Source organism: Marmota monax, unplaced genomic scaffold, assembly GCF_021218885.2.
Source record: "Marmota monax isolate L192 unplaced genomic scaffold, Marmota_monax_Labrador192_F-V1.1 WCK01_AAM20220418_F8-fsc00618, whole genome shotgun sequence".
Classification (NCBI taxonomy): Eukaryota; Metazoa; Chordata; class Mammalia; order Rodentia; family Sciuridae; genus Marmota; species Marmota monax.
In genome coordinates, this window is record NW_026693496.1 from 167,118 (window position 1) to 239,206 (window position 72,089).

At 38.7% G+C, this 72,089-nt stretch overlaps 3 protein-coding genes and 4 pseudogenes across 3 annotated transcripts; 4 read left to right on the forward strand and 3 right to left on the reverse strand.

Moving 5' to 3' along the window:
- Positions 1-5,232: 5,232 nt before the first annotated feature.
- LOC124102124 (olfactory receptor 7E24-like) lies at positions 5,233-6,228 on the forward strand (annotated as a pseudogene).
- Positions 6,229-18,161: 11,933 nt separating this feature from the next.
- On the forward strand, positions 18,162-19,754 carry LOC124102125 (putative gustatory receptor clone PTE01). The gene is made up of 2 exons (XM_046458350.1): positions 18,162-18,170; positions 18,723-19,754. The coding sequence occupies exons 1-2, from the start codon at positions 18,162-18,164 to the stop codon at positions 19,752-19,754; spliced, it is 1,041 nt and encodes a 346-aa protein (XP_046314306.1).
- A 3,638-nt stretch (positions 19,755-23,392) lies between these two features.
- On the forward strand, positions 23,393-27,137 carry LOC124102131 (putative gustatory receptor clone PTE01). The gene is made up of 2 exons (XM_046458352.1): positions 23,393-23,421; positions 26,195-27,137. Exons 1-2 carry the CDS (start codon positions 23,393-23,395, stop codon positions 27,135-27,137), a joined length of 972 nt encoding a protein of 323 aa, XP_046314308.1.
- A 3,266-nt stretch (positions 27,138-30,403) lies between these two features.
- LOC124102126 (putative gustatory receptor clone PTE01) lies at positions 30,404-37,505 on the reverse strand. Its single transcript, XM_046458351.1, has 2 exons — positions 37,387-37,505; positions 30,404-31,358 (listed from the first exon to the last, which is right to left on the reverse strand). Exons 1-2 carry the CDS (start codon positions 37,503-37,505, stop codon positions 30,404-30,406), a joined length of 1,074 nt encoding a protein of 357 aa, XP_046314307.1.
- An 8,770-nt stretch (positions 37,506-46,275) lies between these two features.
- On the forward strand, positions 46,276-47,948 carry LOC124102127 (olfactory receptor 7D4-like; annotated as a pseudogene).
- An 8,037-nt stretch (positions 47,949-55,985) lies between these two features.
- Positions 55,986-57,040, reverse strand: LOC124102128 (olfactory receptor 7D4-like; annotated as a pseudogene).
- Positions 57,041-70,513: 13,473 nt separating this feature from the next.
- LOC124102132 (olfactory receptor 7D4-like) lies at positions 70,514-71,450 on the reverse strand (annotated as a pseudogene).
- Positions 71,451-72,089: the final 639 nt, after the last annotated feature.

The window sequence follows — 72,089 nt, forward strand, 5'->3', positions numbered from 1 at the left end:
TAGAATATATTTCTCTCTCATTCTTTAGAGTGGTCCTTTATCATGCACAACCTTTGCTTGTCAAAATGTCCTAGAATGATCACAATTGAGACACCTTTGTAGGTGTGGTAACCACAGTGTTAATTCTCCCTGCTTTTGCTGTAGCAGTGGACATCTATAAGTGGGATATATATATATATATATATATATATATATATATATATATATATATATATACATATATCACATACATACACCCCATACAAACACACCGGGGGAGATGATGTGTAAAGATGGGACTTTGGAAAATGCTGATTTCTTGTGTGTGTGTATGTGTGTGTGTGGTGATACTAGGAATTGGGGAGCATGAGCATGCTTGGGCAGGGGAGACTAGGAGAAGGATGGTTATGTAAGGAACATTGCACACTGATTGAATGTTTGTAAATAGCATACCAAATCTAATTAATATATATAATTAATAGATGCTAATGAAAAGACTTGAAATAAATGAATATTACATACAAACTTACTGCTGAATAGAGGAAGAGGCCATAACCTTTAGGGGCATTGATTTACTCTTCTTAATTCTTACTTATAAGTAAGGACATCCTTGGAGATTTGGAGAACATGAACCAATTTGGCTGATTATGAGCTGTGTGCATGGTGCCCCCAAGGTCTTGCAATACTTAATCCTCAGAGTGTGCCTGTGGATCTTCAGTTTGTGGCTCTAATCCAGTAGCTCCATGCCCCTATCTGCTCCTCCCATTATTGTTTGAGTCAGGAAGCTCTTGTCCATTACTGTGTTTATATCAATCCTGAGGACAGAGATGGAGCCTTACCTTGAGACTTGGCAGAAGAAGGTGGGTCGTTGGATATTCAACTCTTGGTTATGACACAGCAGAAACCCAGCATTTTTCTGTAAGTACTGGAGAAGGTATTGGATGGCAGTGGGACTGTGGAAAATGTTGCTTCCTCATCATCAGGACAAACATGTGCTTTGTGTACCCAGGGAAAAAATACACCAATGTGGAACAATTCACCTATGGGCTCTGTGGAGTCTATGTTCTCGATTGTGGTAGGGCCCCAGAAATCTCACTCAATGTTTTATCTTTCTTCCTCAATAGTTTTATTTCCCCTGGACTGATAATTCATTTCCATGATAGGGGAAAATGAGTCCCTCCAAATTGTTCCATAGCACTCCAAAAGATTAAGGAGGGGATGATAGGAACAAAGAGAAGACAACAGTAACTACAACATGATGAATCATTATAAAGAAGTTTCCTAGACACCAGGCACTGAATTACTACATCTGCACAGTTTTTCTCTTGGTATAAGTGCTCATGCTGTTATTATTTTACATGAAAGGAAGGATAGAACACTTTTTGCAGCTTATACCATGTTTTTAGGTAGGAGTGAGAGAGGAATGTTTTATCCTGTCTGTCAGATTACAGACACAAGGTGTCTTGCTATGAAAACTCAGGCATGGTGTCCCCTTGACAATACAAATATTTCTGTCACATCTGGAAGAGACCCCTTGCTCACTGGGCTCTTCCTTGTGTGAATTCCTGCTAGATAATAGGGCACAGTAGTGGGTGACACCAGCCATCCACTATGGAAAGCATAGCCCCAGCCCATGGGCACAGATCACAGAAGAGCAGACAAGGAGGGTTCAGCACAGACTTGACTCTTGCCTAGTTCAGGAGATCCTTGCACCTGTGCACACTCCTGAGTACTTCTACTCAGCCACTCAATCTCAAGGGTAGATGAAGTCAGGATTTGATATCACTTGTGCTCAGAAAACTGGGAATAGCTTAAATAAATAAATATATAAATGCCCATAATTTTATGTGGCTAAACCTCTCTATGTCTCCTTCAAATGACTAATAGTTGGGAAACAATTAAAAATTGAATGCATCAGATTCAGAGACTAGAAGTTTAATTTTCGCTTCTGGGCATCTGTTTCTTTTCTAAACAGAGTGCAGGTTGTTAGTGTCTAAAACTCAGCATTGTCATCTGAAGTGCTTTCTAGTTGAGAAAACAGCAATGATGACAGGTTAAATAGAGGTTCCTTGTGTGATAGGTAGAAGATGAACATATATGTAAAGGAGAATAAAGTTTACATGTTACTATTACTAATAATGTATATTTACATTATAATAATGGTAAGTTTGAGCATCACACCATTCAGCTAAGCTCTCCATCAATCAGAAGCAACATCTTCCTACTTCTATATGTTGTCAATTTGGGGAGGAATCATTTATTTCTAATTTCCCAGAGGCTATATATTGCTAAGCACAGAGGAGGACTCAAAAATAGAAATGAATGTTTGTAAATAGCTTACCAAATCCCATTAATAATATAAACATTTCTGTCACATCATATTAAAGAGACTGTTTAATATTAAATATATCACATCATATTAAAGAGACTGTTTCTTGGTTCACACAATCAGTGTAACTTCAACACACTTGGTGCTTTCCTGTCTGCATTCTCACACTTTTCAGTAATGTTCCATAGAACTGCAGACAAAATACAATAGCTCTTGTTTGGGTCTATGACATGGCCATCTGGATCCTATAATCCTTTTAACCACATCTGCATGATGAATTACTCAAAAATATAACACATGCTTTCATGTGTATCAAAAACAAAAAAAAGAGGCAAACACACGGGGTGAGTGAAGCTTAAGCTTGGGATGAGACACATGTCAGAGTTCCTATAGTCACAGTTCAGTGATCTTTAACATTGATGTTCATCAGTAGCTAGTTATTCCCACAGCATTGGATTCTGTACATTGATAAAGAAACTACAATAATAAATATTTTTAGATTTCAACTTTACTTATGTGCCATGCATGAAGGAGAGATTGCTGTTATTCTCCCCATCAGTAAGGAGTACAAGTTCAGAGAAGTGGAGAGATTTACACATGTTCTGCATATTGTGGTCCATCAATGATTTAAGACTAAAATGTGAATCTCCTGTCTCCCATCCCAGGACACTGTCTTCTCCTCTGGAGCCCAGTGGAAATGATTCCCATAGGAGACTAAATTTCTTAGTGATCCATTATGCAATGATTGTTAATAGACACATGACAAGGATATTTTGAAGATATATATTAAAAATACGGAAATATATTTGTAATGACAGGCTCTTTGGGGGCAGAAATGTAGGTGATTTGTAGTTAAATCAAATAGACATAAGTTGTTGGAAGTCAAAGAACAATCCTTTCCACCCACATAGTGCATGGAAATTTTCACTAGTGTGATATGGAGAGAAGAACAAGAATTTTGAAAGAATTCTCATAATAATAATAATAATAATAATAATAATAATAATAATAATAAAAACTTACAAATGAAGTCCCACCCTCAGGTAATTCTTTGCATTCATTAAAGATTTGAACTCAATGAATGTAAAATTGCATGTGATTGTAAACTAGTGCACAAAAACATGTTGTGACATACTGAACAGATGAGCTTTAACATATTGTTGGGTAAGTTTTTAATAAAAAAAAATTGTTTTGTAGAAACATATATCAAAAGTTGAAATGGAAACATCTATGGGAAAATCTACCACCAAATTCATGACTGAATTTGCCTGTGGAACAAGTGATCAAAAGAGTGAAGTCATGCAGATATAAAGTATTCAAACTTCTTGGGCCATAATTCAAATCTCCACAGAATTTCAGATCTGAAGCACATATTACTAAATGTGTGTATTTTAATGACTATAGTGAATATTATTAGCTATAATAGCGGAAATCATTAATGGAATATTTCCTAAATTCCGGGAAATGTTATGTCACTGGTTCTCAATGCTAGTGTGGAAAAGAACCATCAAAACTTCACAGGTAGATATTATGATGAATTTAATTTGGAGAGAAGCTCAGGATACATATATATTAAGATTTCCACAGATAACTATATTGGTGCCTGAGACAGAACAAGTCTACATAATTTAAAATGTTTTTTAAACCCTTTCTGACAATTAACCTTTGGATGTTAATTATTATCTACATTTTACAGGTGAGAAAACTTCCAAAGTATGTTTACTTTTTTCCCTGAAACTTTCATTTCTCAATTTTACCAATGAAGTTATAACATGAGCTGACAAAATAATGTCCCAAAATTGTCTTCATGTAGTTAAAGTAAGGGGAAGTGTAGTCCACATATGAGGCTGGACTAATTTGAAAACCTATGAACTAGGCATATGAAGGCTCCAACTTTGCAATATCCATTTAGAATTTTGGGTCATATGCTAGGTGCTAAATCATCAAATGAAAATAAAAGTTTATGATTAGAACAACAATACAGCAGCATTGGCAGGCCATCCCCATTAAATGAATTATCAAGAGAAAATAAAAAACAAAAAAATCTGTCTTCCTAGCAGATACCTTCCTGTGATGACATGGGGTTGAACAAAAATATAATGCCAAAAATTTTAAAAATTTCATAAGGGTGTCTTATTATTACATTATTCTTTAACCAGTGACTGACAGGTGCACTGTAAGCTAATATCACATTTGTGCTAACTGATGTTATGTGATTATGTGCATTTAAACAATGCATCAAAATTTGAAGATCACCAAAGCCAGTGAGAGGAATTTCTCTGATACAGTATTTATAGTCATTTTAATGCCAGGAATTTTTTTCATTGCCTTAAGTTATATTTGACAGCTTCTATATTTCTTTTAATGACAATAATTTTCAAATGGGAAGAGTATTTCTTCTTCTCCACTTTAATTATTATTTTTGAAGGTGCTGGGGATGGAGCCCAAGGACACAGGCATGCTGGTTCTGCTATTTTATTAGAAAAGTAGACTGTACAAAACAAGCCAGACTCAGGAAGATGAGCAGCACAGGTTTTCCTCTCCTATGTGAAAGTTAGAGAGAAAAGAGGGGGGGGGAATGGTCATCAAAATAAGAGGGAGGACATTAAGGAAGAGGAAGGAGCTTGGGGAAGGTGAGGAGGGAAATGGTAGGTACTAGGAAATAAAACTGATCAAATTGTTAAATGCATGTACAAATAGACCACGATAAAACCCATTCTTCTATATAAGTAATATACACCCACAAAAATTGTCAAAATGGACTATATTTCACTGTGGTCATAGACTTGTTATGGGTAATGATCTTGGTCTCTTATTTACATATGAGCAGAGAAGGGTGTGAAACACAGATACCAGTAAAGCAAGAGTTCAGAGAAGACTCAGTTTGTCAAGAAAATATTTCTGAAGGTGCATGGAATTCAAGTATGAGTACTTGCTTGTGCTGAACACCTATTGTTTCCTTATTTTATTCCCAAAGTTGTCCAAGTAATATAGAAGAACGGAATCTAACCCATGTCTCAGAATTCCTCCTCCTAGTTCTCTCAGAGGATCCATACCTGCATCCCATCCTCTTTGGACTGTTCCTGTCCATGTACCTGGTCACAGTGCTTGGGAACCTGCTCATCATCCTGGCTGTCAGCTCTGACCCCCACCTCCACACCCCCATGTACTTCTTCCTCTCCAACCTGTCCTTGGCTGACATCTGTTTCATCTCCACCACGGTCCCTAAGATGATTGTGGACATCCAGACTCACAGCAGAGCCATCTCCTACATGGGATGCCTGACACAGATGTCCCTTTTTGCCAATTTTGTCTGTATGGATGACATGCTTCTGACTGTGATGGCCTATGACCGGTTTGTGGCAATCTGTCACCCCCTGAGATATTCAGTCATTATGAACTCTCATCTCTGTGGCTTCTTAGTCACGATGTCTTTATTAATTAGCCTTTTCAACTCCTTGCTGCACAGTTTGATTATACTACAGTTTGCCTACTTCAAGGATGTGGAAATTGCTAACTTCTTCTGTGACCCTTCTCAACTCCTCAATCTTGCCTGTTCTGATACTTTTACCAATAACATAGTCATTTATGTTATAGGTGGCATATTTGGCTTTCTTCCCATCTCAGGGATCCTTTTCTCTTACTGTAAAATTGTTTCCTCCATTTTGAGGATCCCATCCTCAGAGGGGAAGTACAAAGTCTTCTCCACCTGTGGGTCTCACCTGGCAGTTGTGTGTCTATTTTATGGAACAGGTATTGTAGAGTACCTAGGCACAGCTGTCTCACATTCTCCCAGGAAGGGTGCAGTGGCCTCAGTGATGTATACTGTGGTCAGCCCCATGCTGAACCCCTTCATCTACAGCCTGAGGAACAGGGACATTAAAAGTGCCCTGAGGAGGCTGCACAGCAGGATGATCTAATCTTTCTTTGTTTCATCTTTTCTTGGAGTGTTGATTCTAAACTAGGACAGCTCTGTTACTGTGTTCATATCAGTCCTTAGGAGCAAGTCAGAGCCTTGATTGTTCCCCCAGCAGGGGAGGCTTCTCACATCTGCAGTCCTTAGTCATGACCAAGCAGGTAGTCAGCGCAACCAAGAATGTGCTGATGGAGACAGGATGGGAGGAGGGATCCACATAGCACTTATTCATTATCTACAACAAAAAATGTAAATATGTTTGTTATCATTTCACTAATTTTTTGGATACCAGGGATTGAACCCAGGGTTGCTCAATCATGGATCCACACCCCCAGCCCTTTTAATTTTTTTTTATATTGAGACAGGGTCTCACTAAGTTGCTCAGGGCTTCACTAAATTCCCAAGGCTGGCTTTGAACTTGCCATCGTCCTGCTTCAGCCTCCAGAGCTGCTGGGATCACAGGTGTGTGTCACCGCACCCGCAGTCATGCATGGTGTTGGTGTTATCTCTGGATTTCTTCCTATCTCAGGGAGCTTTTTCTGTTACTATAAAATTGTTTCTCCATTCTGAGTGTCCATTCAAATATCAATCCTTCTCTACATGTGGTCTCACCTGTAAGGTGTTATATATTTTATGGAACCAGCTTTGGAGTCCACTTTGGTATCCCATTCCCTGACAACTCCAGACCTCAGTGATGTGCATTGCATTCATCTCTATTCTGGGTCCTGAGGACCCAGAGCAGAACAGTCCAATCTCAGGACCTGCAGCAAATAGTTAGAAGGTAGGCTAGAAAAACTGCAGCAAAAGCTAGTCTCTATATATGTATTCCTTCTCCCTCTTTACATTATTTTTGTAGACCACATATATGCTCTGATGTTTTATAATAGTGTTGCATTAGCCAGGGTTAGAATCAGAATAAGTATGTAGTTGTGAGAATGGGTACAAATTTTCAGTTTAGCAAGATGAAAATTTTCTGGAAATGGACGATGGTAATGTTTAAACAACAAAAGGAATGTAATTGATACTACTGATCTATGCACATAAAATTGGTAAAAATGGAAGTTGCTGTTTCCTATATATTTTATCACCAGAAATAGAATTAGGTACAAATGGATCATTCAAAACAAGGTAAAGAAATAAATTGAGTGAACAATAGCCCAGAGTTTCCTTGAGTAGAGGAAGAGACCATAACCTTGGGGATATTTATTTTCTCTTCTTCTTTTTCTACCTCTACCCTTGTGAGGAAGTCCTTAGAGATTAGGAAAACAGAGCAAATTGGCTAATTACAAGCTCTGTGCATGTATCCTCCAAGTTTATTAAAATGAATCAGCCTGTGTCTCTAGCACTTGAGTTTGGTAGTTCAGAGGGCTCCGTACATGGTCTCCTCCTCCCAGAGTTGTCTGTAGCAGGAAGCTCCTTCCTGACCCTGTGTGCCTATTGGTCCTGAGGAGTGACTCTGTGCCTTCACGGACACCTGATTAGGATGTAACTTTGGATCCTCAAACTTTCTTCATGAGCCAGCAGAGAAGAAACTTAACCAGTACGTCCTGAGGGAGACATTGGATAGGAAAAGGGCTGTCAGAAATATTGTTTCTACGTCATCAGGACAAATATGATAGTCTGGGTGGCCAAATGAAAGGATATCAGTGTGAAAAACAAAGAGTTATGAGATCTGGTTTTTATATTCTTGGTTGTTTTGAGGGTGAGATATCCAACTCCAGTGCTCACCTCCACTAGCTGTACTTCCAAAAGACACCTCATCCATTCTAGCAGAAAGTGGGTCCCCCAAACTCTTTACTCAGCAATCCAAGAGGAGTATAAATGTGATCGTGATGTTTAAGAGGAAAATAGCAGCACACAAAGCTTTGTGATGCATCACCAAGGGCTTCCTAAATGCCAGGTTCAGAGCTGTGTTTCACAGGGTTTGGTTTATCTCAGAGTCTCTGCAGAGCCTTTCTTTAGTTGCACGTGTTCACATTATTATATAGAAAATAAAAGTATATTATATTTATGAAATTTTTGCCATGTTGTTAGGCAAAGATGAGTAAATCTGTTTGATTGAGGTGGTCTAAATATGGACACTGGGCTTCTGGGCAGGAGAACCCCAGCAGGCTGTTCCCTTGACAACCTAATTTGCCATTTCCACTCCTGTCACTCCAGAAGTGACCCTTTGCTCATTCTGCTTTCTTTTTTTTATTGGTTGTTCAAAACATTACAAAGCTCTTGACATATTTCATACATTAGATTCAAGTGGGTTATGAACTCCCATTTTTACCCCAAATACAGATTGCAGAATCACATCAGTTACACATCCACATTTTTACATAATGCCATATTAGTAACTGTTGTATTCTGCTACCTTTCCTATCCTCTACTATCCCCCCTCCCCTCCCCTCCCATCTTCTCTCTCTACCCCATCTACTGTAATTCATTTCTCTCCTTGTTTTTTTTCCCATTTCCCTCACAACCTCTTATATGTAATTTTGTATAGCAATGAGGGTCTCCTTCCATTTCCATGCAATTTCCCTTTGCTCACTCTGCTTTCATTGTGGGTGTTCCCAGAAGATCAAAGAGAGAGCAGTTGACATGAAAGCAACATCCAACATGGGAAGAATAGATCAAGGGCAGAGATCACAGGAAACAGGGGCACATAAAAATTCAACATAGACCTCTCGCCACTGCAGGACACTCTGAAGCCCTCTCCATCATCCTTGCTACTGGCCCACTCAGTCTCAAAGGAGACAATGCCACCTCTTGGTTTCATTCCTACACAAGAAACTGGAGAGTTTTAAAGGGTTCTCCAGATGTACCGGTGGTCAGAGTTCTGGACCTCTGCTTAAAACTTTCTGATAATTGGGAAATAAGGGACAAGATTACTGCACTACACCCAGACAATGACTGCTGAATTTTTTACATGTTTATTATAGTTATACATAATAGTGGAATACTCTGCGAATATTCATTCATGTGCAAAACAAAATTTGTCCATTTCTTTCCCCAGGACCTCTCCTATCTCTTTCTTTCTCCTTCCCCCTGATTCTATTTCTTTACTTTAATGGACTTATTACTATTTTTTTAATTGGTGCATTTTAATTCTACCCCAAAGTGGGATTCACTGGGGTTCATTTGTACATGCACTTAGCATCGTTAGGTCAGTTTCATTCCTCAGGATTCTGCTTTCCCTCCTTCCTCCCCCACCTCCACTGTCCTCCCTTCTGTTTTCCTGAGGCCCATTTTTATTTATTTATTTTTTCTCCAGCTTCCACATATGAGAAAAGACATTTGACTCTTGGCTTTTCGAGTCTCTTATTTCATGTAGCATGAAGTTCTTGTTTCACAACTTTACAGCAAATTGCATAATTTCTTTCTTTTTTATGACTGAATAAACCTCCATTGTGTGTATTTACCACATTTTCTTTATCCATTCATCTATTGATGGACACCCTGTCTGGTTCCATAACGTGGCCATTGCAAATCTCACTGGTACCAACACTGATGTGCCTGTGTCCCTACAGTATGCTGATTTTAGTTCTTTTGTGTAAATACCAAGGAATGGGATTGCTGGGTTACACAGTGTTTCCAATCCTACTCTTTTGGGAAATCCCCATGCTGCTTTCCACAGTGGACATTCTAACCTGCTTTCTCTCCAGCCTTGGTTATTATTTGTGCCCAATGTAGTTATTATTGGCATTTCCCTGATTGCTAAGGATGTGGAGAATTTTTTTCACATATTTGTTGGCCATCTGTATTTGTTTTTTTTGTTTTTAGAAATGTGTATTTAGTTCATTTGTCCATTTATTTATTGGGATATTTGAGGGATTTGGATGTTAAGTTTTTGAGTTATTTATGTATTCTGGATATTAATGTTCTGTCAGAAGAGAAGATGACAAAGATTTTTCTCCCATTCTATGGGGGCTCTGTCTTCCCCTTTGATCACTATCTATTGAATTTGTTATTTCTTCTCAGAGGGGAAGGTTGTTAGTATTTCTGAGACAATGTTGTCATCTGAGTTGATCTACTGGTGATGCAACTGCATTGAATTAGTAATAAAGTGATAATGAATGCTCCCATGTGATTAACATGTGATGAATGCTATTATTAAATAATTAAATAATGAAAAATAAAATTTAGATATTATTATTTATACTAATTATTAATTATAAGGGTAATCTTCCTTCCACTCAACCAAAGTACGCTGTTGCCTAAAGTTACCATTCTCCAATTTCTGTTTTGAGACAAAATTTATATTTGATAATCATATGCCAGATATTTGAACAAGAATGATTAGCTCTCTTCACCTCTGATTCTCTATTCTACCTTGCATGGCATAAAGGAAGTGTAAAAATTATCAGAGGGCTGGGGTTGTAGCTCAGTTGTAGAGTGCTTGTCTAGCTTGTGGAATTTTACAGATATTTTACACACATTCTGTATATAGTGGCAACTCCAAGATCCAGAACTAAAATTTTCATTTTCTAACTTGTGCTCCAGGCTCCTATGTCCTGTACTAGTGAAAAATGGAAATATTATTCCCAATGCATTATGAAATGTCTTCATGAGTTCTTGTGGAAGGATTATCACAAAACAGAACGCAGGGATATTTTTGATAGTATAACTGAAGAATACAATGATGTAATTGATAATAACCGATTTGATCACAGTATCAAATGTAGATAATTAATATTAAAATTGAACACACATCAATTATTGGAGGTCAAACAACTATCTCCCGTAAACATGGCACATAGGAATTCTAACTTGTGTTATACAGACAGAGTCACAGGAAGTTTAAAAGGATTGTTGTCACAATAAACTGACGTACTAAATGACATCCTTTACCTGGGTAATGCTGTGTAAAATACAAAGCTTTTGAGGTCAACATATGTATTATACAAGGAGATATAAAATCACATGTCAATGGACACTAGTGTATTTGAGGGACAATTAGGTGTTACTACTTAGATGAACTTTAGAAACTGTAAGGTAAGTTTGAAAGAAAAATATCCATATATAAACCTAAATCAATACTTCTAAGGTAACATTGAGAGGAAAATAAATGAACCAAATTCATGATGGTGGTTGTTTCTGGGGACAGTATACAAGAGAATGGAACCATGCAGAGATACCAAGAACTCAAATGTCTAGAGGATAATTCACATCTTCAAAGTAGGAGTTTTACTCAAATATTAAAGTTTTACATATTCTTGCGAGTAGTAGTATTATCAGTGGTGACTAATATTAATGGACCATTGTTTTAATGCCAGGGAATACTCAAAGGCAGATGTTGTTAACTCTGGTGTAAGAAATGACCATCAGGAGCTGGGTGTGGTGGCGCACATCTGTAATCCCAGCAGCTTAGGAAGTTGAGGCAGAAGGATTGAAAATTCAGAGCCAGCCTCAGCAAAAAGTGAGGCCCTAAGCAACTCAGTGATATCCTGTCTTTAAATAAAATACAAAATAGGGCTAGAGATGTAGTTCAGTGGTCAAATGCCCCTGAGTTCAATCCCTGGTTCTCCCCGCCCCCAGGAGGAGGAGGAGGAGGAGGAGAATAAGAAGGAGAAGAAGAAATGACCATCAAGAACTTCACCATGCAGACACTCTGATTGAAAATGTTCACTTTTGTGGCAAGATGTCTGGGCATTTATAGATACCCACAGGTAGATATGATGATAAATGAGGCTGAGGACAAATACACTATGCAAATTAAAAGAATTAAATAAAATAATTTTTTTTCAACAAGCCTCTAAGGTAGGTAATTATTATCCCTGTTGTACAGATGAAGAAGCTGTCAGCACATTTTCATAGTTCCTGTATTTTGTTCACCTTTTTCCTTTAAAGTCATATTCTGATCAGATAAAACAATAAACTGAAGGGTAGTTGAAGTGAGAGAATTGCAAACCATGTATCAGGAAGAACTGGCCAGAAATGCATAAACCCATCATAAGGTTGGGACTCAAAATGCACTTTGTGATCTTCACTGCCACTAAAGTCCTCCACTTTTAAAAGTTGGGTGAAGCTTTCAGAAACCACTTGTCTGTGTGAACAGGCCCTTATTGACCACAGAATAAAGGGGAAAAGCAAGGATATGTCTTCCACCTGATATATTTTACAGGGACTGAAATGGGTTGATAAAAATAAGCCTGTATAAAATATTTAAATACTTTAGTATTTTGTATTCATTGATAGGTGCACTGTACACTAAAGTCACCTTTGTGTTAATAGATGTCAGATATGCATTTAACTAAGCCATTTTTTGAAATGTTGATGTCCACCACTGCCAAAAAAGGGACATGTATTAAATGTTTTTGTTTTTTTTTTTTTAAATACTTTTAGTTGTAGATGGACACAATGCTTTATTTTGTTTATTTCATTTTATGTGGTGCTGGGGATTGAACCCAGGGCCTCACACATCCTAGGCAAGTGCTATACCACTGAGTCACCACCCCAGCCCCATATTAAATGATTTTTAAGGAAACAAAAACAAAATGTGAATGAGTGACAAATTATACCCACAAAGGAAGGTAATCAGAAAACAATAACGAAGAAAAACTTCTAGGAGAAAACTGGTATATAATGTTTCTTGATTATGAACTATCAACATAGATAAAGTGTTTAGATAATGGTGTCCTAGATGATACAAAAATGTTTATAAACATTAAATATGCTGATTTAAGGGAAGTACTGCTATCTTAGAAAAATAAGGTGCATTCAATTGTTTGAGTTGCCCTTAATTGGAATTTTTTCCTTAAGCAAGTAAGAATATTTAGTAGCTATGTTATCTAAGGAATACTTTGTTTTTTAATGTGTTTATGAAATAGCTACCTCTAATATTCTTGGTTTTCTAATATCACTGAAAAATACTATCTCTAAAGTAAGCATAGAAAGTTATGAAAAACAAAAATCAACAAGGAAAGAGTGATAAGAAATTTGTGTTGATTACAAATGATAAATATTGTTGAAGTTGTTTGGACACAAAATGTGAATGCATGTCAATATTCAAATTAAAACTATGTCAGAGTATTGTATGTCTGTTTATTTGAATCACTTTTCCAAACAGTTTTTCCTATTTCAAAAGGAAATATATTCTGTGCTTCAATATAGAAGCACTGAATCTAACATGTGTTTCATAATTCCTACTCATGGCACTCTCAGAGAATCCAAACTAGCAGCCCCTCCTGTTTGGACTGTTCCTGTCCATGTACCTGGTCGCAGTGCTTGGGAACCTGCTCATCATCCTGGCCATCAGCTCTGACTCCCAACTCCACACCACATGTACTACTGTTTCTCCCCCATTTCTCTATGGATGATATTTGCTTTATCTCCACCACAGTCCCAAAAATGATTGTGGACATCCAAACTCAGAGCACAGTCAGTCATCTCCTATGTAGACTGCCTGAAAAAGATGTCCTTTTTGTCTTTTTCATAAACATGGATAATATGCTTCTGACTGTGATGGCTTATGACCAGTTTGTGGCCATCTGTCACCCCTTGCATTACTTAGTCTTCATGAACCCTCACCTCTGAGGATTTTTAGTTTTGGTGTCTGTTTTATTTAGCCTTTTGGAATCCCAGCTCCACCACTTGATCATCTTACAATTTTCCTACTTCAAAGATGTGGACATTTCAAATTTCTTTTGTGACCCTTCTCAACTCCTTAGTCTTGCTTGTTCTGATAAATTTACCAACAACATAGTCATGTATTTTATTGGAGTCATCTTTGGATTTTTCCCCATCTCAGGGATCATTTTCTCTTACTATAAAATTGTTTCATCCATTCTTAGAAATCCATCTGCAGGTGGAGAATGCAAAGACTCCTCCACCTGTGGCTCTCACCTGGCAGTTGGTGGCTTATTTTATGGAACAGCCATGGGAATGTGCCTTGACTCTGTTACCTCACATTCTCCCAGAAAGGGTGTGGTGGCCTCAGTGTTGTTTTCTGTGGTCACCCCCTTGTTGAATCCCTTCATCTACAGCCTGAGAAACAGGGACATTAATGGTGCCTTGAGGAGGCTGCACAGCAGGATGGTCTAATCTCACAATGTTTGATATCCATTTTCAATGTAGGTTGGAGTTGGCAGCAAAACTAAACAAGTAGACCTTTTAGCCATTCCTCCTTCCTTACATCATTTTTTGTTGATTTTTGACTTTAATTTATCATTGTATTTAATAGTAAAATGGTCATTGCCAGTGTTGGGATACAGAGGAGTGAAATTTTTTCAATGTACAAAGTTTTGGTTTTGGAAGTTAAAATATTTCTAGAAATGGGTGTTGATTATAGCTGCACAACAAGGTGAATGGGTTGAATACATAGTGCACATGAAATGTTAAAGTTTTGATAGATATCTCTTTCCACAATAAATAACAAAAATAAAATACAGATGGCTTTTTAAAAAACGAATAGGACTGAGGATATAGCTTAGTGGATAGAGTGCCTGCCTCACATGCACAAGGCCCTGGGTTCGATCCCCAGCACCATAAAAAAAATGAATAAAAACTAAAATCCAACAAATAGCCCATAGAACTTCCTTTTGAACAGAAAGTATAAGATAACAATTTTGGTGGGCATTCATTTCTTCTTCTTCTTCATCCCCCTCCCCTTCCTTCTCCTCCTCCTCCTTCTCTTCTTCTTTTACATTTTCTCCACTAATATAAAGAAGCCCTTAGAGATTGGGCAACATGGACAAATTTTGCTAATTATGACCTCTGTGCATTGAAGCTCCATTGTTATGCTATGATAAATAATCACCTGCACCTCCAGTCCTCAAATTGGTGGCTCCAGCTGAATGTGCTCCATACCTTTGTCTCCTCCTCCCATGGTTGTTTGGGATCAGGAATCTCATATGTGACACTGTGCTCATATCAAGCCTGAAGACAGAGACAGAGCCTTCTTCACTGGGCACAAGAGGCCAGCTCTATTGAATCCTCCTTCCTTAGTCATGACCGAGCAGAAAAGTAGCTTAAACCAGTAAGTGCTGAGGGTAATGGTGGATGGAGGAGGGCCTTTTGGAAATGCTGTTTCCCCTTCTTTAGGTCTAAGAGTGAGTTTGTGCAGTCAGATGGAAGGATGTTCGGACTTGTGTTGGAGCCCAGACTCCTCATCAACAGACCAGCTTTCCTCTCACATTTGTAACTTTGGCTGTGGTCTTCCCACCATCAGTGGGGCCCTCTGTGCTGTGACCTATGTATCCAGCATGATTACAAAGGGGAAGGTTGTAAGAAGAATGGCTCTGAAAAATGCCACGTGCCATTCTGGAGGGCTTGCTGAGTGTTAGGCTCTGAGCTGTTTGGTCAGCTCTTTCCATTTCATGTCAGCTGCATAGTTGGCCCCAAACCATAAGTACACACACTATTTCCACAGAAAGATGAATGACATCATTTTAAAATTTATTCTTTTTAGTTACATACAGCACCAGGATACAGCATTTTGAGGTAATGACTCTCAGATTGTTAGAAAAGAAGGGAGAGGGTTTGGATTGGTCTGTCTGAACACAGACCAGGGCATTAATGCTAGGATCTTCTGGGAGGATTGTCCTCTTGAAAACCTAAGAGGATCTTCCTCTATCCTGTCACTTCAGGAAGACACCCCTTGTTCTCTGTGGGGTTTACATTTGGGGGTTCCTGATGAGTCACAGAGGATAGCAGTAGGGGACATCCACCCTGTTCCATCAAGTATGGGAAGGACAGGTCAGGATCACAGGCAAAGATCACAGAAAGAACAGCACATGACCAAGCAGCACAGATTTTCCTCTCGCTCCTCTCTGGGATATCCTTGCAGCTGTCCAAATCTTTCTGCCATCTTGTAATCCCAAAAGTTGTCATAGAGTTTACAGTTGATTTTCTTCCTACTCAGGAAATTGACCAGAGTTTAAAAATATACCACAGGGACTCCTATGGTTTAGATCTCTGGATATCTGCTTGAAATTTTACAATGTCTGGGAAACAATGAAAAGTTCCATGTATCAGACCCAGAGCCTGACAATTAATGTTCGAATCTGTCAGTTCCCCTTGTATTGGATCCTCCAATGCAGAACAGAGCAGGTACTTATCATCTCTGAAACTCAGCATGGTCACACTGAAGAATGATTAAACAGATATGGGTGTGCCTTGGATGATTCTTATTTGATATATGTACAAATGAGAATGTACAATTTAGATATTGTTACTTTTTTAATGATAGGGTTAATCTGCATATCATTCAACTATAATATGCTGTTATTTATAGTGACTATTTCCCTGTTTCTGAAACAGGACATGTAATTTTGTCCTCGTACAAATATAAGCCATGTTGTTTGGAGAGGTATGCCAATTCCCTTTCATTCCTAATTCTGCAGTTTTCCACAAAGAAATCATCAAAAGCAAGATAAAACTATGTTAACCATTTACTAGACTCTTCCTTGATTCACAAAAATCGGTCACAATATTTCATCAACACTCCTGGTGATTTCCTGTCTGCACTTTCTTTCCTTTCAGGAATATCCAACAGAATAAGACACATGAAATAACTCTGAGAGAAAACCAAGAACGATAGCTCTTCTTTGTGCCTGTATCTTGAACACATGAACTTTAAATTGTTATTTACCAGCATCTACATTATTCAGTGTTTCAAATGTAATTGTGGGGATATTTGTGGGTATTTAAAAAAAGGAGAAAGAGAAATGGACAAATAATCTTTATGTCTGAGCTGATTCACACTTTGGAGTCACTGACTTTTGACAATTGTCTTCATCAATAAACCTGCTATTTCCATTAAAATGAAAAATTTTATTAGGAAAGAATAATACAATGACAAAATATTAATTAGGTCCCAAATTTCCCTTACAAGATTTATACATGGGTGTTTTGGTACCTGTTTTCAATAATCAATCTGTGCTCTGAGAGATGGGGAGATTTGTACCCATTCTGTATATAATAGGAAACTAAATATTGCTTTCCTTACTCCTATCCCAGGTCACTGTCCCCTCTGCTGGAGTCAAATGGAAATATTACTACCTATACAAGATGAAATTTCTTAGCCAATAATCATGAAAGGGCTATCACTAGATACACATAAGCAACATTTCTGACAGCACACATTTAACTGTAATAGGTTGTATCAATTAGGTCTCATTTTTATTGAGACAACCAACATAGGTTATTAATAGTAAAATACAACATGTATCAATTACTGAAATTCAAGTTACCAATTCATGCCCACGTATTATGTAGAATTTCTTATTTGCATGAGACACAGGATTTTGAAAATATTGTCCCAATTCACTTATTAAATTATGTTTCTCCTTTAGGTAATGCAGTAGCATCAGTAAAAACATACTTCAGAGAGACTTAAGTGAACATATAGTTGTATATTGTACATTTGAGGGACCACGGATGTAGTGTTGTACACTACCTAGATAAGATTCAGGTACTGTTGAGGTGAACGCTGAAGAGAACTGCCTATGGAAACACAAATCTGTATGGACATTGTATGTTGACATAAAAATAAGACCACACTTAATCCTGATAGCACTTTCTTTTGGGTGGCAGGTATGCAGGAAAATAGAATTATGCAGAGATAACCAAGTACAAATTTCATAAGAGGTAATTCAATTCCCTGTAAGATATTAGTTCTAAAGCACATATTGCTAAATGTTTAAGATTCTAACATAGGTAATGCTTATTATTGATGATAAGAATGAACAATATTGATGGCAATTTCTAAATGTCAGAAAATGTTATAGGCAGTGGTTCTCAAAATCAGTGTAAAAAAAAGGATCACACTAATTTCAAATTGTCTTTAAACCAATGCCAGGGATCCTAATATTTTTAAATATTTATAGGCCAGTTGTATCACAAATCAGACTGAGGACCACTAGTATTTGGTATTTTAAAATGCCTTAAATATTTTTACAATAGCACTTATAAGAAAAGTAATGATGTTCCCATTCTACAAATGAGGAAATGATGGCCCAGGTATGCTTATGTTATTTCAAGATTTTTTTTTCCATTTATTTTCCAAGTTAAATCTGTATGATCTGAAAACATAAGAACACTGAATTGTATTCAAGTAGCTAAGTTAAGATTATTGGAATACAGGCACCAGAAAATATTGATGTGAAAATCTATTAAATGACATTTTTTAAAAGGGCTGGAATCAAACTTGAGTTTCAAGTTCTTCCCCAATGTTGTAGTCTTCAACTGTATCTATGAGAGATTACAGGAAAGGCAATGAATTAATATTCCCAGGCCACAGCAGGGGAGGGGAAATAGAAGAACTGACTTTCTTTGCTAGACATGTTACTATAATTGTGTGGGGTTGATACAAATCAACCTGCATAAAATAAAAATTTTGAACGTGCTTCTTAGCATATTGGTGCAGTGTTGTCATTCATCGATGCAGTGCCCACAAATGCTGTGTTCGTGGTCGTTGGCTACATGACTGCTTTCTGATATGAACTATCAGCTTTAGCTGAGTGTTCAGATAATGACATCCTAGCCCTTATCTAGTATTTTAAATATTCTAAGCTAAAGGAATTTGTATTATCGTTTGAATACTTGGTGTCTCTGCTTATCAATTTTCTTTGTCCAATACTCTTTTTTTTTTTTTTCAAAAGGTGCCTAAGCAAAATTAAACTGAAAAACCTAACATCTGTATCAGAATTCCATCTCCTGGCACTCTCAGAGGACCCAGACCGGCAGCCCGTCCTCTTTGGACTGCTTCTGTCCATGTACCTGGTTGGGATGCTCGGGAACCTGCTCATCATCCTGGCCTTTAGCTCTGACTCCCGCCTCCACACCCCCATGTACTTCTTCCTCTCCAATCTGTCCTTGGCTGACATCTGCTTCATCTCCACTACAGTCCCAAAGATGCTCATGAACATCCAAACTCACAGCAGAGCCATCTCCTATGTGGGCTGCTTGACACAGATGTCTATTTTTATCATTTTTGGATGTATGGATGACATGCTTCTGACTGTGATGGCCTATGACCGGTTTGTGGCCATCTGTCACCCCCTGCAATACTCAGTCATCATGAACCCTTGCCTCTGTGGCTTTTTAGTTTTGGTGTCTGTTTTGTTTAGCCTTTTGGAATCCCAGCTCCACAATTTGATTGTCTTACACTTTGCCTACTTTAAAGATGTGGAAATTTCTAATTTCTTTTGTGAGGCTTCTCAAGTACTGAATCTTTCTTGTTCTGATACCTTTACCAAAAATGCAATCATGTATTTTGTTGGTGCCATCTCAGGATTCCTTCCTCTCTCAGGCATCTTTTACTCATACTACAAAATTGTTTCCTCGGTTCTTAGAATCCCATCATCAAGTGGGAAGTACAAAGCCTTCTCCACCTGTGGGTCTCACCTGGCAGTTGTTTGTTTATTTTATGGAACAGCGGTTGGAGTGTACCTTGCTTCTACTGTATCACAATCGCCCAGAAAGATTGCTGTGTTCTCACTGATGTATGCTGTGGTTGTTCCTATGCTGAATCCTTTTATCTACAGCCTGAGGAACAGGGACATTAATAATGCTCTGTGGAGGCTGCACAGCAGGACAGTGTAATTTCAGGCATGCAGCTTTCATTTGGAACATGCGTTGGAAAAAGCAGCAATGCTAAACATCTAAATTTTCAAGTAAATTATGCCTCCTTGTGATAACATTATTTTTGTAGTTTGATAATTTTATTTCTTCATCATGTTTCTTAGTAGAATGGTGTTTTCCTGGGCTAGGAGAAGGAGGATTGTGAAGTGTTTTTTTTGTTGTTTTTTTTTTTTTTAAATGGGTACAAAGTTTCAGTTTGGGAAGATGAAAAATGTCTGGAGATTGTTGATGGTGATGTTTGCATGAAAGAGTGGATGCAATTAATGCCACCCAACTCTGCACTTAAACATGAGTGAAAGGAAAATCAGTAAAATAGAGGAAGGATAATGGGGGGGAGAAGAGGGGAGGGAAAAGGCTAGGACATGAACTGAAATGGAGCAAACAGATTCCATGCATGAATGATTTTGTCAAAATGAATTCAACTACTCTGTGTAATTATTATGTTCTAATCATTTTTAAAATCTACACAAAATAAACAGTGGAAAGTAAACACAAGTATACTCTTGAGTATAGGAATAGCCAAAAACCTACCGTAGATGTTCATTTCTCTCCTCCACTATTATGAGAAAGTCCTTTATACATTTCAATATTGTGGCTCAATTTGACAGATTGTGAATTCCTGAGCCCCCAAGCTCATATGATAGTAAAAAGTTAGCTTTGCCTGCTTCCTTATAGTTTGAAGATTTCAGTCAACTGCACTCCATACCTGTGTCTCTTCAACCATAGTTTTCTGTATCAGAAAGCTCCTGTCTGTCCCTATATTCAAGTCAATTGTTAAGATGGAGGCTGAACCTTCATTAGGCACTTGTCACGGGGTGAATGTCGGAATCACAGTTCGTGTTCATGGCCCAGCAGAGAAGTATCACAACTCATTCAGTGCCCAGTTGATGATGAATGGAGAAAGGCTGTCAGAACCATTGTTTTAGTCATGAAGAGTAACATGAAGTTTAGGCATTGAGATAGGAAGACACCAGTGTGCAAAGTTTCAGCTGTTATGAGTTGTGTGAATATGGGTATTTGGTTATGTTGGGAGTCCTAAGAATCTCATTCAATGTTTCCATTTCCTTTCACACTTCTACTTCTCTTAGACATCTCATCCATGTTGGCAGAATATGGGTTCCTATAAACTGTTTCCCAATTACTGTAAAAAGATTATGAAAATGAGGCCAAGGACAAAGAGAAGAATATCCACAATACTATGAACAGATATTGAGGGATACCTAATTGTCAGTATCAGAAATGTGTTCTTTGTATCTTGCATCATTTCATCCGAATAATCTAACATTTCAGCTCCTATGTTATATTATAATCTTCAACATCATCATCATCATCATCATCATCATCATCATCATCATCATCCATGAAAGAAAGAAGCACTAGTTTTATGTAGCTAATACCAGGTAGTCTGTTAGAAAATAGAAAAGCCATTTTGGTGTGTCTGATTATAGATACAGGGTATCTTGACAGGAGAATACTGGATATTGCCCACTGGACAACCCAACCAGCAATTTCACTTGCTTCTTTCTCCATAAAAAAAAAATCCCTTTCTCATTGTGTCCTTCCTTTTTGGGATTACTGGTACACCCAAAGGGACAGAAGTGATTGGTACCTTCTGAGTCAACTATAGGAATGACAGAAATAGATTCCAGGCTAAGACCACAGAGAAGATAAGCAATTAGCAGCACTCATTGCTCTTTCCACTACTCCAGGACAACCACACCGTGGTCCTCATACCCCTCCATTCTTACAGCCAGCCCACTCAATATCAAAAAAAAAAAAAGACATTACAGGCAGGATTTTTGCAACATTCCTACTCAAAACTGGAATTTAGAATTTAGAACTGCTCACTGGACATACCTGTAATTTAGAATTTTGGACCTTAGCTTTAAAATGTTGATGGTTGAAAGCAATGAAAAAGTTTAGTGCATCAAGTGCAGAGTCTGAGAATTAGTTGTTAGAACTATGAAGAAACAAAAAATCTAACAGGTGTCTCAGAATCCCTCCTCCTGGGCCTCTCAGAGGACCCAGACCTGCAGCCCCTCCTCTTTGGACTCTTCCTGTCCATGTACCTGGTCACAGTGCTTGGGAACCTGCTCATCATTCTGGCTGTCAGCTCTGACTCCCACCTCCACACCCCCATGTACTTCTTCCTCTCCAACCTGTCCTTGGCTGACATCGGCTTCATCTCCATCATGGTCCCAAAGATGCTGGTGAATATCCTAACTCACAGCAGAGCCATCTCCAGATGTCTCTTTTTATCATTTTGGAGGCATGGATGATAGCCTTCTGACTGTAATGGCCTTTCTAAATATGGCCAACTGCATTTCCAGCCTACTATGAATTCATGCCTCTGTGTTTTCTTAATTTTAAGGTCACATATTTTAAGCAGCATGAATGAACTGCATTGTAATCTCCCTGCTTTTAACATGTAGAAATTTCTAATTTCTTCCATAACCCTTCTCAACTTTCAATCTTCCCAGTTCTGACATCTTTACTGATAACACTGTTGTGTGTTTTTGCTGATGCCATCTCTGGATATCTTCCCATGTCCATAATCCTTTTCCCTTACTCTAAAATTGTTTCCTCCATTCAGATGATTCCATCATCAGAACAGAGGGGGAAAAAAACTGAGGGTTTCAACTCTCCATTGTTCATCATTTTATTTTATGCAACAGGCCTTGGAGTATACTTTGATTTAGCTGTATTATATTCTCCCAGAAAGGCTGAGGTGACCTCAATGATATACACAGTGGTCACCCCCATGCTGAAACCCTTCATCTACAGCCTGAGGAACAGGGAAATTTAAAGTGCCTGGAGGAGGCTGCACAGCAGGATGGTCTAATCTCAGGACTGGTGCATTCATTTGGAATGTAAGCTAGAAAACACAGCAGGGATGAATTTAAAACATGTAAATTCTGTCTACTTGGACCATTATTTTTTATAATTTTATGACTTTTCTTCTGCATCATATTTCACAGTAAAATGGTGGTTACCAGAGACATGAGGCATGAGGAGTGAGGAGTTTTTAAATGAGTATAAATTTTCAGTTTAGAAAAAATGCAGAATTCTGGAAATGAATGATTGCTATGGTCTTATAATGATATGAATGTAATTAATGCCACTTAACTGTGCATTTAGCAATGATTAAAATGGTAAGTTTTTGTTATGCATATTTACCACAATATAATTTAAATGAAAGTAGATGAATCATAATAAAAGAAATAAAACTTGTAAATAGGAAACATCCTTCTCCTAGGAAGATACCCAAAATATCTGTGGATGTTCATTTTCTCTTCTGTTTCTTACTTCACTTGTATTAAGAAGTCCTTGGAGATTTAGAAAACATGGAGCAATTTGACTAATTATGAGCCCTGTGCATGGAGCCCTAAGGTCATATAATAGTCAATAGTCATCCTATGTCTGCAGCTCTTTAGTTCAATGGCTCCAGTCGAGTTGGCTTCATACCTGTGTCCCATCCTTCTATGGTTTTTCTGCACCAGGAAGCTCGTATCTATCACCATATTCATATCAATCCTGAGCAGGGAGCCTGAGGCCTCTCTGGGTACCAGGCAGAGGAGGGGCATTGGATTCTCTTTGTCATGACTCAGCATAGACTCAGCACTACCCAGTAAGTGCTGGGGGAGAGGACGGATGGAGGAAGGACTCTCTGGAATGCTCTTTCCCCATCATCAAGACAACATGAAAGTGTGGGGTAGATAGATGTGAAAATAAAACTATGCAGAATATCAGCTACTTTAACTTTGAAGTTTATGTACCTGACAGTGGGGGAGGTGCCAAATAATCTCATTCAAAGTTTTGATTTCCTTGCACACTGGTTCTATGCGTGGAAGTAGAAATTGGGTCCTGTGAACTTTTTCCTAAACATTTCCAATGGTTTATGAAGGTGATGAGGGGAAAGAGATTGGCAATAATTGTATAATGAACTGATACTGACAGTTTCCTAAACGGATGCTCTAATCTCTTTGTTCTCTGTAGCATGTTTCATTTCATGTACACAGTCTTCTGAAACTCAGAAGCTCCACCAACATTATTATTATACCAAAATGAAAAGACAGCATTTTTATGTAACTTCATAATTTGTGTTTAGATGTAAAATAATGAAGCCATGATTGAATTGAGCTAAGTATCACAGACAACAAGCATTTGCCCAGAATACTCTTGGAAGGTTTTCCTTATAACAACCCACACAGCTACTTCAAATACCAAGAAAAATCCCTGATACTCACTATGCTCTTCGAATTAAGGTTCCTGGTGGATCACACATGTCAGCAGTGTTTGGCCCCAGCTGCCTCCATTATAGACAGGATGGCTGAGCTCACAGGCAAAGGTTAATGATATGGAACTAAAGTGTGGATTTTCTAACTCTTATCCCAAAACGTCTGTCTTCCCTATTGGAGCCCACTGGAAATAACTCTCCTAAACAAGAGGAAATATCTTAGTAATTATGCAGGGGCTCATACAAGACATACCTCCGGAATATTTTTGAACAGTACATCTTAACCACAGTAAGTTGTGTTTGATGAGGACCATTTTTTATTTAACCAAAAAATGTTCCTGAGTAATAGAACACCTGGAATGCACATCAACTATTGGAATTCAAAAAACTGTCTGCCACCCACATATTATGTGGAAATCCTCATTTGTATGATATGGACTCAGGCACTAGATTTTGGAAAGCTGTTCATAAAAATAAATTGACAAATTAATTGTTATCCTTCGGGTAATGGTGTGCATCAGCTAAGGCTTTTGAGGTTAAGGAATTTGCTTCACATGTTGATCTAAACTACTAAATTTCATGGGCAATAATGTGTTGTAGATGGCTTGAATGAACATTGTTTTTTTTTTTCAGGTAAGTCTTAAAGAAAAGTGCAAATGGATATTGAAATTAAAACTAACATGAAAATATTGACAAAAATATACCCACTGAATTTATGGGAGCAATTTCTTTGGGGAAACAGGTATACAGAAAATGAAATCATGCAGAGATAGTAAGAACCACATTTCATACGTAATAATTTAAATCCTGATAAAATATTGGTTTTGAAGCACATATTACTAAATGTTTATTTTTAATATGGGTAGTAGTTATTGTTAGTAGTCATAGAAAATACTACTAATAGGACATTTTCAGAATGCCAGCAAATATTCTAAGGCTGTGATTCTCAACCCTGGTATAAGACAGGATGACCAAGATCTTCACCAGCTGATATTATAATCAAACTTATTTTAATCCAGTACCAGGGCATCTTGGTGTTTCAAAATATCCACAAGTAAATATTATAAATGAGATCAAAAACTGCTACTTCATGTGATTTTTAAAAAATATTTTAAAGCATTTCAAAAATAACACATAAGCTAGGTAATTATTTTCCCCAGTTTAGATGTGACTAAATGGTCCAGATGTGTTTAAATAATTTCCTACACTTTTCTGTTGCATTTTTTCCAATTAAATGACAATGTGACTTGATAAAGGAATGAACCTGAGTTGCGTTCAAGTAGCAGATGTAGGAGAATTATAATCCATTTACCAGGATAAATTGATATGAAAATCTACTAAGTGGTATTAGAAGTATCATACCCAAACTTCGGTTCTGTGTGTTCCCTAATGCTAAAGTCCTCAAACATATGTAAAAGGGTTTTTGATCAGAAGAACAAAGAAGCAGTGTACCTAAGCCACATAAAATTTTTAGAAAGCAAGGAATAGATTTCTTTAGTAGATATTTGAGGGAAGACATATAGAGTTGACACAAATAAACATATACACAACAAGAAAATTCAAAAGTGCTAATATTTCATTAGCAGTGAATCATTGATGGGGCAATGTGCCCTAAGGCTGATGATATTGGTTATGTACATTCATCTTAAACATATTAATCAAAATTAGGGTCCAACACAAATAATGATTCAAGCTATCTATTACATTAGTGTTGAAACACATACAAAATTTGAGTGAGTACTTCATTCACAGAGGAGGGGAAATAGAATGCATGAGAAGCAGAAAAACTCAGGGGAAATAAGTAGATTATAATGTTTTCTGATGTAAATGATCAAATTTAGTGTACCAAAATAAGTGAAAAAAGAAAGAAAAGGTGGAGGGAAGGAATTCCATGAAAATAGAAGAGGTATCAGAGAGTAGAGGAAGGGATTGAGGGGGAGAAAGGAAGGACTGGGAAAAGAAGGAGCCAGGGACTGAGCCAGACCAAGCTCTCCTTCCTGCATATGTGAATATACCACCGTGAATCTCACTTTTCCTTATATCCACAAGACAAACATATGTGTGGTGTTTAAATATTCTAGGCTAATGTACTGGGTAACATTGTGTTCATGCTTGCATATATTTATTGGTTTCCTTTTTCCAACACATTTTTCTTTTTCAAAAGGTGCCCAAGCAAAACTGAACTGAAAAATCTAACACTTGCCTCAGAATTCTATCTCATGGCACTGTCAGAGGACCCAGACCTGCAGCCCGTCCTCTTTGGACTGTTCTTGTCCATGTACCTGGTTGCAGTGCTTGGGAACCTGCTCATCATCCTGGCCATCAGCTCTGACTCCCGCCTCCACACCCCCATGTACCTCTTCCTCGCCAACCTGTCCTTGGCTGACATCGGTTTCGTCTCCACCACGGTCCCAAACATGATTGTGGGCATCCAGACTCAGAGCAGAGTCACCTCCTATGTAGGCTGCCTGACACAGATGTCTTTTTTTCTCATTTTTGGGTGCATGGATGATATGCTTCTGACTGTGATGGCCTATGACCGCTTTGTGGCCATCTGTCACCCCCTGCATTACCAAGTCATCATGAATCCTCGCCTCTGTGGCTTTTTAGTTCTGGTGTCTCTTTTGCTTAGCCTTTTGGAATCCCAGCTCCACAATTTAATTGCCTTATACTTCACCTACTTCAAAGATGTGGAAATTGCTAATTTCTTCTGTCAACCTTCTCAGATCCTTAGTCTTATCTGTTTTGATACCTTTACCAAAAATATCGTCATGTATACTGTTGGTGCCATCTATGGCTTTCTTCCTGTCTTAGGGATCTTTTTCTCTTATTATAAAATTGTTTCCTCCATTCTGAGGATCCCATCCTCAGGTGGGAAGTACAAAGCCTTCTCCACCTGTGGGTCTCACCTGGCAGTTGTTGGCTTATTTTATGGAACTGCCATTGGAGTGTACCTTGCTTCAGCTGTATCAGACTCTCCTAGAAAGATTGCTGTGTTCTCCATGATGTACACTGTGGTGACCCCCATGCTGAACCCCTTCATCTACAGCCTGAGGAACAAGGACATTAAAACTGCCCTCATGAAGCTACAGAGCAGGCCATTCTAGTCTCATTATCACTTTCTTTCTTTCTGTAGTTCAGGTTGGAAAAACCAACCATATAGACCTACCTTCTCCTTTACGTGACTCTAGGAGTGTGATGGCTTTCATTTCACTCCATGTTTCATATGTAGATATTGCTTCCTTTGGTTTGTGTTTAATTGAATTTTATGAGTATTCAGATACATTTTTGTCATCATTAACCTTTGTAATTTCTGAACAAAACTGGCCTCCAAAGGAAATGTTAAACTCTCTTTCTTAGCCAGGGGACAGGGTGTGGCACCAGGATTAAACCCAGGGTCTTTTAACAAATTGCAGTTGTAAAAGATATTCACTGAGTTTTTAAATGATAACAAAAAATCAAGAAAGGATTTTGCACTGTGTAAACACCAACATGTTACCATCTGCCACCATCCAGAGTGAAAGAATTCTTCGAGTCCAAATAAAATATTTGGAATTACATCAACCTTGAAATTAAATGATGATGATAATGATGATGATGCTGACAACCACCATGATAATAACAAGGATATCTTCCATTAATGAGTTCTTACCATTTTCAAAAATGCTATAAGTAGGGCTGGAGTTCTGGATCAGTGGTAGAACACTTGCCTGGCATGTATCAGGCCCTGGATTTGATCCTTAGCACCACTTATAAGTAAATTAATTAAATAAAGGTCAATTGACAACTAAAAAAATTAAAGTACTATAACTAAATATCATTAAAAATGAAAACATTAAGCCTTTAGATAAGTACCAAGTTCTAGCAAACAGTTAATAAATTCAGGAGCTAGTCAAAAGAATCAAATTTTCTGTTTGTAAAGCCCATGAATTGAATCTATTAACATGAGAATGAAAGTTTAAATTATCGATGCAAAACAAGGCACCTAAGATTGTTTTAATCAATACATTCTACCACATCTTCCCAGCACCCTCTTGGTTAAGTGAGTATTTTTCCCCATCAATTTACAGTTGAATAAGTTGAATGGAACGTGTTTTCTACCATATTCAAAGTCACACTGTTTTTATTAGTTTACCTTTAAATACCTGAAATGTTCACTTTTAAAAATTTACTTCTTTAAAGTGATAAGAGGAATAATCTTTTGATAGGAAACCCTTTGCCTGGTCTTTGACAAAATTATTTGCTAGCATTTCCTGGCCCTGGCGGATAAGCACTGTGGTGGCCCTTAACTTGCTGCTGAAGAATCTGGGGGTTAGGGAGGATCCCTGAAGAAAGCCAGGTGGGGGAGCAAGATGGTGGCAAAGGTCTCCAGCCCTTGGCTCCCCATAGACACACCAGTATGAACAGCTGTGCCCCAAACTAACTTTGAGAGAGCTAAAGGAGTTGGGTCAGAGGCCGTGGCACCCATTCTGGGGGTAGTAATGAGTGGAGCTCTGAGGTAGCAATGGCGTCAAGTTTTCAGGCAATATCTGGGGAGTTGAGGGTCTTCCAGGCCCAGATATTTCTGTTATCTGTGTGTGGGTTTTTTTTCCTCTTTTAAATCCAAGCATGGGTTGTCACAGTACTCTTAGAGTTAAACTGAATTTCCTGATCCATTTCTACAGTCTTTTCCCAACTTGAGATTCCTTGGTGTTTTCCAGTCCTGGACATTTTAATAAGGTGTTTCTGTTTTTTCTTGTTTTGTTTTGTTTTTGTATTTTTTTCCTGATGGACAAAGTAGGACTTAAATAAAGAGTGGTCTGTTGCAATCTTCCCTCCTCAGAGCTACCTGGCTGAGAGACCTCCATTCTGTGGAAGTGAAGTCAGTTCATCCTTAATTGTTGTGAATAACGCTTTAACACATGCCTACTCAACTTGCATATGGAGGGAAGGGTGCCTCTGGAGGACTGAGAGAGAATGTGAAGAAGGCCAGATGGCAGGTATTGAGAGGTGGATGGGGCAGAAGAACTATTGGCTAAGACAGATTGTGCCATAGGGGAAAAAATGTTGTATTTCACTTGAAGTCATTCCATAGAGGGTGGCAGGGATAGGACACTCACATCACAGCCAAAGAAAAATTTACAATACATGGCATGTTAAAATTGAGGGTGGTCATATTCATACACCAATTTTCCTCCTATGATGAGTACCTGAAGAAAAATTAAAACCAGAACTTCTTGCATTCTTTATTAGATATCTCCAATTTTTAAAAACCATGTCTTCATTATCATATACATTTACTTTTGTAGAACTGTTTAAAATCTATATTTTATTTATAACTCTTAATATTGGGAGGAAATAATTCCATTCTTCATTATATTAAAAACAAATAAGCTCACATTTCTTCTCTCAAGAGTTTATGGAGCATAATATAGAAAGTCATACAATCTAGGGAGGAATTGAAATACTGGATGTATGTCTATAAAATATAAATATTTAGTATTTTAATAGGATATTGTGATGGCTAATTTTATGTATAAAATTGGTGAGCTATTGGTGCCTAGATTTTTGATCAAACATCATCTTGGGTATATGTGTCTGTAAGTGTCTAATAATTTTATTTGAGTTTATCATTTTAGTTGATAGACCAAGTAAAGCAGATTTCCCCTGCCCCATATTGGTCTCTTTTCTTTTGCCATAATAAAATATCTGAGGCAGAGTAAGTTATACAGAAAAGAAAAGATTTATTTAGCTCACAGTTTTGAAGGCTGAACATCTAAACAATCTGGCACTGGCTGTAGTGAGAGCCTCAGGACAAATGAGGTTACAATTGTGCAAACACCTGTGAGGCAGAGAACCCATGGCAGGGCAGGAAGCCACAAAGTGAGGAGGAGCCAATAGTATTCTTTTATAGGAAACCTGAAATATGATCCCACTTACCACATCTCACAGGGATGTCCTGAAAACGACATATATTTAAAACAAGCTTTATTTCTTCAGCACATTTTGAAATGTCACAAACGTTGACAAATCTCAACATACATTTTCCCACCTGTTACAATCACTCAGTGTTCACTCAAGAAACAGAAGTAAATCTAGTTATTATAATGGAGTGAATTGAATATGGGCAATAAGCTGGATAGTTACTACAGGACAAAGGCAAAGAGGGGACACTGAGTCACAGAGACAGTAACTGAAGGAGCCTGTCAATCACTGAGGGCTCAGGAGTGGGAAGGGAGTGAGCGCACCCTGTAACTCCAGCCTCATAACCCTCTGAAATGTAATGAGGTGTCAGAGCCAACAAACTGAAAAAATGATGTGCCCACGAGGTAGAATTCCTAGGTCTAGGTGTTACTACTCATGGATTCTCCCACATACATTCCAACGGAGCAGCTCAGGTCCTGATGTAGACTTTTCCACTGTGGAACCTCCTTAGGGCATTTTTAATGTCCCTGTTCCTCAGGCTGTAGAGGAAGGGATTCAACATGGGGGTGACAATGGTGTACATCACTGAGGATGCCACACCCTTTCTGGGAGAATGTGAAACAGCTGACCCAAGGTCCACCCCAACACTTGTTCCATAAAATAAGCCAACAACTGAGAGGTGAGACCCACAGGTGGAGAAGGATTTGTACTTCCCCCCTGAGGATGGGATTCGCAGAATGGAGGAAACAATTTTGTAGTAAGAGAAGAGTATTACTGAGATAGGGAAAAAACCAAATATGGCACCAGCAAAACATGTGACTAGGTTTTTGATGAAGGGTTCAGAACAGTCAAGATTAAGGATTTGAGCAGGTTCACAGCAGAAATTATAAATTTCCACATCCTTGAAGTAAGCAAATTGTAAGACAATGAAATTATGCAACTGGGAGTCCAAAAGGCTAAGTAAAAAACACACAAAAACCAAGAAGCCACAGAGGTGAGGGTTCATGATTACTGGATAATGCAGGGGGTGACAGATAGCTACAAACCGGTCATAGGCCATTACAGTCAGAAGCAGATCATCCATACATCCAAAAATAATGAGGCAAGATATCTGTGTCAGGCAGCCCACATAGGAGATGACTCTGCTGTGAGTTTGGATGTCCAAAATCATCTTTGGGACCATTGTGGAGATGAAGCAGATGTCAGCCAAGGACAGGTTGGAGAGGAAGAAGTACATGGGAGTGTGGAGGTGGGGGTCAGAGCTAAATGCCAGGATGATGAGCAGGTTCCTAAGCACTGTGACCAGGTACATGGATAGGAACAGTCCAAATAGGACAGGCTGCAGGTCTGGATATTCTAAGAGTCCTATGAGATGGAATTCTGATTTGCATGTTAAATTTTGTGATTCCGTATTGCTTGGGTGACTTTTGCAAAAAGAAAAATAAAAGTAAAATTGTTGGGGAACAAAGAAGTAAATTAACAGGCACCCAGTACTCCACATATATTTTGAACTCACATATTCACAATTTAAGTGTTCACACTTCAGTTCTGTAAACCCTCAGTAATGTTTCTCAGTTGGGACAAACCCAAACTTTCAACTATACCAATTCATGGTTTCTGTGTTATTCACTTTCTTGTTTGCACACCTACTTTGGAGAGACTTAAGTTGAACACTGATAACCAAGAACATCAGTGATAACAACTCCAAGCTCACCTTGCAATATGACCTATTCTTTTGAGAAAATAATAGAGAAAAACTAAGAGTTCCCACTTCTAGAAAAACAAACAAAAAACAACATCACTATAAAGTAATTTAAGAAGCATTGAAATTTACATTATTCTTACCTTAAACCAAAGTGCTGTATCTATGTACTTGAAATGCACATTATTACAAAATCTTAAGAGTTAGAACTGCATTAATATAATGCTATTAGAGTTGATGTTGGAAATCAGAATACATACTTATGTGCCAATAACTCCCAGAAGGTTTTCTTCCTTGTTAGGTTCTGATTTCCTTCATTTATTCAAGTGCTCACGCAAATTTTGATAGTCTTTTAAGAAGTATTTAATATAAAAGTGTTATCTCTGATGGTAATGAACTTCAACTTTACATATATAGTGTTTGGTTAAATGACATAATCATTTTTTTAGAGAGAGAGAGACAGACAGAGAGAGAGAGAGAGAGAGAGAGAGAGAGAGAATTTTAATATTTATTTTTTAGTTCTTGGCGGACACAACATCTTTGTTTGTATGTGGTGCTGAGGATCGAACCCGGGCCGCACGCATGCCAGGTGAGCGCGCTACTGCTTGAGCCACATCCCCAGCCCCAAATGAGCATAATCTTATGATGTTTCTGACCAAATGTGATCTTAGTGTGGCACTGCACCAGTCAAGGATCAAAAAGTAATGAAATTTGAAGAAACACTTTTTAAATTATTTTATTTCTTCTTAATTTTATTTTTAATTTTAGTTTATTTTTGTTAACTTCCTACTCAGTAGTACATCTGCTATTAAGACCACTCAAGGCTTTTTATACTTTTGAAATGCACTAGCTTATATCAACACCCGGATTTCAACCTCTCTGTGAAGTGCATACCTCTACTTCAGATGGGTTAGAAGACACACAGCATGACCCAAGGGAAGAACATCATTTAATTTGTCTATTTATTCTTAGGATAATTCTTTCAAAATTCCATGCCTTTTCCCTTATTAAACAAATTAGAATTTCCCCAAACAATGTGAGTGTAGGATAATTGAATTCCAAGCACAGATATATACTCGCTTTTACTATTAATCACCTACAGTGATTACCCGCCCCTAAATTATCAGTCATTATACAATACATACCCTTATTCTTAATATGCACCATCAAAAATACTCCTGAATTCCCCATGAAAAGGGAGGAGAGGTAGGTGGAATAGGAGAAGGGGGTTGAAGGGGAAGGAGGGAAGAGAGGAAAGGGAAGAACAGTGGAATGAACCTGACCAAACTTTCTTATGTCCATACATGAATATACCACTGTGAAGTTCACCTTGATGTATATCCATATTGCATGAAATTTAAAAAAAAAACTATAAGCAATTGTAAGAAGAACCAATAGTTGAAGGAGAATTATAGGAAGGGAAGAGGGGAGAGAAGGGGAAGTATTGGAACAAGCTATACCCTGTGCTTGTATAACTACATCAAAATGAACCCCCACATTATACAACTGTGAATAAAATCTTAGTGTATTCCACAAAAATATTTTTGTCTTTTCCTCTTTAAAATTTATTATTGTATTTTTTAATCCATGTCAGTTTAATTTTATATGTGTTTTAAAGTAAGGTTTAAAGTTCATTTTTCCTACATATCTATTCAATTGTTCCAGAAGCATTAAATGCAATGGAAAAAAAAGTCTTTTCTCCATTGAATTTTCTTGGTACCATCACTGAAAATGAATTGATCATACCTGTCTGGGTCTATTTTTTTTTAATTCCTGACTTCCATCTAGTAACAATTCTTCCAAAATAAATCAAAGAGAAATTTCATCCTGCGTGGGTGATAATATTCCCATTTGGCTCCAATATGAGGGACCTTGCTATGAGGTGGGAGGTAGAGAGTCAATACTCAGTCCCTCATCACTGACCTGCTACTATATGAAGAATGAGGGTAACTTTCTCCACACCGTTTTTCTCGGTATGAAGAATAACACTCATCTCCAAAACACTCACGCTACATATCTAAGTTTGAAAACTAACACCTATTTAATCATCATTGGTTCTGTTCAAAAAGTGAAGAATTCAACAATTAAACAGTGAATATGTGGGTAAATACAACAGTCAAAGTTACTGAATCTTTGGAATGATGCAAAACTCCAACATAGGTCTCACCCCAAGACTTAAGACTCACCTGGCCACTAATATTTATGCATATTTTTCTTAATTTATTGCATGAAAAATCTCTGCCAGGATATTTTTATTGCTGCGTTACAGTTGTACATATTTATGGGATTTGTTGTTGCATATATGTACATGCTCACAGAATAAATTTGCCCAATAAATTTCAATGCACCTAAATGGAATCATAGGGCCCAGGTGACCATGGCACAGACACAGACAGTAGCTATTGTGACCTGTCTCTAGTTCTGTGGCACATTCTTAAAAGAGATGAAAGTGCAGGAAGGGAAATACAAGAACACTGGATCCACACTGAGTAGGCCAACTACTGTGGACCAGAAAAGGTCTCTTTAATATTTAACAGAGACTTTTCCCTTTTTATGTCCCTTTTGTGCTAAACAAGGTATAGGTCTGGGGAAATGGAAATCAGATCCATCATTCCTCTATAGATGTCAGCATATAGTTACACAAAAAATAAAAGTCTTGATACAAAAATAGGAAATCTGTACCATCAGTTCACAGAATCTTTTACTTAAGTGGTGTGATGACTTAACCTTATCATTACTACCAATAATAACATGCAAGTTTTCATTTTCCTAATTTTATGCATTCAGTACATATTAAACACACAGGGAGCATCAATTATCTGCTTGATCCTTACTCAACACAGTTGTCTCAACTATAAATAAACTGAGAGTCTTACAACCTTCTTTTTCATGGAAATAGTTTAAGCAACAGGATGTAAAATTAAATTCCTAGGCTCTGGGTAACATGGACTAATCTTTTTCATTGTTTCATGACCATCTGGAAGTTTTTAGCAGAGGTACAGAGGTCTTCATCAGAGGCCCACATCTGGTACCTATTTCAACTCTTTCCAGTTTCCTGGGTAATAATGAAGCCAACACCTGACTCAAAGACTCCTTTATAGGTTAAGTGGTCTGACTTTAAGAATGCGGGAAGATGTGGACAGCTGTAAGGTCATCCTGGATGGGAAAGAGAGCAATCTGTGCTGAATTATGGTGTTTTTTTTTTCTTTCTATGATCTTTTCCTATGGTCCCGGCCATTGTTCCCATAATCACTGCTTCTGGTGACACCTGCTGATCTATTTTGTGACTTACCAGATACCCCCAAATGTAAGTGCACCCTGAGGGGCAGGTCTCATGCTGGAGTAACAGGTAAGTTAAATGATGGTTGACTTAAGGGCGCAACCTGTGAGGATTCTCCTTCCCAGAGTCCCTGTTCCATAACCAGACAGCTCAATTCCAACATAAACTCAGAGTTTATAAGCTAAAAGCCTAGCATGAGTTTCATAAAAATTCTGTTCTCTTATTTTCTCTGTAAATGAACAAAAGGTGTTTCTAACCTGAGAAAGACTATGCAGGAAAACTGAAATAATCTACATAGAATGTATAGCCCAGAGCCTGGCACTCAGGAAGCTATAAATAATGAGTCATGCTATTATGAACACTATCTTCATCCTCCTCATCACCTTCATAAGTCTTTTGGAGAAGTAAGGAAACAGTTTAATGGGAGCTGTCTTCTGCTATTGTGGAAGAGATGTTTATGGTAAATAGAAGAAGTTTGGGAGGAAAGTAAATCTTTGAATGAGATTTCTAGGACATTTGACACAACTGAGAACATAAACTTTACAGTCCTCACACCTAAGATTTTTTTTTACATACAGGACAATAGTGGAATGTGATTTTGCATATCATTTTTCTCCTATCTGGCTACCCAAAATTAACTTTTGATGTGATAATGAGGAAACAATTCTTTGGACAGACCTTCATCCATCCTTTACCTCCTCCAGCACTTACTGCATCTCTGATGGATCATGGCAGATCCGTGAAGATCTAAGTTTCATCTACTTTCTGATACCCATTGAAGGCTCCAGCTTCATCCACAGGATTGATGCCAGTGCAGTTTCACATAGGATTTCTCTGATGCCACCAATCATGGGAAGAGGCACAGGTATGGAGGCCACTGAACTTGGAACCATGAAGCTGAAGGGCTGAAGGCACAGGCTCATTATTGATGATTATAACTTTGGAGGCCCAATGCACAGAGCTGATTATTAGCCAAATTGGTCCAGTTTGTCACTAACATTAAGGACTTTCTCATAGTAATGAGTAAGATAGAAGAGAATATGCCCACAGAAGTTTGGAGGCTCTTCTTTCACACAGGAGGAAGCTCGTTTTTAAAATAAATAATTATTATTTTTAGGTTGTTATTTCTGGTTTTACTATGGTAATATTAAAATTCCCAAACAATTTACAACTTTCACTATCATCTTGCACATGTACAGTGGTATGAATTACCAACATACTGTGGTGCATTCATCATCAACATCCATCTCCAGATATTTCTCATCTTCCCAAACAGAAACATTCTACCTATTGGAAAAAATTCCCCATTCACTGGGCATGGTGGCACATGCCTATAATCCCAGCAGCTGGGGAGGCTGAGGCAGGAGGATTGCAGTTCAAAGCCAGCTTCAGCAATTTAGGGAGGCCCTGTCTCCAAATAAAATATAAAAGGGGCTGGGGACGTGGCTCTGTGGTTAAGTATCCCTGGGTTTAATCCCTGGAACCAAAAAATAATAATAAAATTCCCCATTCATCTGCCCCCAAATTAGCTGCAACCATTCTACTATAAAACAAAATGATAAATTAAAATCATTATACCATATACAAAAAATAATGTGACCACAGAGGCAAGATATCAAGGTAGAGATGTTTAGTTTTGCTGTCTTTCCTACCCTACAATTAAATTGTTTTCTCAGGTCATTAGAGTGGGCTAATGGGGCACAATTTCATTTGTAATCCTGTTTGTTAAAATAATAAATTATTACTCATTTGAAATAGGATTAATATCAGCCCATCTTCTTCACACTGTTCCTGGCCATGTACCTGGTCACCGTGCTGGGGAACCTGCTCATCATCTTGGCAGTCAGCTCTGACTCCCACCTCCACACCCCCATGTACTTCTTCCTCTCCAACCTGTCCTTGGCTGATATCAGTTTCATCTCCACCACGGTCCCAAAGATGACTGTGAACATCCAAATTCACAGCAGCGTTATCTCCTATGTGAGCTGCCTGACATAGATGTCCTCTGCCTGACTCAGATGTCCTCTGCCTGACTCAGAAGTCCCTGTTTATTATTTTTGGAGGTATGGATGGTATGCTTCTGACTGTGATGGCTTATGACCCATTTGGGGTCCTCTGTCTCCCCCTCCATAACCCAGTAATCATGCACCCTCACCTCTGTGGCTTCTTAATATTAATGTCTTTTCTGGTTAACCTTTTGGACTGCCACCTGCACAGTTTGATTATGTTAAATTTTCCCTACTTCAAGGATGTGGAAATTGCTAATTTCTTCTGTGACCCTTCTCAGCTCCTCAATCTGGCCTGTTCTGATACTTTCAAAAGTAATAAAGTCATGTGTTTTTTTGCTGCCGTTTTTGCATTTTAGCCCATCTCATGGATCCTTTTCTCTTACTGTAAAATTGTTCCCTCCATTCTGAGAATCCCATCCTCAGGGGGGAGGTACAAAGCCTTCTCCACTTGTGAGTCTCACCTGGCAGATGTTTGCTTATTTTTAGGAACAGGCTTTGGAGTGTGCCTTGGATCAGCTGTCTCACATTCTCCTAGGAAGGGTGCAGTGGCCTTAGTGATGTACACTGTGGTAAGCCCCATGCTGAACCCCTTCATCTAGAGCCTGAGGAACAGGGACATTAAAAGTGCCTTGCAGAGGCTGCTCAGGAAGACAATTTAATCTCAGGATCATAGCATTCACTTGGAAGACAGAATACAAAAGGTTTAAAATCACCACTAAACCTGTAAATTCTCCCTCCTTGGTCACATTACTCTTGTAGTTCAGTGATCTTAATCCATCATTACGTTTCATCACAGAACAGTGATAGCCAGAATTGGGGGAGGGAATATTGGGAAGTTTTTCAAATGTGTGAAAATTTTCAATTTAGGAACAAAAAAAAATGTCTGGAAATTGGATGATGGTGGTTGTTGTACAACAAGTGAATGCAATTAATAAAATTGAACTGTGTATGTACGTACACAGTTGGATGAAAAGTTCATATTCTTTATATTTTACCACAGTAAACAAAGGAAATAGAATACAAGTAGACCTTAAAAAAATGAAAGTAATTAAAATAGCACACAGTCCAGATGAACTTCCTCATGGGAAGAGGAAGAGCACCAAACCTTTTGTGGACATTTTATTCTCTCTTCTTATTCCTGCACTAGGCAGTCCTGAGAGGACGGGATAACTTGGAACAATTTGGTGAGTTGTAAGCTCTGTGCACGGAGTCTTCAGGTCAGGGTAAGCAATAGTCTGCCTATGCCTCCAGCCGTTCAGCTGGGTGGCTCAACCTCTTGCAGTCAATAAGCTCCTTCTCCTGGAGACTTAAAGAGAGTTCTTTATCTGTCTCCAAAACCGTCTCCCTTGGCCCATTAAGCTGCTGCTCTGACTGTGCTCTTCCCTTCACAGAGTTTAATTTCACAGACAGGAGTTTCTCCCTGGGGTCTGTGTTAGTGCCTCAGGGACTCCCTTAGGCTTGCCTCTGAGAGTCCTGCTGGACTGACATGAAGTCATCACTCATGACTTTGCCACTGCACATTCCAGAGTCAGAAGACTGGAAATGCCCTTCCTCATGTAGGGATACACGTGGTCCCCGTAGACCTCAGGGCAAACTACTGTGTCAGAAATGGAGACTTCCTGTGAGTTAGGTGAGGAGAGAGTGAGCACAGGGAAAGGGGATTGTGGTGAGCCGCTTCTGCCGTTTCTGCAGATTATGGTCGCCATTACAAGATGGCGCTGGCTCCGCTGTGGTCTGTGACAAACAACTTCTTATCTGGGAAAGTTGGCACATGATTTTTCACCACCCTGTGAGAAAGTTCCACGCGGCAGCTTTGCATTGGGGCTTGGGATGCTTTATTAAGGCTGGGAGGGGCACCCGAGAAAAAGAAGAAGAAATATCCAGGGACCTGAATAAACTGTTGAAAGAAGATTCTCGAGTTGCGTCTTCCTTGCGGGCAAGGGGTCGCGACAAGTGGTGCCGAAACCCGGGAACCAGAACTTTCAGCAGTCAGGGGTGGTGCACCGGTTAGTCCCAGGTAAGTGGGATCCGCGATCAAAGCGGGGTTAGTCCCTAGTAAGTGGGATCCGCGACCAAAGCGGGACAGCTCCTCTGTAATGAAAGAGAGAGCCTTACATTTTATTGCAGCTGCACTGTGTACTTTCGCTCCTACTTTCGCTTTCTTTTTTTTGTGCTTCCTTTGTTGTTGTGTCATGGGTGCCGCATCTTCAAGTCCGCTTCTCCTGGCCCTAGATGGCCTGTTACGTTCCAAGGGACTGGAAGTAAAACATAGTACTTTACAGAGATTTTTACAGAAGATAGATATCGCTGCACCGTGGTTTGCATTTTCGGGCAGCCTTACTGTGCCTAGTTGGGATAAATTAGGCAAAGATCTTGACTTTGCTTCTGAGCAGGGCATATTAGAGGGTGGGGTGATACCCCTTTGGAAAATGGTCCATGGTTGCCTTACAGATGGTAAATGCCAGGAAGCTGTGAGAGAGGGTCAAGCTATTCTTGAGCAGCTGCATGAGGAAAAATCTGAAGGATCATGTAGTAAAGTGGCAGAGAGTATTAAAAGTAACAGTAGTGAGAAGGCAAAAGAGCCTGAAGATAAAAATAGGAGAAGGCTCTACCCAGACTTGACCGAATTAAAAACGCCTGAGAACACAAGCGACTCAGAGAGTTCTGAGGACCTTGATATATTGTTACAACAACTACATAAGATAAAAATGAAAAAGAAGAAAAAGGAGACACAGGGCACACAGGCCTACTGTAAGAAGGGGAAGGGAGTTAACATCGGTCAACAAAACTCTGAGGAGGAGGAGGTAGAATATCTAGAAGAAGATATGGTGCCGATTGCCCCACCTCCGTATGTGGGGGGAAGCCAAGGTTCCGGGAGATCTTTTCATGCACAAGTTTGGAGGACAGTTAATACAGATATGGGACTTGCATACCCTGTATTTCAGGACAATAACAGGGGAAGATATCATGAGCCTTTAGACTTTAAGATAATTAAAACCTTGGCAGAATCTGTCCGCACTTATGGCATAGATGCCGCTTTCACTCTCACTCAGGTGGAGGGACTTACTAGATTTTGCATGACTCCCTCAGATTGGGCTAGTCTAGTCCACGCTTGTGTTTCCCCAGGGAAATATTAGGAGTCCAAAGTTGGCTGTTTAATGTTTCTGGCAGTACCCAAGACTCGGAGCGAGGTAGGAGGCTTAAAATTTCTACAAATAATTCACAATTATCTAATGCTACATTACCCTCCGCAGCAGTCCGTCTCCAATCTCCGTTCCTATTTCTTTTGGCTAATGTTACATCACAGGGGATGCTTAATTGTTCTAATATTACCTGTTATTTGTCTGAGTGTTGAAATGGCTCCTGGACTACGGCAATGGTTATAAAAATTCCAACTTTTGTCCCGATCCCGGTTACTGCAGATCCAGAGTCATTTCCTATTGTTGAACTGATTAGAGCCCGTAGAGATTTTGGAATTACGGTAGCCATAGTGACAGCTGTGGCGGTATCTGCTGCTGCAGCAGTTACAGCTGGAGTAGCCATGGCCAGCCAGGTACAAACTGCTGCCACTATTAATCAGGTTATTCAACAAACATCCACCATACTTGAATCTCAAAGTAGAATTAATCAACACATTTTATCTGGGATTCTGGCTGCTAATCAAAGGATAGATCTGCTTCAAGCTCAAGTTGAGGAATTGTCTGACCTAGTACATTTGGGTTGTGTTGATCAACGTGCACATTTATGTATAACCTCTGTCAGATTTAATAATTCCAGAAATGCCTCCCGCATCATCGGAAAGTATCTATCCGGAACCTGGTCCATGGAAGCAGAAAACTTCATCCAGTCTCAACTAACTCAGATTGCTGTTTTGAATAGTACCCGTGTCAAACCAGTGACTTTGGGTCAATTCACCGATTGGATATCTTCTGCTTTTTCCTTCTTCAAAGAGTGGGTGGGAGTAGGCATTTTTGGTGCAATGTGTTGCTTCAGTGTTGTGCTCTGTTTGTGGCTTCTCTGTCGCCTTAAAACTCGCCATGCACAAGAAAAGGCTATGATCATACAAGCTCTTGCAGCTTTAAAAAATGGCAACTCACCTCAAGTCTGGCTTGCGCATCTTAAGCAGTAAACCTTTGTCATGGTCGTTACAGCCCAAGTTATTATAACATTGCACTGGGATCGACATGACTTTCCTTGTTATTCTCTTAGTGTTGGAAAGCCCTTGCACTCTGCCGGTATTACTGCCATTGCACGCAGATGGGTTTCCACACCAGTGCTTTTCTATCGCCTTGAAGTTCGTGCCTTTCTTTCAGGGTGCTGTCAACTTGTTTGTCATTATAAACAGTCGCAGTTCAGCCTCAGCTACCCCCCTTCGTCCACCATCGTCACGATACAGGATGCGAGGCAAGACACTGCACTTGAGTGATCCTTGATGTGGACCTCAAGGAGAGCATGTCCTATTGCATGCGGGTTCGACGCGTCCACGCCCCGCCCCACGAAAAAAGGCGTCGGCTGATATGGCCTCAGATCTGGGGAAGGGCCCTCCTTAGGACTGAGCCATACTATGCAGCCACTTCTGCACAGTGGGATAGGACCTCTACTCTCGCCTATATTGTTTTAATACAACAGAAAAGGGGGAACTGTGGTGAGCCGCTTCTGCCGTTTCTGCAGATTATGGTCGCCATTACAAGATGGCGCTGGCTCCACTGTGGTCTGTGACAAACAACTTCTTATCTGGGAAAGTTGGCACATGATTTTTCACCACCCTGTGAGAAAGTTCCACGCGGCAGCTTTGCATTGGGGTTTGGGATGCTTTATTAAGGCTGGGAGGGGCACCCGAAAAAAAGAAAAAGAAGTATCCAGGGACCTGAATAAACTGTTGAAAGAAGATTCTCGAGTTGCGTCTTCCTTGCGGGCAAGGGGTCGCGACAGGGGATTATCAGTTAGACAGCAACCTCTCATTACATGAAGCACTTACCAAAGGATTGGATGGAAAGCCCAGGAGGGGATCTGTAAGAGGCCATCACTAACTGAATAATTACACAATAATAATTTAAGTGGTGCTCACTGCTGTGTTAGATGGGTATGAAGACTAACGTGATCTTTGGGGACTTTCTTTGAGAGTCACGTAAGTCAGAGAGCATGAGGGGGTCCTGAGAATGAGAACAGCAGGGACATGGGTCGGATTCAGGCCGGGATACATTCTTTATCACTGCCATCTGACAGGCGTGAGATGAAATTTTAGAGTAGTTTTAAGTTGCATTTCTCTAATCACTAGAGAGGCTGAACATTTTTCCATATATTTATTGATCAATGCATATCTTCTTCTGTTTATTTCTGTAGCCCATTTACAAATTGGGTTTTTTTGTTTTGTTGTTAAGTTTTGGGAGTTATTTATATATACTGGAAATTAGTGCTCTATCTGATGTGCATGTGGTAAAGATTTTCTCCCACTCTGTAGACTCTCTGTTCGTGTTATTCATTGTTTCCTTTACTGAAAAGAAGATTTTAGTTTGAATCCATCCCATTTATTGATTCTTGATAGTATTTCTTGTACTTTAGGGGTCTTATGTTGGGATGGTTGTTATTGAAAATAAGAGATTATTTTTGATGAGAATATTGAGGGAAGGGTACTCTTGGGTAGGGATATTGTGGGTGGTGATATAAATTAATACAACCATTACTGAAAACAATAAAAAATTTCTTCAAAAAAATAAAAATAAAACAACTTCATGATCCTCTGATCCCAAGACAAAGTATATGCCTGAAAAATTAAAATCAGTACTTTTAAAAGGTATTTTCACTCCATGCTTTAATCCATGAACAACTGCTAAGCTTGAATATCCATCAACAGATGAGGAGATAAAGCAAATGTGGCATGCATACATAATGAAATACAATTCCAGCATGAACAAAAAGAAATGTTGTCATTCAAAACATGGGTGACCCTGGAGAACAGTATATCATGTGAAGTAAATCAGGGAAGAAGGATAAATACCATGTGATTTCATTTGTATGTAGAATTTTAAAAACTTTATCTGATAGACAGAGCAGAATGGACTTTACCCAAGATAAGGAAAGTTGGGAGACCAATGTTTGGATGGAAAATTTGTCAAAAAGTTCCAAATTCCAGGTGGATGAGAGGAATAAATTAAAGAGATCAATTGTATATAGGGGTGACTATAGTGAATGACTATGCATCATTTTTTTTTAATGAGTAGTGGATGTCAGTGTACTTTACCACAAGAACAATACCAATAGGAGGTAATGCAGGTCATAACTTTTCAGATGTTGTAATTTTACAATTTATAATACTTTAAAATATGTGCACACTTTAAACATACAATTTTATCTATTATTTTTTAAAATAAATAAATTTGAAAATATATTAAGAAAAGTAATCACCAAGAAAGGACTTCTTTGCCTCCACAACATGGTGCACACAAAATGATCCATGAAACCTCCAGTGCATATTTCAAGAGAGGCAAGTCACAGAGAGATGGTTCCTGGAGCTACCAGCACAAGGGCAGTGTCCCTAGAGGATCCACATTCCAGATTCTTGATGTGAGCAAAGAATTGAGTGAAGTGCGAGAGGTTGGCAGGGAGACAGGGGTTCCTGAGAGCAAAGGAGAACACTCTGGGAGAGCTGGGGGCTGAGCTGCCAGGTAACTCCAGGCCCAGGCCACACAGTGGAGCTGGCTTTTGTTGGGCTGTGCTGGTTCTCCCCCTTCTCCCCTGGTGGATCTGGGGTTGACTGGCATCTTGATTGACAGCTGAATTCTACATAATTTCTTTACTGCTGCCCATGCATAAGTTTCTTTCCCCCCAGCAAATGCACAGGGGCAAGCAATCTGCAATGCTAATGACATGTTAACTAGCAACAATTTCACTTAATTTGAGAACTGGGTCTACTTTGTATCTCCAAGATTGGGGACTTGCCCTTCATGGTCCCAAATTCCCCTGGTGGTAGTCTAGCTTCCTCCTTTGAACCACAAGATGACCCAGTGTCCCCTCATAGGAAGGAGCTTGAGGTGGGGTGTTGTGAGGGCCCTGGGAGGAACCCAGAGCCCTAAGGGTGTGGTCTCTTCCCACCCTTATCTCCTACCTAACACTGGGATGTGCTCCTTCTGGACTTCCCCTTGAGAACTTCTGGTGACATTCAATTCAAACCAGAGGGGAAACAGTTTCTCCTTAGAGAAAATAATGCTATCTCATCCCAGTGCTTCCTTCATAGAAAAGAAATTGAATGAAGATTTTCCATTCTGCTATTTTATTTTTACCCCAAGGGAGTTTAAATGTTTAGAGACCAGAAAGACAATAGCACATTTTATTTAATCAGGAGCTCTGAGAATTCAGCACTTGAGATGCCCAAGGTTTAAACCTGCCCCTGATGCTACTCAGCTACAGTTCTCTGATCCAGCCTCAGTCAAAACCCACGTGGTCTTTCTTAGGACAGAAGGATAGATTCTGTGACAGCCGTCTGAGAGAGTTGGTGTGCCCCAGTGAGGCTGGTAGAGTCAGAAGGAGAGGAGGACGTGGGCACTGAGCACTATCTCTGTGAGGAAGACTCTAGAAATGACCAGTTTTACTTAGTTTTTGAATCTATAGTCCCTGTACCTTGAAGGATCTTGAGTTTTCACTGACACCTCATCTCAGTTTTAATTCTGTCTCCTTCCCTTTAGAATCTAGAGCATGTTGCCAATCAGAGTTAGATTCTGGAGAGTCTCCTGTTCTTCTCCACTCTTTCCCATAAACCATGGTCTCCTGCATCTAATTATTTAATTATTAATAATGCACCAGAGATAATTATGCAAAAGGTATGGTTTACTTTGTTTCTAGTTTAATTGGATCTTTCTGGTCTATTTCCTATTTTTATGGTCAAATTTGATTTACTGATAGTCCTCCATACTGAAGTGTTTATCATTTAATCTTCCTGTCCCCAATAGCACCCACCAATAATGTGATTATTTCTAACATTCAACATATACTCCAGTTCCATTTTCTCATGTAAAAAAATCCCTTAAAATACTCTGAAAAATATTAAAAGATTTAACTTGAGGAGAATGCATTGGCACATCCAAGAATTTAACACAAGTGTTCTAGTGTTTTAATGAAACTGCTCCTATTGACTGTGATTTGAAAATAACATCTATTTATTGGGTTAGGAAATTGTCCTTGGTTTCTTTGATTACTGATGGGATCATTCCTGGCTCCTAGGAGAGTGAAGACAGTGAAATTCTCTCAAATGCATTTTTTCTGTTTTATGATTATAATTTATATTCAGTTGCCTATTTTTTCTGATGAATTATATTGACCAACATCCTTCTGTGACTGGGCTTTCCTTCCTACAACTGATATTAACTGTTAGTTATCTATTAGCTTTTTAAAATCTTTAGTATGATCTGCAAATTATCCTTAAAACCCAATGTTGTTTACATACATAGGCATGTGAAATTCTTGAGGATTCTTTTGGTAATAGAGTTGACTTTTTAGTCTCAACTGTTGTTACACACGAAACCTTTAATTTGATTTCTTTATCACCCACAAGATGACAGGACCCACGTGAGGCCCTGGAAGGACCCATGATGAGCCCCAACATTCACACCATCAGACCCACAAGTGAACAGAAAATTTTGATATGGGAAGGACATCATGGGGGACCACAGGCAGCTCTACTGTGGGCCTCACACACTCCACCATCCTGCCCCCACCCCACCCTCCTCTGCTATACCAGCCCCATGGAAAGGGCAGCTGCAAATTCTGTCCTCTCAGCCTAGAACAGTTCTTCTCTCCTCAGTCCCTCTGGTGACAGTGACCCATCCTTCCTCTCTCTGTCCAAATATTTCTGTTTCTGAGAGGTATATCTTAACCACCTTCCAGGATAAACTGTTTCTCCAGGAACCCTACCTTAACCTAATTAGCACTCTCAGGCACTCACAGTAACCACCCTTTGTCTATTGTGTGGAATGTAAACATTGATCTGAGAAGTAAATTTGCTTTTTATTTTTCTAGGGTGACTCTGTTTCAGTAACCCTGAATATCTTATCCCATTGCATCTGTTGGGTGTTGCCCATGAGCTCTGCTGCTCTGCACACTCCCTCCCCACTGGAGAACACGGTCACCTGAACATGCTCATCTGGACTTGAATGTGATTTTCATGGCAGTGACCTTCTGTTTCCTCCTTTTATCTGTGCAGTCAGTCTACATGCTTTTTCCTCTTCTAGGAAGAACTCATGGAGCAGGAATTCCCTGAAAGAAGCAGCTGCAGGGATCACCATTAATTAGAAGTGCTGCATGCAGTCAGCAGAGGTAACCCACCTGCTGTATTTATGATCATCCGAATCCCCAGAATGCTGGCCTTGGTGGCTGCCAGAGCGTAAAAGGGAAATTGATAAATGAGAGCCTTAAGGACAGATTTGTTGAGATGCTATAAATAAAACCCCACACGTGTGATTATGTCACAGGAACTACATTAGGAAAAGTACCAGCACCTTCTCATCTGATTTTGCTCTTAAATACTCCTGTTAGATAATATTTAATATTCCTACTGTAGAGTTTAGTATTTGTGTCAAAGAGAATTGAAATAAATTTCTAAAAGTCACACAGATGAAAATGAGTGAAACAAAATTTTGTTCTAGGAAGTCTGACTCAAGGACTCAATTTCTAAGTCATATTCTCATGCTATAATTTGGAGTTGCATATGTCTAACATAATATCATACAAGAGGAATACAATAATAGCATTAACATAGTGAATTCTCTTCTTTATTGAGATCCTACTATGTAAAAGAGCATATCAACAAAAAATTGGGTTGCTTAGTTAAATTCATGTAGATAGGGGACTAAAACCATGAGAAGATGATAAATGAGAACTTATTATTAATTTTTTTAAATGCTGGTCAGTGATACACATTTAAAATGGACACACACTACCCCTTGTCTCAGTGAATCAGTGTCATGAGAAACTCACCTGGAGAGTGAAGGATGTCCATCCAAGGGTGATGTTGTAGAGCAGTCACCTCTGGAGTGGCCTCTTGTGTTCTGAACTCAGCATGCATCTCTTTCTTAAGCAGAAAATCCACGGATATAGAAGCAGAAAACCACACAGGAGTATGGGAATTCATCCTCCTGGGCCTCCTGGATGATCTACAATTGCAGCCCCTTTTCTTTGGCATGTTCCTGTCCATGTACCTGGTCACTGTCCTGGGGAACCTGCTCATCATCCTGGCTGTCAGCTCTGACCCCCACCTCCACATCCCCATGTACTTCTTCCTCTCCAACCTTTCATTTATGGAAGTCTGTTTAACCTCCACCACTGTCCCCAAGATGCTGGTGAACACGCAGACACACAGCAAAGACATCTCCTACAGAGGCTGCCTTACTCAGGTGTATTTTTTAATGATTTTTGCAGGTATGGATAATTTCCTTCTGACTGTGATGGCCTTTGACTGCTTCGTGGCCATCTGCCACCCCCTGAACTACAAGGTCATCATGAACCCCCGGCTGCGTGTCCTCCTGGTGCTGCTGTCTTGGCTCATCATGTTCTGGGTGTCCTTGCTTCACATTCTACTCCTGAAGCAACTGACCTTCTCCAGTGGCACTGCAGTCCCTCATCTCTTCTGCGAACTGTCTCAGCTTCTCAAAGCAACCAGCTCTGACACCCTCTTCAGTATCATCTTACTGTATGTGGTGACTGCCCTGCTGAGTATCTTCCCTGCCACTGGGATCCTCTACTCCTACTCTCAGATCATCTCCTCATACTGAGGGTGTCCTCCTCTGTGGGCAAGTCTAAAGCCTTCTCCACCTGTGGGTCCCACCTCTGTGTCATCTCCTTGTTCTACGGAACAGGTCTTGGGGTTCACCTCAGTTATGCCATGACCCATCCTTCTCAGGGAAACATGATCGCCTCCATCATGTACACTGTGGTCTCTCCCATGCTGAACCCCTTCATCTACAGCCTGAGGAACAAGGATGAGAAGGGGGCCCTGGGGAGACTCCTCACCAGGGTAGCCTCTTGTTCGTGATGGATCAGGGACCTCAGAAATAAGAGCATGTCATGTCCCCTGAGGCAAATGTGAATTTTAATATCCTGGCTTTTCCTCTCTAAAAGGTGTGCATAATTGCTGGTGTTCACAAAGGAACTCACTTTGCATTTTATTGTTTTGTACTTTTCCTTTATAAACAGCCTGAGGAATTCCTCTTTTAACCTTTTTTTTTTCTTTACAAGATCAATGTAATTAAAAACTCAGAATGTTTTCTTATAGAATTCCTGTGATTTTCCACTTGAAGTAAACAACTTGTATCAAGTATTGACATGGTTTCCTGAAAGTATTTTATTTACCAAAATTTTATTTCACAGATTTCCATCCTTTGTTTGCAAATAAAATCATCAAAATGAAACACTTAGCATGTGAGGACTGCTTGTCACTCCACACAGGTGACTTCAATCATGAGAGTATTTCCCAGAGCTTTCTCTGCCTTTTACTTCAGCTCTCCAAGGAGACAGATCTCAGTCTCCTTGAGAGTTGAAGTAAAAGGCAGAGAAATTACTGCACTCCTCTTGGTTTCCCACTTCTTCTAAGAAGAATGATTAGACTGTCACCACCAGAGCCAGAATGCACCTTTGGCAGGGATCCTTCATGTGTCTCCCAGTGGTCCAGTGTCCCCAGAACCCAGGTCACTGCTGCATTGCTTGTGATCCCTGCTCTTTTCCTGTCTATCTCTCTCTCCCCACTCCCACCTTCTTTCCTTGTCTCCCCACTTCTGATTCTTTGTTATTGTTGTTTAATTTCTACAACTGCAACTCACTCCATCCCTGCCTGTGACTGAGTGTGGTCCTGGTGTGTGTGTACACCAACTATCATTCATCCACAGATGGCTTTTGGGTGATCTCACCCTGTGGCTCTTTGGCATAGTGCTGGGTGGATATCCATGGCATGTTTATTTGTCTTGGCAAAGTCATGTGCCACCTAACAACCCTCTAGTCAAGGGCAGACGAGGCTCCCACAGCATGATAGCACCTTGTGGTGTCATAGCCATGCTTGTTTGTGTAGGTGTGCTCTAAAATGTTTGCACAAAATGCATTGCAGGGTTGTCCAGCAGGGCGTGGCTGTGTTACTTTCCATACTTTGGTTAGTGTATCTAGGAGTGGAACTACTACATATTGTGGTAATTGTGTGTTACACATTTTGAGCCACAGCCAGACTGTCTCCGAGTCCCTGCCACATTTTACATGCTAACGTAAATGTTAATGGAAATACTAACATATTCACACCCTGCCCATACTTGTTATTGTAAGTCTGTCACAAGCAGAGCCTCCTTGGGTGTGAAGTATACCTTTCTCATTGTGTGTTGTTTTCATTTCCTTCTGATTAACTGGCCATGTGGTCATTGGTAGTGTAGAAATCTTCTGTGCAAAAAAGTTTTTGTTCACTTTGTAATTTTATACTTTTTCAAACTTGAAAAGTTTTATGTATAATATTGGTACTGGCCCTGATAAACTAAGTGTTTTATAAATGTTTCCCCATTCTGTATGATGTCTTAATGTTTTTTCAGTGTTCAGTTTATCGATATTACCTACAGGCATCATGATATACAGTAGATCTCTCTGTTGGTAGTCCTCCTGTCTAGATGAAATTTTGTGTGCTTTGTCAATGCCTACCCCATCCCCCATCACATGGTTACCAGAGCCACATCTCACTGTTTGGAAGAGCTCTAGTTTTAAAAATCCACATGTGTGTTAGCTTGCATGGTGTTTGTCTTTCTAGATCGGCTTCTTTCTCTTAATATAATATCATACAGGTTCATCCAATGTTGTAGCTAATGATAGGAGTCCCTCCTTTTTAAGCATGAGTAGCATTCCAACTTGTACACACACCACATTTCCTTATTTATTCATTCGATGCTAGACACTGAGGTTGATTCTGTATCTTGAGCATTGTGAATAATGCTGCTGTGCTTGGCAAAATGATTTTAGATGATTTGGATTTAGAATTGCTGGATCATATGGTAGTTCTCTATATTTTTTGTTTGTTTTGGGGGGATCTCAATACCACTTTCCATAATGGATAAAAATTTACATTTTCATGAATAGTGTGCCAGGGTGCCCCTTTCTCCACATCCTCAGGGCACTAGTCATCTTTTATGTTAATAGCCATTTTAACATGTGTGAGGGGTCATCTCCTCGTGGTTTGAATTTGCATTATCCTGATGGTTAAGATGATGAGCATTTTTGTATACTTATTAACCATTTTATGCCTTTTTTTGAGAAATGTCTATTCAGGTTCTTTGCCTCCCTCCCCCCCCCCCTTTTTGGCTTTTTTTTGTTGTTTCATTTTGTACTAGGAATTGAAACTTGGTGGGGGGCTTCACAACTAAGCCACATCCCCAGCCCTTTTTAATTTTTTTTTTTTTAATTTTGAGACAGGATCTCACCAAATTGCTTAAGGCCTTGCTAATTTGCTGAGGCTGGCCTTGAACTTGGAATCCTCCTGCCTCAGCCTCCACAGCTGCTGGAATTACAGGCGTATACCATCACTCCTAGTTTTCTTTGCCCACTTTTAATCAAGTTATTTGTTTTATTAGTATTTAATTATATGAGGATCCTATTTTGGATATTTCCCTCTCATCTATTGTATGGTTTCCAAATATCTTATCTTAATTTTAAGTTGTGTCCTCACTCTGGAGATTATTTCTTTTGCTTCGGGGAAGGTATTTAGTGTGATACAACGTCATTGTTCTATGTTTGCTCTGCTGCCTGTGCTTTGAGGTTTATATCAAGACAATCATTGCCCAAGCAAATATCATGGAGCTTTCTCCTATGTTCTTTTCTTGTACTTACAAGCTTCAGGTCTTACATTTAAATTGTTAATTCATTTTGAGTTAAAGTATGCCTGTGTGTGTGTGTGTGTGTGTGATGTGATTTTGAATTGGTATAATTTTTTAGTTGATTTATATGTATGGATGATTTCATTTTTCTGATATCCAGTTTTGCTAGCATAATTAACTGAAAAGACTCTTTTGTGCAATGTGTGTCCATGTCAAATTGTCAAAATCAGTTGGCCATTAATTGATCCATACATTTGTGGACTTGTTTTTGGCTCTCTGTACTTTCCCACTCTTATTTGTGTCTGATTTTATGCTACTAATGTGCTCCATTATCTTGATGATGTGTTTTGAGGCATGGATTTTTCTTTTCACTTTGATTAAGTCCAGCATAACTATTTTGTATTTTGTTACTTGTGGGCTCAATATCATGTCTGAGAATCTGTGTTAGAATCTAATGTGATGAAGGTGTTGTTTTTTTATCTCTGAGAGGTTTATGATTTTCACTGTTACATTAAAACTGTTAAACCATATTTGAGTCAATTTTTATGTACTGTGTGGGCTAGGAGTAAAAATTCTTCCCTTTGCATTGAACTTGTTCTTAGAAGAGGTCATTTGCTGGGAGCCATTAGCCAAGTAGGTATGACAATTTCCTTGCCAGCGTACCCCATGTTGCTTAGTGGAAGGACTCGTGGAAATAGGACATTTTGCAGTGACATTGCATGTAGGTGACCTTGCTCAAGGACCAAGGCGGATCCGAGTTTAGGGTGTTCCCGGTTTAGGATAATCGGGTTTAGGGTGTTCCGGTTTAGGGCGTTCCAGGTTTAAGATTATTCCTGCTGGGAATAGGGCATATCCTGCTGCCTGAGTTCCCCTTGAGTTCTCAGGGATTCAGACAGTATTTTTTTTTGGAGACAGAAGCCCAGTGGAGGTGGATTTGGGCAGAGAACATGGATTTCCCCAGAACGTGATTGTAGACAGCTGGTGTGAGTTCGGGAATAAAGAGTTGCTGTTTGAATCTACAAGCTGTGTGGTGGCTCCTGATTGTGTGCCCAGCCAGACTGTGGCATTTGTGCCCAGCCAGACTGTGGCAGTCATTAGATAAGTCTGTGAATCACATCATTGCATCCAATAGCCTATATATAATTCTCAATGACACATCGAGGAGTCTCCAGGAATGATCATATGAGCCTTAACAAGATTTTAAAGGTTGGAATTATATTAAGTATCTTTTATTAGCACAATGGTATAAAATTAGTAGATTTTTTATACACATTTTTATACCATGGTATAAAAATTAGGAGAATCTTGGGAAAACTCACAAATATGTAGAACTAACAAACATACTCTTGAACAACCAATGCATCAGGAGTAAATGAAAATAATTTTTCCTCTTTGAATTGCTAGACAAACCTTTAGCTAGAATAAGAAAGACCAAAGTGAGAAGGCTCAAGTGAATAAAATCAGAGAGGAAAAAGGAATCATTAAACCCCAAACCACAGAATGACCAAAAATCATAGGAGGCTGTCAGGAATAATTATATGCCAGCATATTTTTTAGCCTAGAAGAAATGGATAAATTCCTAGACAAACACAACTTACCAAGATTGAATTATGGAGAAAAAGATAATTTGAATAGACCAATAATCACTAAAAAGATAGATTTGGTATTTTTTTAAGACCAGGAAATGATTTGATGGCTTCACTAATCACTTCCACTAAATGCATAAAGAAGAACAAGTACCAAATCTCCTCAAACTGTTTACAATTAGATACTCAAACTATGAAATGATGAAATCGTGTAATTTATAACATTATTAATGAACCTTGAAGATTACATTTTGTGAAATAAGCCAGACACACAAAGACAAAGGCTGCATGATCTGATTCATATGACAAATCTAAAACAGTTATTCTCACAGAAATAGAGTACAGAACAATGGTTCCCAGAGACTGGGAGAAGTAGTGGAGAGGGTAGAGGTTGGTCAGTGGGAACAGTCAGTTAGAGAGGAGGAATAATTTCTCATGTTTTACAACACACTGAAGTGACTACATTTGACAATGATGTATATTTCAAAACAGCTAGAAGGGAAGACGTTGAATGTTCTCACATGCAAAGAAATGATAAATGGTTGAAGTGATGGATTTTTAATTACCTTTATTTGATCATTGCATAACGTATTCATGTGTCAAAATGTCACATTGTACCCAGAAGGTATATATAATTCTGTTAAGAGAAATGAGCCAGGTAAGATAGACAAACCCTGCACCACCCTACCATGTGTGGAATCTTAATATGTCTGACTCACAAAAACACAGAGTTAAATGGTGGCTACTGGAGTTGTAAGGTGGGGAATTGGATAGATGTTGGTGAAAGGAAAAATAAAATTCAGTTAGAAGAAATAACTCCATAATCTATTGTACATTATGATGTTTATAGTTAATTATAAAAATCTGTATACTTTAAGAGTGGAAAATATCACACAGAATTAAGCAATTTTTTTATAATTTTTATTAGTTCTTTTCAATTATACATAATATTGGGATTCATTTTGACATAAAAACATGGAATATAATTTGTTCTAATTCAGTATCCAGTATTTCCCTTTCACTCTTCTCCTCTCTCCCCCATTCCCTTTCCTCTACTCTACTGATATATCTGGAGCAAATATCTGTAGATATGTACATACAGCAAATAGCTGTATCTAAAACATACAGTTCATAAAGAAGCTGTGGAGAGGGATGAGCAGATTCTGCTGTGTTGGCAAAAGTCAAGCCTGGGAAACATTCCTTGCCAAAAGGTGAGGATATTACCAGCTTTGACACTGGGCTCTGACTAATTATTATCAGCTGTTCCAGAAAATGGGCTTCCTGGGTGCAGCAGGATAATAGCAGGATGTTCCTAGCACTGCAACAGTAGGATAGCGGCAAAAAATGTTTCTTGTTCTGTAACTTCTTAGTGCACACACACACACACACACACAATCTTCTTGATAACTCGAAAGCCTTGAATAATTTATAATACCCCTATAGTTTAACTCCCTGATTATGAGACCTGATATAATAGACTTGAGGAGTTAGTTCAAGGTCACTCTTCCTCCATCAGAGTGCAATGTCCCACCTGGCCCTAGCTTTACTTGAAAATATCTCTGTGTTTTCTTTGTCTCTGTGTTTTTCTCCATCTCCTGTCACCTCTACTTGAGATCTTTTGTTTATGCTGCATGGGTTGCAACAAGGAGCAAGTATCCAAAATACATACAAGTCAAAAACAGAAATACAAACTGTGCAATTACAAAACAGTAAAGGGTTGAAAAGATAGTTCTCCACTGAAAGTCTATGAATTGCTACATATTGTGAACAATCTCATGAAAAGATGCTCAATTAGTTGTAGGGAAGTGAAAATCAAATGATATATCATTTCATATCCACTGGAAGGCTATTTAAAAAAATGGAAAATGTCAAATATTGGCAATAATGTGAAGACATTATCATCTGATATCCTGCAATAAATGTGAAATATACCAGCCACTAAGAAACACAATGAGGTGATTTCTCAGAAATTTACAGATATAATCATCATATAGCCCAGTAATTTCACCCCTAAGTAAATCCTCTAAATGATTGAAAACAAATGCTTAAATAAACATCAATGCATGTTAATGGCAGCATTATTCATAATATGCAAAAAATGGAAATCGCCCAAGTATTCACCAATGGTTGAATACTTCTGTGTATAATATAGTAGCATAATATGATAAATAAGGAAGGAATCAAATGAACATTGTCCAATGCAATAGTTAGAAAGAGGAAGGATGAAAAAAGAAAAGAAGGGAGGGAGGGAGGATAACAGAGTATATAGCCATATCTCAGACTCACCCTGGGCATTATATCAATGTGAGCCAAATGATCAAACTCTCTTTCAAAGATAGTTTTCAGCTTCCAAGTTGAGAATCTAGTCAATGTCATATAAAAAGTAGTGTCCAAGTTAGAAGTGTGAGTTCAGTGTCCGTTTGCAAGGTTATAGTCCATCTTAATCTCAGTATCTTCTGAGAATGGAGTGAATGACAGAAAATATCTCAGAGAAATGTTTTGAAGATTTCAAACATCATACATATACAAGCAATAAGCACAGTTCTTCTATGGCAATCAGTTTGCCTTTACTACTGTAGGATTTTCATTCTATTTCATCCAGTGAAAACGAGAAAACAATCAAGTTAAGGAGAACAGCGTTAACATCAACGGCTAATTTTTCAGTTATATTTTATTTTAATGGGCACATAGTAAGTATATACATTTATGGGGAGAATTTTGATCTTTTCTATATTTTATTGAAGCATTGTCATAAGGGTGAGATTCATTGTTACATATTTGTACATACACAGAGTATAGCAATATAACTTGGCCAATATCATTCCCCAGTATTTCTCTTTTCCCTCCTGTCTTCTGTCCCCTGGGTCCCTTTCCTCAGAATTAAAGTCATCATACTTCAGTGATACATGGCTGTTTATAGCAGCCTAACACACAATAGACAAATTATGGAACCAGTCTATGTGTCCATCAATGGATCAATGGATAAAGAAAATGAGATATTTAGGGACAACAGAGTTTTATTGAGCCATAAAGAAGAATGAAATCATGTCATTTGCAGGAAAAAATGGGTGGAACTTGAGAAATTTATGTTAAGGGAAATAAGTTACACTCAGAAATTCAAGGGCTGAAGGTTTTCTCTCATCTATGGAAGCTAAAGGTTAAAAAAAAGGAAAAGAAAGATTGGGGGAATTTCATGAAAACGGAAGAGAGAACAAGGTGATGATTTGATACATGCATACATTGTGGGATGGTCAAACCAGGATAATATCCTTTACCTTAATATTTATCATTTCTTTGCAGTGATATCACTTATGTCATTAAGAGGATACATTTTGAGTAATCCATCCGTGTCGGCACATAATATGATAAGTGCTTTAAACATCAAGGTAGAAATATTAGGATTAGTTGTAACAAATTGATAAAAGATGAAACTTTAAGGACTAAATATATGTAAGAAATATCCAAAAGGAATTACTTAGAGTTGTTGAGGAGAAACAAAACAAAATCATATATACAAGTGTCACTCCCAATTGCCTCTGAATAAAAAAATGAAGCATGTGTCTTAGGAAAGAAAAAGATCTAAGATGTTGAAACTCAGCATTTGCCTTAGGAGCACGATGTCCACTTTGCACCGTGGTCAGTGTTTTATTAATGACAAGAGGCTGCTCTGCTGAGGAGTCTCCCCAGGGCTCCCTTCACATCCTTGTTCCTCAGGCTGTAGATGAAGGGGTTCAGCATGGGGGTGACCACAGTGCACATCACTGAGGCAATTGTGCTTCCTTGGGAAGATTGGGTCAGAATAAAGCTGAGGTATTCCACAAGACTTGTCCCATAGTACAAGGAGACCACACAGAGGTGAGAGCCACAGGTGAAAAAGGCTTTATACTTACTCCCATTGGAAGACATCCTCATTAAAGAGGAGACAATCTGAGAATAAGAGTAGAGGATCCCAGTGACGGGAAACACACCCAGCAGGGCAGTTGTCACATACAGGATGATCAGGATGATGTTGTTGATGTGGGTATCACAGCTGGACACCTTGAGAAGGGGAGGCAGGTCACAGAAGAAATTTGGGATTTCTGTGTGTACAGAGAAGGTCAAACACATTATCAGTAAAAGATGAAGCAGAGAGACCCAGAAAATGATGAACCAAGATGTCAGAACCAAGAGGACACACAGCTGGGGTTCATGATGACCGTATAGTTCAGGGGGTGGCAGATGGCCACAAAGTGGTCATAGGCCATTGCGGTCAGAAGGAAATTATTCATACCTGCAAAAATCATAAAAATACACCTGAGTAAGGCAGCCTCTATAAGAGATGTCTTTACTGTGTGCCTGGATGTTCACCAGCATCTTAGGGACCGTGGTGGAGGTGAAACAGATGTCCACAAAGGACAGGTTGGAGAAGTACATGGGGGCGTGGAGGTGGGGGTTAGAGCTGATGGCCAGGATGATGAGCAGGTTCCCAAGCACTGTGACCAGGTACATTAGCAGGAACAGTCCAAAGAGAAGGGGCTGAAGGTCTGGGTCCTCTGAGAGGCCCAGGAAGAGGAATTAGGATACTCCTGTGTGGTTCTCTGCTTCCATGTCATTCATGTATCTGCTGCAGATGGGGCAATAGCAGTGCTCCAAGAAAACCCAGGTGGCACCTCAGGTAGTTGTCACTTTACCTTTTCACCCTTGGATGGAGGACCTTTATCCATGTTGATTCCTGCCAAAGACAATGGTCCATTCAAGTAATGGGCAATGCATTTCCATTTTAAGTGTGTATAGTTATTCCCATTTTCATTACTTTAACATGAATCTCTCTTTTATCATTAGGTTACTACTTTGGGTTTTTCTTTTGAATTGATAGCCCTACATAAGTTCTTCTTTGGAGCTGTCCAAAATAATTGAAAACATTTCATATCTTTTCTTTGGATATCCTCACACGTTTATTCCAATAGCTCTATAATAGTGATTAAGCATGCATTTTGAACTCAAAAAGCCTTTATCCTATGACTTGACACTTCCCAAGCATGTGCAAGATAATTCTCAGTGTTTTGTTTTCTTTCTAAAATTGTGATGATGATGATCGTTACATTTGTTGTAAGGTTTTAAAATGCCTTGTGCACACTAGAATTTCAAGAAATGATAGTTGTTATTATTAATTATTGATACTTTCATTGACATATTTTCCCATGATAATTATTTTGAATATGTAACTCTCCCAAGATCCAGATTAGAAATGTGATTTAGAAATTCTTCCCTTGAATCACACTTCTGAGCATAAAATATTGGTCCACCAACTTATCATCTGCATGACCTTGAGAAATGTTCTTGAACTCTCTGAGCTGAAAATCCTTCACTTTTGCAATAGGAGGTGAAAAGTAAAATGGAAAAGTTAAAATAAATGAGGTGATACACACAGGCTTTTCTACTGTGGTTCCTGGAACATATGATGAGCATTTGATACACGTAAATGTCTTTTCTAAACATCAAAATAAATTTGTCTTTCATCACTATTATGTATCAATTTTACTATTAAAATGGGACATCTATCAAGAATGGAATTCAGATCATTATAAATGAAACAAGTCTGTTACCTCTTTTGACTTTCATACAGCATTTCTAATTAATGAATATCCCTATGGTTCTTTTGTTCAGAAAATTGCTGCTCAGTGAATTCCTCCAAGAGTCGGGAGCATGTGGACTGCATATTGGGGTAGGGTATGAGAAAACATACCACCATTAAAATAAAACAGAAGAAATATGCTATTATGAGTGCTCATGCACCTGTGCTGTTGAGTGGATATACATTGTGTCACCATTAGCAAAGTTAATTGTCAAAACATGTATGTGGCAGATTCTATTTCATTGTTCACAGTTTCTATATATCGAACCACCTGAGAATATTAAAAGAGAAATGTAGTTTTAAAAATTTTCATATAGTATATATACACAATGGAATACTGCTCAGCCATAAAGAACTGTGAGATTATTGCATTCCTGTAAATGGATGGAATTGTAGTCTAGCATGCTCAGTGAAATATGCCAGTCCCCCAAAACCAAAGGCCAAATGTTCTCTGTTGATGCTAATGCACAATAAGGTGGGTAGGAGGAAAGAAGAGAAGTTCATTGGATTAGACAAAGGGGAATAAAGCAAGGGAATAGGAAAGACAGTAGAATGAATCAGACATGACTTTCCTATGTGGATATGTGAATACACAACCAGTGTAACTCCACATTATGTGCAGACACAAGAACAGGAAGTTATGCTTCATATATGTATAATACATCAAAATACATTTTACTGTCACGTATAACGAGAAAGAACCAATTAAAAAAAAACAAAATAAATGTTTACCATTTCCATGGTAGAAAAAAGGCTCAATATTATCAATGCTTAAAAGGAAAATAGCCTAAAAACTTAAAAAAAATTAACTAAGGATCGCTACTCTGGGAAAGTGGGTTGAAGAATCTCTCTGACATAGGAAATTTTGGACTGACACAAGAAGGGTGGGTCATGGCTAATAAGAGGAGGGAAGGAAAGAGGAAGCATTCTAGGCTGGGAGAACAGAATGTGCAGGGCCCTGCTGGAGAGGAGGGTATGTGCGACATCTCTGTGACCCAGAGCGGGAGGGGAAGATAGAGCATGTGTGGTCCAAGGCAGAGCCTGCTTCCATCTTCCCGAGTCCCCATCATATTGGTAAAGTTGTGATCATTTGTAGCCCTCTGGTTTCACAGTCTGGGCTTATTACATGTTTTTCCAGGGACTTACCTGATGTCTGTCACATTTTAGGTGCTGGGCAAATACAAGGCTTGGGTGTATAATAAATGTGAGGACCAACATCTCAACCTTATCATCAAAAGAATCTCCTGGCTTGCCACATTCCCACGTTTATACAAAAACTAGTAAAATTAAATAAGTGCCTTTATATGTCTTTTTAAGATCTGGGATGGAGCTCAGGGGTAGAGCACTTACCCCACATGTGAAAGCCCTGGGTTCAATTTCTAGCGCCACACAACACACACACACAAAGAATAACACACCATGAGCAATTGACATCAGTTCTAGAAATGGAAGCCAGTTTGACATCAGGTGTTTGTAAACATGATTAATCACAGAAACAGGACAATGAAGATGCATTTAACCATAATAACAAAAGAAAAGATGAATTTGGTAAAATTTAATATCCACTACTGTGTTTAGATGCCAGGGATGAGGCTGTCAGCAAACAAGGAAATCAAGGATACTTTTCTAATCCAATAAAGAATGTTTGTTTGCAAACCACAGGCAGCAGGAGAGCTTGTATTAAAACACTAGAGTATTTGTGTTAAATTCATGAACATGACAAGACAGTCTCCTGAGATTTCAATCCTTTGATATTTTCCTGAACATTTAAAGGGAATGGTAATATGAGGAAAGTAAATTAGATCGAGGATTGAACCTCAGAAATAACTGTTGTCTGTAGATGTTATCGTAGCCAGGAAGGTGAAATGATAACAACAGTAATGAAGTAATAAGGGCTAAGAGCAAATGGAATCTTTCCGGAAAAATAGGAATAAAACAAAAGTTCAAATTTAAAACAAAATAGTACCTCATGCATAATAGTTTTTTGATGAGAAGATAACAAATACATAACTGAATGCAAGAAATCTGACAGGAGCCTACAATTTCTAATAGAGAGTGGAAAAGAGTTGAAAACTCTCCAGAATCCAATTCTGAAAAGAGAAATGCTCTAGATTCCAAAGAGGAGAGAAGGAAACTGAATAAAAGCTGAGAAAGAGAGGTCTGGAAGCAAAGCCCGGATCCACTTTCTCTCCTCCCTTCTCACTCCACAGGCTTCTCTGAGGCACACCAGCTCTCTCCGATGGTTGTCACTGAGGCTGTCTCCTCTCCATGATCTGTCCCCAGGAAGACCACTGAGTTTTCACGGAGGCTGGTATCAGAGAATTAGAGGTGAGGGGCAACGGGAGCATGTTTACAGTTTCCACTGTCTCAAGGGTTGAATTCCCAGAGCTCCTTGTTAAATAAATTATGTTATAGTCCTATATCTCTTCCAACAATCCATGTCCCTCTGTGTGCAGAGAAGATAGTAGAATGGTAAGTTTCCATTAAATTTGTGTTTGCATAGGCATCAGTACAGGGAGATAATATAATTCCTTCAAGTAGAAACTCTTTTTTCTTTGATTTGATTGAAAATCCACAAGGCATCTACTAAGGAAAGTTTAATGCCTAAAAGGACACACCCCAAGAAGTATCCCTCTATGATATGTATCCCTTGAAATAGCTTTGCAGATTTTATGGATCTTTTAGAGTACACGATGTTAGGAGACAAAGAGATCCTTTTTCTTTTTTTCAATTTTGTCTTAATTTTGCAATTTACATATTTATTTTGTTGAATTGACAGATAAAGAGTTATGTATTTCTTGCGTTCAATGTGATGTTTTGAGGTACATATACACCATGGAACTGTTAAATAATATAATGTAGCATTACCTTATACAGTTACCATTTTTGTGGTGAGAACATTTAATGTGACAGGGACGAGGAAACACAGTTTGGCTATTGCTCGAGAGGTTAAACACAATTACCATAATATCTAGCAGTTCTATTCATAGATGTATTAACTAAAATATTGAAAGTATCACAGCCACGCCCTGCTGGACAACTGTCAAATGCATCTTTAGGCATGTTGACGCTGTGCAAACATCAGAGTGCAGCTACACAAACGAGTGTGACTATGACACCTCAAAGTGCAATAATGTTCTAGGAGCATCATATGCACAATCTGCCCTAGACTGGAGATCTGTGCACATACTAATAAACATGTGAGAATATCCAGGAAGCGAGAGTCAGAGCTGACAGGAAGATGAGCAGGTTCCCAAGCAGCGTGACCAGGTACACAGACAGGGAGATTCCAAAGCAAAAGAGCCATGGTTGTGCATCATCAAAGAGGCCCAGGAGGACAAATTCCAATAGTCCTGTGTGGTTTTCTGCTTCCAAGTCACTGGTTTTTCTGCTTAAGAAAAAGACACATGCTGAGTTCAAAACACAGCAAAAGCCACTCTGGAAGTGTCTGCTCTACAATATCACCCTTGGATAGACATCCTTCACTCTCCAGGAGAGTTTCTCATCACACTGATTCACTGAGACAAGGGGTAGTCTGTGTCCATTTTAAATGTATATCACTGACCAGCATTTAAAAAAATTATCAATAAGTCTCATCATCTTCTTACTGGTTTTATTCCCTTATCTATGTGAATTTATCTAAGCAAACAAATTTGATATGCCTTTTTATATAGTGAGATCTCGATAAACAACTTACTACTGTTAATGCTATTATTGTACTCCTCTTATGTGATAATTATGTTAGACATATGCAGCTCCAAATTATAGCATGAGAGTATGACTTAGAAATTGAGTTTTTGAGTCAGACTTCCTAGAACAAATTTAGGTTCACTCATTTTTTCATCTGTGTGACTTTTAGAAATTTATTTCAATTCTCTTTGACACAAATACTCAACTCTACAATAGGTGTAGTAAATATTCTCTAAGAGGAGTATTTAAGAGCAAAATCAGATGAGAAGGTGCTGGTACTTTTCCTAATGTAGTTCCTGTGACATAATCACACGTGTGGGGTTTTATTTATAGCATCTCAACAAATCTGTCCTCAAGGCTCTCATTTATCAATTTCCCTTTTAGGCTCTGGCAGCCACCAAAGCCAGCATTCTGAGGATTCGGATGATCATAAATACAGCAGGTAGGTTACCTCTGCTGACTTCAAGCAGCACTTCTAATTAATGGTAATCCCCGCGGCTGCTTCTTTAAGAGAATTCCTGCTCTGTGAGTTCTTCCTAGAAGAGGAAAAAGCTTGTAGACTACACAGATAAAAGGAGGAAACAGAAGGACACTGCCATTAAAACCAAACTTAAGGCCAGGTGAGAGTGTTCAGGTGACCAATCGTGCTCTCCAGTGGGGAGGGAGTATGCAGAGCAGCAGAGCTCGTGGACAATACCCAGATGCATTGGGATAAGATAACAGAGTCACCCTAGAAAAATAAAAATCAAATTTAATTCTCACAGATCAATGTTTACATTCCACTCAATAGACAAAGGGTGGTTATTGTGAGTGCCTGAGAGTGCTAATTAGGTTAAGGGACTCACATGGGTCCTGTCATCTTGTGGGTGATAAAGAAATCAAACCACAGTTTCCATGTGTAACAACAGTTGAGGCTAAAAAATCAACTATATTGTAAAAAGAATCCTCAAGAATTTCACCTGCCTATGTATGTAAACAACATTGGGTTTAAGGATAATTTGCAGACCATAGTAATGATTTTAAAAATCAAACAGATAACTAACAGTTAATATCAGTAGTAGGAAGGAAAGCCCAGTCACATAAGGATGTTGGTTAACATAATTCATCAGAAAAAAATAGGAAATGAATATAAATTATAATCATAATAAAAATGCAGTTCAAAAGAATGTAACTGTCATCACTGAGATGAGGGCCAGGGATGATCCTGTCAGTAAATAGAGAAAACAAGGGCCATTTCCTAACCCAATAAACAGAAGTTATTTTCCAACCACAATCAAGAGGACCAGCTTCATTAAAACACTTTAGCAGTTGTGTTAAGTACTCGGACAGGACAATGCATTCTCCTCCAAGTTCAAATTTTCCAGAGTATTTCAAGGGACTGTTAACACGAGAAGCAGAACTTGAAGTGAGTGTCAAAAGGCAGAAATAATCATGTTACTGGTAGGTGCTGTTATGGACACAGAGATGAAATGACCACCTCAGTATGAAGCTACAGGAAGGATGATGAGTAAAACAAATCTGAGCATAAAAATAGGGAATAGAACAGAAGAGTCCAATTAAATTAGAAACAAAATAGACAATGCCTTCTGCATGATAGATCTCTGGGGCACAATCAAGAATTAAACAATTAGACTCAGGAACCCTGACAAGAGACCACAGTTTATGGGAAAGAGTGGAGAAGAACAGGAGACTCTCCAGAATCTATCTCTGATGGGAAACATGCTCTAGATTCTAAAGAGAAGGAGACAGAACATAAACTGGGAGAGAGGTGTCAATGAAAGCTAAAGCTCCTTCAAGGTACAGGGACTACAGATTCAAAAACTGAGTAAAACAGGGTCATTTCTAGAGTGTTCCTCATAGAGACAGTCCTCAGTGCCCACGTCCTCCTTGGCTTTCCTTCTGACTCTACCAGCCTCACTGGGGCACACCAACTCTCTCAGACGGCTGTCCCTGATCCTTTCCTTCTGTCCCAAGAAAGACCACTTGGGTTTTGACTGAGGCTGGATCAGAGAACTGTAGCTGAGGAGCATCAGGAGCAGGTTTAAACCTTGGACATCTCAAGTGCTGAATTCTCAGAGCTCCTGATTAGATAAATTGTGCTATTGTCTTTCTGGTCTCTAAACATTACAGCTCTCTTGGGGTATAAAGAGGATAGCAGAATGGAAAAGTTTCATTCGATTTCTTTACTATGTAGGAAGCACTGGGATGAGATAGCATTATTTTCTCTAAGGAGAAACTGTTTCCCTTTCTGGTTTGAATTGAAAGTCACCAGAAGTTCTCAAAGAGAAGTCTCATGTCCAGAAGGAGCACATCCCAGTGTTAGGTGGGAGATAAGGGTGGGAAGAGATCTCCCGCTTAGGGCTCTGGGTTCCTCCCAGGCCCTCACAACACCCCACCTCAAGCTCCTTCCTATGAGGGGACACTGGATCATCTTGTAGTTCAAAGGAGGAAGCTAGACTTCCACCAGGGGAATTTGAGACCATGAAGGGAAAGTCCCCAATCTTGGAGATACACAGTAGACCAAGTTCTCAAATTAAGTGAACTTGTTGCTAGTTAACATGTCATTAGCATTGCAGATTGCTTCCCCCTGTGCATTTGCTGGGCTGGGGGGGAAGAAACTTATGCATGGGCAGCAGTAAAGAAATTATATAGATGCCAGTCAATCCCAGATCCACCAGGGGAGAAGGGGGAGAACCAGCACAGCCCAACAAAAGCCAGCTCCACTGTGTGACCTGGGCCTGGAGTTACCTGGCAGCTCAGCCCCCAGCTCTCCCAGAGTGTTCTCCTTTGCTCTCAGTAACCCCTGTCTCCCTGCCAACCTCTCGCTTCACTCAATTCTTTGCTCACATCAAGAACCTGGAACCTGGATCCTCTAGGGACCCTGTCCTTGTGCTTGTAGCACCAGGAACCGTCTCTCTGTGACTTACCTCTCCTGAAACAAGCACTGGAAGTTTCATGGACCATTTTGTGTGCACCATGTTGTTGAGGCAAAGAAGTCCTTTCTTGGTGATTACTTGTCCTAATTATTTTCAGATTTATTTATTTCTAAAATGATAGATTAAATTGTATATGCTTAAAGTGTGCACATATTTTAAAAAATAGTTACTTTTCAATTTAAGTTAGACACAATGCCTCAATTTTATTTATTTATTTATTTTTATGTGGTGCTGAGGATCGAACCAGTGCCTCACACATGTGAGGCAAGTGCTCTCCTGCTGAGCTATAGCCCCAGCCCCATAACATTTCTTTTAATTCATGCTGGAATAGTATTTTATTACATATGCATGCCACATTTTCTTCATCCCCTCATTTGTTGATGGATATTCATGTGGATTTTACAGCTTGGCTGTTGTTATTGGATCAAAACATGGTGTGAAAATACCAAAAGATACTGATTTTATTTCTTCAGGCATATACTTTTTCCTGGGATCAGTGGATCATATGGTAGTTCTATTTTTACTTTTCTGAACGAACTTCTTATTGTTTTCTGTAGTATTGTAGTAATTTATAGTTTTACTAATTTATAATTTTACTAATTAATATTCCCACCCATGATATACAAGTATTTCCATCCCCCATGTCCTCTTCAATAATTACCTTTTATCTTTAACAATTTAATCACAACCGTTCTAATGTGTGAGAAACCAATACATAGTGGTTTATACAGTAAAGAAATAATCCAATGAGTGAAGAAACAACCTATGGAATAGGAGAATTTATTTGGAGGCTATTTATTGGACAATAGGTGAATATTCAAGTTACGTGGAACATACTAATAAGAGAATAAATAACTTTATTTAAAGTGGACATGGGACCTGAATAGACATTTCTCAAAAGAAGGCAATAGCCAACAAGTATATGAAAAAAAAGTGCTCATTTTCTTTCATCACCAGGGTAATTAATTTAAAATCACAATGAGCTATCACTTCTCACCTGTTAGAATTTGTCTTATTATAAACACAGAAGAAGTGATGATGAGTGTATAGAGAAGAGGGATACTTCTGAACACTGTTGGAGAAAATAGAAAAAAAGTATGGAGGTTCCCCCCAAATATTACAGTACTGCCATATGATCTAGCAATTTCCCTACTGTGTACATATCCAAATTACCCAAATTCAGTGTTCAAAATATGTGTTCAATCCCATTATCATGATAGCATTATTCACAATAAGCAAGGTGTAGAATCAACCTAAGCATTCATCATCACAAACATACATGACCAGGAATAAGAAGAAGGAAAACCTGTCATTATCTTCTACTTGGGTGAACATGTATGACATTATGGTAAGAGAAATGAGCCAGGCATAGAAGAGCACATACTAGGTTAAATCTCCAATACCAAAACAAACAAACAAACCCCAAAATACCCACAAAAGTTATATTGTACATCATGATGAGTATAGTTAATATCAATAAATTATATACTTGAAAAAATGGAAAACTCTCATACAGAATAGACAAAGCAATATTGACCAAGAAGAGTGATGCTGAAGGCATCATAATACCTGATCTCAAATTATGCTACAGAGTTATAGTAAGAAAAATAGTATAGAACTGGCACTAAAATAGACATAAAGACCAATGGAATAGAATAGAAGATATATATACAGGCATCTGATACTTGAGAAAGGTGTCAAAACATATGTTTAAATACAGCCTTTTTAATGTTCATCATTGTTAGCAATTAGAGAAACACAAATCAAAACCACTCTAAGATTGCATCTCACTCCAGTCAGAACAGTAACTATTATGCATACAAACAACAGTAAGTGTTGGAAAGGATGTGGGAAAAAAGGTACACTCATACACTGCTGGTGGACTGCAAACTGGTACAGCCAATATGGAAAGCACTATGGAGATTTCTTGGAAAATTGGGAATGGAACCACCATTTGATCCAACTATCCCTCTCCTAGGTTTATACACAAAGGACTGAAAAACAGCATACTACAGGGACACAGCCACATCAATGTTTATAGCAGCACAATTCACAATAGCTAAACGGTGGAACCAACCTAGATGCCCTTTAGTAGATGAATGGATAAAAAAAATGTGGTGTATATACACAATGGAATATTACCCAGCAATAAAAGAGAATAAAATCATGGCATTTTCAGGTAGATGGGTGGAGTTAGAGAAGATAATGCTAAGTGAAGTTAGCCAATCTCAAATAACCAAATGCCGAATGTTTTTTTTTCTGATATAAGGAGGCGGATTCATAGTGGGATAGGGAGGGGGAGCATGGGAGGAATAGATGAACTCTAGGAAGAGGGGTTGGAGGGGAAGGGAAGAGGCATAGGGTTAGAAATGATGGTGGAAAGTGATGATCATTATTACCCAAAGGACATGTTTGAAGACATGAATTAGTATGAATATACATTGTATACAACCAGAGATATGAAAAGTTGTGCTCTATATGTGTAATAAGAATTGTAACACATTCTGCTATCATATATAAATTTTTTAAAAAGATAGCCTTTTTAAAATATGGCGCTAGGAACTTGGATATGCATATGCAGAAGAATGGAACCAGATCCCTATCTTTCACCTTGCATAAAAGTCACATCAAAGTAACAAAAGACCTGGAAATTTGACCAGAAACTCTGCAACTACTGGAAGAAAACATAGGGTCAGCATTCCAACATAATGCCACAGGCATTGACTGTACCAGGCAAGACCCCTAAAGCCCAAGAAATAAAACTAGGAATGATTAAGTGGAATGGCATCAAGTTAAAAAGTTTTTTGCTCAGCCAAGGAAACAATTAGGAGTGTGAAGAAAGAGCCTACATAGAGGATAAACGGATAAACTCTTTGCCAGGTATTTTTCTAACTAGGGATTAATAACTAGAATATATAAATAATTCAAACAACTTAACTCCAAAAAAAAAAACATAAACTAATTAAAATGGGCAAAAGAACAGACACATCACAAAATAAGAAAGACAAATGACCAAAAAATGTGTGCAAAAATGTTTAATATCTCTAGCAGTCAGAAAAATACAAATAAAAACTACACAGATTGCGTGTCATTCCAGTTAGAATGGTAATCACCCAAAACATAAATAATAACAAAGGATGGCAAAGATTTGTAGAAAAAGTACACTCACACATTGGTGGTGGGGCTGGAAATTAGTACAGCCACTCTGGAAAGCAGTATAGAGATTCCTCACACAACTGGGAATGAAACAACATACCCAGCTGTTCCAATCTTTGGCATATATCTCAAAGATCCTAAAATCAGCAAACTATAGGGACACAGCTACATCAGTGTTTACAGCATCACAATTCACAACAACCAAGTTATGGAGCCAGTCCGGGTAGCTACCCACAGATGGGTGGATAAAGAAATTGCAGTATACATACACAATGACGTTCTAATCAGCCCTAAAGAATAATGAAATTATGACATTTGTTGGTAAGTGGATGGAAATGGAGAACATCGTGGTAAGTAAAGTAAGCCAGCCTCAGACAGTCAATGTTGAATGCTTTCTTTCATATGTGGAAGTTAGAATACAATAAAGAAAAAAGGGGAATCCCATAAAAATAGAAAGATCAGTGGAGTAGAGGAAGGGATTTGAGAGGGAGAGAGGAAGGATGGAAAAAGGGAGGAAGTGGAATAAAATTGACCAAGTTATACTGTGTATATGTGTGTGTATGCATATGTGGAAATATATGTGCATATGAATATATCACAGTGAATTACACCTTTTATGTGTATCTAAGAAGCACCAATTCACAAAATAAATGAATAAAGAGAAGAAAGACCAGGAGTAGAGGAAGGGGAAGGGGGGGAAGGGAAAAGGAAGTAGTGGGAACTGAACAGGAGCTATTTATATTCCATGCTTGTATGTCGGAATAAAATTCACTATGACATATAACTATAATACTCTAATAAAAAACATTAAACATACAAAAGAATTTTATTTGGAAATACTAAAATCAGTTAACATTTGTTGAGTTATTACCAAAGGCTAGACAATATTCTATACCTATAATATATATGCCCTTATTTCTCACCAAATCTCCTCTTTAAGTTTTGTTTAGTTCCTCTCAACAGTGTTTTGTAGTTTTTTTAATTGCAGTAGAAAACATGATACAATAAGACCATGTGTATTCTTCATTTTCTGTGCAACATATTGTATAAATATTATATAGATCATGACAATTGATATTGTACTCAAAAGTTTGTCCCATTGTATTTGATCTGGTTTTATCTATCACATACCAAAAGATATGTATATTGAAATTCCCCCCCCCAAAATAATTGGGAAATAATTACAAAACACTTATCCAGATCAAGTGTCCAGAAAAAAGAAATTATAGGTCAGAAATACAAGCATAAATCATATAATTACAAAATGAGAAGACTTGAAAAGAAGTTTTTCCACTGACAATATGTAAACTTCCAACAAACTTCTAGAATGATGCTAATACATCACAGGAAAATGGAAATTAAAGGTAGAATGAGACAGCACTTGAGAACACATTAGGAGCTATTTGGTTTATAAAATGAAAATAACAGGTGTGGGCAAGGATATGATGAAATCGGATCTTTAAACATTAGAATATAAAATGTACCAGGTAATATTAAAAAGAGTCTGACAATTCCTCAAAAAGTTAAATACCCAATTATCATGTGACCCAATGGTCCTACTTATACATACATTGGCCAAATTATTTAAAAACAGTACAGTCACTTGTTGCTTAACTTAACAATGAGGATAGATCTGAGAAAGACATTATAAGGACATTTATGTTCTGTACAAACATGAGGTGTTCTCACAAAAACTCAGATGGATACAAAATTTGGGGGTAATATCATGCAACGGGACCACTGTCATACATATATGGGGTCTGCCATTATCTGAAATGTCATTATGCAACACTTACCTGTACTCAAACAAATATGTGTGCATGCTATCCACAGGATCCCTATTCTTAAGAACTTAACCAAGGAATTTACCCCAATGGTCATCATTGGATAAATGGATAAACAATTTGTGGTGCATACTTACACTGAAATATTAGTCATGAAAAGGAAGAAGAGATAACTAACATTAATCAGTAAAACAGCCAAAAGGAATGAAGAAAAGAAGCAATGTGGGAAGGAAGGAAATATGGAAGAAAGGAAAAAACAGGGGATCACAAAGAATGAAGCAATATCTCAGTGTTCTCCTAGGCATTTTATCATCATGATTCATAGGACCAAGCCAGCTTTCAAAGATTCCCAGATTCCAGGTTCCTTGTCCAAAATCTAATCACTGTTGTAACAAAAGGTAGCACAACAAAGTCAGAAGTCTGTACTCAGTTTCACCAAATACTCCATTCTAATCCAAGTCTCTTTCATTCAGAAACTATGTGAAAGACAGAAAATGTCTCAAAGAAATCTTTTCAGAATGAATAAAGTCACACAAGTCAAGTGACAACCACAGTCATGAGATGATAATCATTTTCTTTTGACTGTTATATGATTTCATACCAGTTCCTTCAGGAAGAATAGGAGGTTAAGCCCTTTAAGGTGAAGAAGATCACATTCAAAAGGAAAATGGTGGTGCAATGAGTGTCGGCATGTGCCATGATAAGGGCTTTAAACATTAAATTAGGATGCTCAAGACAAATCTGACCCAAGTAGAAGGCAGCTTTAGATTAAGGACCCCATAGATTAAAGACATCTGGGGGGAGAAAACTTACAAAGGATGTACTGATGAAGTTGAGGAGAAACCAATACAAACTCTTATAGAAGCAAAGTCAAAAGTGCTTCTGGAATGGAAATATGAAGAAGCATGTTTTTCAGGGGAGAAAAGAGTCATGCTATGTAAACTCACAGCCTTTGCCTCAGAGACCCAAGCATCCTAGTTCTGAGGTCAATGTCCCTCAAGGGCCAGAGGCTGCTCTGATGAGGAGTCTCTCCAGGGCCCCCTTCACATCCTTGTTCCTCAGGCTATAGATGAAGGGGTTCAGCATGGGGGTGACCACAGTGTACATCACTGAAATGACTGTGCTCTTCTTGGAAGAATGGGTCACAGCAGAACTGAGGTAAACCCCAAGTGCTGTTCCATAGAACATAGATACCACACAGAGGTGGGACCCACAGGCGGAAAATTCCTTAGATTTTCCCACAGAGGAGGACATGTTCATTAAGAGGAGACAATCTGAGACTAGGAGAAGAGGATCCCAGTGACAGGAAACATGCAGAGGAGTGCTGTTGCTACAAGCAAGACGATGTTATTGATGAGGGTATCAGAACTAGCCACCTTGAGAACCTGTGCTAATTCACAGAAGAAATGTGGGATTTCAGTGCCTACAGAGAAGCTCAGCCTCTTCATCAGTAGAATGTGAAGCAGGGAACTGCAGAAGATGATGAGCCAACACGTCAGAACCAGGAGGACACAGAAGTGAGGGTTCATGATGACCGTGTAGTTCAGGGGGTGGCAGATGGCCACAAAGCAGTCATAGGCCATCACGGTCAGTAGGAAATTATCCATTTCAGCAAAAAACATTAAAAATACATGTGAATGAGGCACTCTGTGTAAGATACGTCTTTCCTCTGTGCCTGGATATTCACCAGCATCTTAGGGACCATGGTGGAGGTGAAACAGATGTTCACAAAGGACAGGATGGAGAGGAAGAAGTACCTAGGGGTGTGGAGGTGGAGTTCAGAGCAGATTGCCAGGATGATGAGCAGGTTCCCAAGCACTGTGACCAGGTACATGGACAGGAAGAGGCCAAACAGGTTGAGCTGCACGTCTGGATCCTCTGACAGTCCCAGGAGGAGGAACTGTGATAGGACTGTGTGGTTCTCCACTTCCATGAAGCTGTCTATTCCCCTTGAGAAATCAACAAAAGTTAAAAACAAACAAGCAAAGTTAAAAAGTCAATCAAATAAAAACACAAACAATACAACTGGATATCAAGTAATCCTCCCTTCACAATGTCACCCTCAGGTGGACGTCCTTTGGCATGCCTGATTCCTTCCCATAGTGATTCATGTGGCTAAATGGTAACTTACTTCACTTTTGCAAGTCGATAACAACCCAGACTTTCTTTAATTTAGCAGAAGTCTCTCATTTTATGTCTACTCATCTATTTTAATTCCCTTTTTAAAATTTAAGTACATGAGATAATTTTGTATTTGTTATGACCCAACCAGAACATTTGAACAAATTTCATATTTTCCTTGATAATCCCCACATTTCCTTAATTGAAATAGCTCTATAATAGTGATAAAGCATGGACTTCAGTCTCTTTCGAGATTGAATGGATCATTGGTGTCCACAGTGTTATGATTGGACTTAGAATAAATAACAATCTTTATTCTATGACTTAGTAATTCCTAATGCTGTGATTGCTAAGTCACTACCTATTTTAAACTAAAGATATTATTATTATTATTATTATTATTATTATTATTATTATTATTACTTGTTTTTAAATTTAAAAATTCCTATTC

What these genes read in the sequence shown, in the direction of transcription:
- LOC124102131 (XM_046458352.1), top strand. Translation starts at nt 23,393, where the DNA reads ATGACTCAGCATAGACTCAGCACTACCCA. An exon ending in CATAGACTCAGCACTACCCA is followed by an intron (nt 23,422 to 26,194) that starts GTAAGTGCTGGG and finishes CTTTTTCAAAAG; the next exon opens with GTGCCCAAGCAAAACTGAAC.
- LOC124102126 (XM_046458351.1), bottom strand. Translation starts at nt 37,505, where the DNA reads ATGGGGCTTACCACAGTGTACATCACTAAGGCCACTGCACCCTTCCTA. An exon ending in AATAAGCAAACATCTGCCAG is followed by an intron (nt 31,359 to 37,386) that starts GTGAGACTCACA and finishes TTTTTGCAAAAG; the next exon opens with TCACCCAAGCAATACGGAAT.